General features: G+C 52.9%; 1 protein-coding gene across 3 annotated transcripts; it reads left to right on the top strand.

Moving 5' to 3' along the window:
- Nucleotides 1–240: 240 nt before the first annotated feature.
- Nucleotides 241–32,108, top strand: RCAN3 (RCAN family member 3). Of its 3 annotated transcripts, none has more exons than XM_062190637.1 (5): nucleotides 241–302; nucleotides 8,062–8,292; nucleotides 24,606–24,779; nucleotides 25,751–25,922; nucleotides 26,893–32,108. In XM_062190637.1, the coding sequence occupies exons 2-5, from the start codon at nucleotides 8,095–8,097 to the stop codon at nucleotides 27,075–27,077; spliced, it is 729 nt and encodes a 242-aa protein (XP_062046621.1). In that variant the 5' UTR covers nucleotides 241–302; nucleotides 8,062–8,094; the 3' UTR covers nucleotides 27,078–32,108. The 3 variants fall into 3 exon arrangements, with proteins under 3 accessions (XP_062046621.1, XP_062046623.1, XP_062046622.1); XM_062190639.1 differs by having other exon boundaries at nucleotides 25,757–25,922; XM_062190638.1 differs by lacking the exon at nucleotides 241–302 and adding an exon at nucleotides 2,338–2,403.
- Nucleotides 32,109–69,851: the final 37,743 nt, after the last annotated feature.

Raw genomic sequence — 69,851 nt, forward strand, 5'->3', positions numbered from 1 at the left:
CCAGACCCCGCCCCGCCCCCGGCCCCGCGCCCGCGTCCCCCGCGCCTGCGCCGCGCGCGCTCTGCCGGGTGGCGGGCGGGGCGGGCGGGGCGCGCGCGGGCCGGGAGCGCGCGCGCGACGCCTGCAGCCCGGCTCGGCCCCAGAGCCGCTCGTGTCCGCGCTGAGGCGGCTGCTCCGGCCGGCGGCGAGGGCGCGGCGCGCAGCTGGGGGCGGCCGGCGGCTCGCGGCTCTGCCCTCCGCCCTCCGCCCTCCGCCCGGCCCCGGCGGCCCCGTCGGGCCGCTGCTTCCTCCCGGCGCTTCAGGTGAGTGTCCCGCCCGGGTGGGGCTGACGCCCGGCCTCTCGCAGCGCCTTTACGACCGGCAACGGGCGCCAAGTTAAAAAATAAATAAGGAAGGAAACGAACGAGCAGGGACCCCGGGCGTGGGGCCGTGTGGGGGCCCCCGCGGGCCCGCTCGCGCGCCGTCTCCCTTCCGCCAGCCTCGGGGGTGGCCCCCGAAAACAAAGGGGGGCAGAGTCTTCTCCCTCCCTCAGCCGCGGGGTCCGTCCCGACGCCGCGCGCTGCGACCCCGCAGGCCCAGCCCTGGCTGAAGGCGGGCCGGGGGCGGTGGCTGGAGACCCCCACCTGCTCGGCTGCGGCCGCCGCGGGCCGGGCCCGGAGCTTGCTGGACCCCAGGTTCCGTGCGGAATCCGAGCACCGCTGTTGGAGCAGTGAGGATTGCGTTTCGGATGCAAACCGGGACGGTTTAACGCAGCGTTTTAGTGCGGTGCTCGCAGCCAAGGGGGCGCGCTCCCCCTCACTGAAAGCCACCTGGGCCGCCAGGTGCACCCCAACTTTTCATAGCAGCAGATGGACCTGTGGCTCTGATTCCATCCGACTTAAACTATCTTAAGACTGTTTCGGTAGCTTTGGCTCAGGAAACCGAACACCGTGCTAAGACTCGGGACCCAGACGGCCGTGCGGGTGGAAACTTTTGTGTTGGGCCCTGACAAGGGCTTTCTATGCCGGAAGACAGAAGCGTGAGCCTTGTCGTGGGCTTGACATTTCACTGCTTTCTTAGCTCAGGGAGAGCTCCCAGTATTTTTAGGGAGAAAATGAGTTTTTTTGTTTGTTTTTTGTTTCTTACTTGCTGTTGAAATGGAAAGCTTTTGAACCTGTGAACATTAGGGTAACAAATGAGAACCAATCTTGCATGGTGTTAGAGTTGTTGGTCGGAAGAACTAAGCAAAATATCAGGAAAAGTAATCCCCGTGGCAACCTGCTGAGCCTGTGAAATAAGGCAGGCCCTCAAGTTCAATACCATTTGTTCCGGAGACCCAAAAACAACAGCAAGAGAAACACAGAAGAGCTGGCGGTCAGACACCGGGATTGTGGAGGTGCTGGGCAAAGGGAGTGGATTACGGACTGAGAAACACAGCCTGGCCCTCTCATATCCCGGCTCCAGCCCCAACGGCCTGTGCCGCCGCTCCTGTGTCCCAACAGCTGGGTTTTGTTTCTCTGTTCTTTCTCTCATGCTAAGGGATGCTGTTCCTGGTGGAGCAGGAACCTCCGTAATGATAACAAGAGCAGTTCTAGTTTTCCTAAGGCACAGGTTATTGAAACTGGAAAAATCCAATTTTCACCTCCTTCGCTTTCCTGTTGCGCCACATTTTGTACAACAGCTTCTGAAGCATCGCAGAATTCTACCTGCAGGCAGTACATGAGCGGCTAGAAGGTGGGGCTTCGTGGTGGACACTCAGAGCCAGCACGTGGACGGTCCTGAGTGGGATTTCTGAAACGAGTCTAGAATGATGGTTTAGAAGCTCTTAAAGGAATGTAGTCGTTCAGGACATCTGTGAGACTTCTTTCCCGCAGACGTGAGAGGAGGAACACGGAGAGGCTTGGTGACGTCCCGGCTGTCCACGGGGCACCTGTGGAGCTGGACGTGCAGGACTTGTTTGCATCCAGTACTGTCCACTGGCACTCTGAACACGGCCGAAAATTAGAACGTGCATCTCGCTGAGGTGCCAAAACACTCACCAAGCTGGGAAGCATATTATTTTGAAAAATTATGTCTTTAAAATCCTAGAGGAGAAAGAGTTCACCTTTTCCTCATCAGATCTGAAAACAGAAGATCTCTTTGGTGGCTTGACATTGGGCCTTGATGGATTGCTTTTGTCACAGGGCTCATTACAGCAGAGCAGATGGTCCCGCTGCTGAAATTTTCCCACTCATTTGATGTTTCCATGAGGAAAGCCTTTGCCAGAAGCCAGCCACAGCTACAGTTGCACTGGAGATGATGCTAAACCCTGATTAGCACGGACCTGTGCTTGCGGAAGCTGGCAGTGTTGGTCCTGCCCTTTGTGCAGGGCCTGTCGGGATTTCCCAGGGCTGCAGACTGAGGGCAGAGTTAGCAACGCCTCCAGTAAGAACAGCACAGAATCCATCTACTTCTGTCGGTCTCTCCTTTGTCCTGGTGAAGGTTTGACTTTAATTTACAGCTGAGTTACCCAAGATGATCCCTTGCCTATCTCTTTGCATTTAAATTTAACTGTGTTTAAGATGTCAGAAAATTATGAAATGGTTGATAACATTGACTTAACCTACATCCAGAAAAATCTCATGGGTTGTAGTTGGAAGAGACCTGTCATCTGTATACATTGCATCGTGACATGAAGTTCTGTGCAGCCCCTTAGAAGGCACCAGAGCCCCTTCCCAGCTCTCCTTTTAAATCGAGATGTTTCCATCCTGGAGCCATGTTGCTCCAGATAGCTATGCTGCTGAGTAGTTTTCTTGGAATGATAGAACGCGCTTTTATTATTGTTTCTTAGAATTAGATCATTTAGGGTGATGTGCGTTTCTCATTTTATTGTTTTAATATCAGTTCCAGCAGTGGTTCTGGTAGTACTGAGATCCTTTCAACCCAACAGTGCATTGACTGACACAGATCATGCCTAAGCAAAATAATAATTATTGAGCTATAGGCAAAACATTATTTTCAGCATTGAGCATTTATTCTCACTTAATCCTCTAACACCTTAGTAGATAAGGATTATTTTTATCTCCATTTTATAGTTGAGGAAACAAACAGGCAGAGTCATGTACTTACCACAGAGCATGACAGGCGGCAGAGTTCAAGTCTAAAGTCTGATTACAGAGCTTGGATCTTTCTGGGTGTAGTAAACTGTTCAGACTTGTTTGCAGTTGCCGTGGTATCTTAGCAATCTGTCCTTTTTAAGCATGTCAAATATATAAAAACTTGTAAGAGAAGATAATGTAGCAGTACTCTAATCTAGAAAGACTACTAAAATATTTTTAGACAAAAGATAAATCATTTAACAATAATCTAAAGAATTTGAAGAAGCTAGCTATATAGGACATTATTGGGATAACTGACAATTTGAATATAGACCACAAATTAGGTAATAATATTATATCAGTATTAAACTTCCCTTTTTTTAAGTATTTGTTTACTTATTTGAAAGGCAGAGTTACAGAGATGCAGAGAAAGAGAGAGAGAAGGCTTCCATCTGCTGGGTCACTCCCCAGATGGCCAGAGATGGGCCCACCCGAAGGCAGGAGTCAGGAGCTTCTTCCAGGTCTCCTTTGTGGATGCAGCGGCCCAAGGATTTGGACCATCTTCTACTGCTTTCCCAGGCCACAGCGGAGAGCTGGATCAGCAGTGGAGCAGCCAGGTCTCAAATCAGCACCCATATGGGATGCCGGCACTGCAGGCGGCGGCTTTAACTGCTAAGCTACAGTGCTGGCCCCAAACTTCCAATTTTTTAATAATTGTAGTGTGAGTTATGTAAAAAAGTGATCTTGCTCTTAGACTCTGAAGTAATTTGAGAGTGAAAGGGTATATATTCTGTCTCACCCTCAGTAGTTCAGAAGAATGCATGTGTATAAAAGTATTGACTGAAAAAGCAAATGGGTGAAGTAGAAGCAGTTGGTAGCTCTGGGTAGAGAGTACTTGCTGACATTCCTCGTGCTGTTCTCATAACTTCTACTTGAAGTTAAAAGATACCCCAAAATTGAAGGTAGAAAACAGGAAATGAAGGTGTAATATTCTAAGAATTCTGAAGTCAGGTAAAAGATTGTGTGGTTTTTTAAGAGGCTGGAGGAAGGAACTTGAAACAAACCAGAAAATCTTGTCAAAAATTGATTCTCTCAGACTTCAGAAGCTCACCAGTCAGAGCTCCTTAACTGCCAACCTCTAAAACACTAGGCAATGTTTCCATCTTTTTAATGGGTTGTGAGGTGTAATAAAAACACCAGTGCCTTAAGAGAGAAGATACGAAGACAGCCAACTTTTAGGGTTACTGGAAGTTAAATCGGGTTGGTTGTATCCTTTCCCTGACTGCAAAAACCTTCAGTGGCACCCTGACTGACTGGTTTCCGTGGCAGGGCTCTGTCACCCTACCTGCACCTGCGGGCCCATGCCTGCCTCCTGGCTTCAAGCCACACACACACACACCCACCCAGCACTGGGGCCCCTTTGCCCGTGTCCTCTTGACTTCCTGGTTTTCCTGCTGCAGCTGCTCATCCCTGAAGTCTCACCATAACCCCCTTGGGGATCCTGTCCGTAAGCCCACGCAGAATTTGCCCATGCCTGCGTGTCAGTGGCATCATCACGATGCAGCCTGCGTCTGCTCAGCAGTCCTTATTAAACTGTGGCCTGGAAACTTTCCAGGGCCTACAGATTCAAAGGCACCCACAGCCTGGTAGCTAGGAGTGATTTATAAACAAATAAGTCCTAAGTATAAAACAGATGATCAGAGTGCTGTGAGGGCTCCAAACTCTACCTCAGAGTTTGGTCTTGAGAAATTATTATCCTGGTAGCCACCACGAGATAACCATTCTCTGCCAACCCTCAAAAGGACCCCTTTCCAGGTTGGAGATTCTGGCACAATAATCCAAGGAATAGTTAAAACCAGTTGTAATGGGGCCAATGCTGTGGTGCAGTGTGTTAAAGCCCTGGCCTGCAGTGCTGTCATCCTTTATGGGCACCAGTTCAAGCCCCAGCTGCTCCACTTCCCATTCAGCTCCCTGCTAATGTGCCTGGGAAGCAGTGGAGGGTGGCCCAAGTGCTTGGGCTCCTGCACCCATGTGGGAGACCCAGAAGAAGCTCCAGACTCCTGGCTTTGTATCGGCTCTGCTCCAGCTGTTGTGGCCTTTTGGGTTGTGAGCCAGTGAATGGAAGACCTTTCTCTCTGTCTCTACCTCTCTATGTAACTCTGCCTTTTAAATAAACAAAATAAACCTAAAAAAATAAAAACAAAAAACAGTTGTAGTGCATGTGGGCTAGCCAAATGGATATGTTCGACAGAAAGGTAAAAATGCATGTCTGGATGTAGGTGTCTATGTTTGACAGCGTCCATAGCTCTCCAGTTTCCAGTGTGTGCAGGCAGGAAGGGCCAAGGGCAGATTAGAGGCTCCTGGGGCTTGGTGCTCTTCCCAGATAACCCGAGATTCTGTTCTGCTTCCACTTCTGCTTTGGTGACAGCCTTCTCCACTTAAGAAACAGGAGACAGTGTAGACACGCCCATGTGCGTGTGAACCACGTGGTAGAGTCGTAGGTGTAGGGGTAGTTAAATGCTTCAGTGGGGATAAAACCACTGGGAAGAGTAAGGTGAGGGAGAGAGGATGGAGATGAAACCCCAGAGACTCCATTGTTCTGGAAAGAGGAGCCAGGAAGGACCAAGACCCTTGGCAGGAGCTCAGAGATCCCAGTGTGAGCTGCAGAGATAGGCTGAGACTCCAAATTGATTCCAACTAGTAAGAAGCCGTTGCTGTCCACATTGAGGGCAGTGGCAGTCAAAAGGTGGCTGTGGAAGCCAACTCTCTGAATTCAGAGGTGACAGGAGTTGAGGAAGTGAGTGCACCAACTGTGGCTTCCTCTGGCCAGGAAGCTAGAAGGCGAGGTGAAAGAGGGTCAGAGGGAGGTTGAGGGGTGGGAAAATCCGAACAGTGAAGCTCTCGAGACTTAGGTTTGCTGAGGAAGAGGAACGGGTGGAGGAGGACTGAACGCACAGCAGACAGCATCCCTTGGGACTGGGGGGCCAGCTCTGCTGAGGAGGAGAAACCCTCGCTCAAGCGGGAGCGCCTCACTGTGGGAACCATGCCTTGTGCATCTAGTATCCGCCATGCCAAGTCATCAGCATGCAGAAAATGTTCATAAAAATGAGTAGGGATTTTCCTTTTTAAAAATCAGTCTTGGGGCCGGCGCTGTGTTGCAGCGGATTAAAGCCCTAGACTGAAGCACCAGCATCCCATATGGGCACCAGTTCTAGTCTCGGCTGCTCTGCTTCTGATCCATCTCTCTGCTCTGCCCTGGGAAAGCAGTAGAAGATGGCCCAAGTCCTTGGGCCCCTGCACCCGTGTGGGAGATCCGGAGGAAGCTCCTGGATCCTGGCTTTGGATCAGCACAGCTCCGGCCATTGCGGCCGTCTGGGGAGTGAACCAGCGGATGGAAGACCTCTCTCTCTGTCTCTACCTATCTGTAACTCTTGTCTTTCAAATAAATAAAAATAAAAATCTAAAAAAAAAAAAAAGAAAGAAAGAAAAAAAGAAAATCAGTCTTGATGTAGTAGGATAATGTAATTACCGTTCTACAATGTACTCTGTATAAGCAATATATTTGTGGCCTTGGATTCTCCGAAATGGAAAAAAAATCACAAATTATTAGGTGATATCAAATTAGAAATGGCAGAAAAGGCAGGTTCCATTTCATTATTTAATGGGGAAGTGTCAGACCTAGGCCTTTGATTTTAAATTAGTGATTTTTTAAAAAGATTTATTATGTATTTATTTGAAAGGCAGCATTACAGAGAAGCAGAGGCAGAGAGACAGAGAAAGAGGTCTTCCATCCGCTGGTTCACTCCCCAGATGGCTGCAATGGCCAGAGCTGGGCTGATCTGAAGCCAGGAGGAGCCTGGAGCTTCTTCCAGGTCTTCCAGGTGGGTGCAGGGACCCAAAGACTTGGGCCATCCTCTGTTGATTTCCCAGCCACATTAGCAGGGAGCTGGATCAGAAGTGGAACAGCCTGGATTTGAACTAGCGCCCATATGGTATGCCAGCACTGCAGGCAGCAGCTTTACCCAGTACACCACAGTGCCAGCCCTGTGATTTTTTTTAAGTTCTGAAAAAGGACAAGTTTTTGATTGTTTCCAGTATTAAATTTTGCCTGCTTATAAATATTTCTAATATTGGGGCTGGTGTTGCAGTATAGTGCGTTAAGCTGCCCTGTGATGCTGGTGTTCCACATGAGCACCCACCCATTCATGTCCCAGCTACTCTGCTTCCAATCCAGCTCCCTGTTAATGCACCTGGGAAAGCAGCAGAAGATGGCCCAAGTGCTCCGGCCTCTGCTGTCCACACGGGAGACCTGGATGGAGTTCCAGGGGCTCCTGACTTTGGCCCGGGCGTTGTAGCCCTTTGGGGAGTGAACCAGCAGATGGAAGGTATTCTCTTTCTGTCTCTGTCTCTATCTCTTGTCTCTACAACTCTGCCTTTCAATAAAATCTTTAAAAAATTTTCTGATATTAACAAAGACTGACTTTATAGAGGTCTTTTGGCTTTGCATAACTTAAGTCTTTGAGAGTATATTCAGAAAGAACAAATCAGTTAGGAAAAGTAAAGCGAGCTTACTACAGACAGTGTTTCAGGGTGCAGATGGCGAGTGAGTCAGCGTGGGTTTAATTCTGCTGTGGCAGCGTCAGTGTTTTGGGTCTGAAACCCAAAACAAACGTGCAAAGGCGGTTCTGCTGCGCATTGCTCTTGCTGCTGCTCAAGAACTAGCACACACGCTGACATGGTCTCATTTTAGTTTCTCCTTTTCCCCCATTTCTCCAGAAAACTGCTGCTTTTCTTAACATACCACTGTCCTGTACAATATGCTAAGCAAATTACATTTGTATGGAATTCATTTATCAGGACTGTAATGAGTTGATTTAGATGCTGGTAAAGATAATTTACCAGATAAAATCGCTTCATTTGATGAATCGCTGTCTTGAGAAGTTGATGATTGGAATGTTGTTTGGCTTTCAGAGCTTTATCTCTGTGTTTCCTTTTTTAACAATAGCCGTCCTGGGACTTTAAAACCAGAAAGTCAAGGATGATGCTGAGGGACACTGGGAAGTCCTGGAATGACAGCCAGTCAGACCTCTGTAGCAGCGACCAGGAAGAGGAAGAGGAGATGGTTTTTGGGGAAAATGAAGACGATTTGGAGGAGATGATGGATTTAAGCGATCTGCCTACCTCGCTGTTTGCCTGCAGTGTCCACGAAGCAGTGTTTGAAGTCCAGGAGCAGAAGGTAGGCACGTACCTGCCTCTTCCTGTCTTTCTAGTCATTGATTGTATGTGGGTTTGGGACACGGTTGCCCTGGTCTCTGACAAGTTAAGTGGTGTCACCTGTAGACATTTTAATTGTGCTTTTAAAGAGGCTCAGTCTGCAGCAGGAAATAGTGAAAAATCGGTCCTTCCCAATGTTCGGTAAAGTACTTCTATTGAACCCTGAACCGAGTCTTAATAAATCCATTTGTTCATTCATTCATTCATTTTTGGAGTCTGTGGTTCAAGAAAAACTGGAGAGATTTAGTCTGGCTTCCTGTTAGCTGGCAGTGGGTTCATGAAAGAAGGTATTCAGCTGTCTCTGGAGCTGAGTGCACACGGCCTCTCAGCCCTGTGATGTCGTCGTTAGGCAGCATTTAGGCAGCATTTCTCATGTTACTTTTCCACAGCCTGGCTGAAGAAAAAGCATTTGTTCTTTAAAGGTTCCTTTCTTTTAGTTCACTGTTTACCTGGAAAGGGGGGAGAGGTTCCATGTGTGTGTGTGTGTGTGTGTTGGGGGCTATGTGTTTTCCATCAGGACCTGTGTGTGTGTGTGTGTGTGTGTTGGGGGTATGTGTTTTCCATCAGGACCTGTGTGTGTGTGTGTGTGTTTGTGTGTGTTGGGGGTATGTGTTTTCTATCAGGACCTCACAAAGGTTTGTAGGTCTGAGTCCTACCAGAGTAGTGTTTCTGCTACTGGCACATGCTTTTCCTGTTGAGACTTTTTCTCAAAATAATGTTACTGGCCCTTTAATTTCCTGTGTACACTTTCAAAAGTATTTGCCTTCCAATGGCTGTGTCGGAGTAGAACTTGATGCAGCGGGACTCAGTCCATACAGTGGTTCCCCAGTACGTGTAGGGAGTTGGTTCCAGGACCTCCTCAGGTACCAAAATCTGGATGCTCAAGTCCCTTACGTACAGTGCTGTAGTATTTACACATAACCCACGCACGTCTCCGCATATTCAGTAAATCATCTCCCTGGTACTTATGATACCTAATACAATGTAGACGCTGTGTCAGTGGTTGCTGGTTAGGGAACACAGCAAGAGGAACGTCTTACGTGTTCAGTGCACGTAGTTTTCCCCCAGTATTTTCTCCTGGCAGTTGTTGAATCCATGGGTGCAGAACCCGTGCAAGTGGCAGTGGTGCGTGCACCTGAGTGCGCGCAGTGTGTAAAGGCATGGATCACGGGTGGCCTCGGGGCGGAGCGTGAGGAGCACAGCGCCTGCGTCACCGGTTCACCGTCCTGAGGCGTAATTATGATACGAGATGGACCCTTAGTCCCTTTAGAAACGTTTGGAAGTGTACTGAGGTCTCAAGAGAGGACCACAGCCAGCTGCAGTAAGATCTCACGGGGACATGGCATTGGAGAAGAGCTGTGAGAGTTGGGTAGAATTTATCAGGGAAGGGAAAGGAAGTTCAGCCAGAGGCAACAGAATGAGCCAAAGAGCTGAACTGGGGGCTCGTGGGGTTTCAGGGAGTAGAGAGCAGGTCTGAATGGCAGAGGTTAGACTGGGGATTGACTGAGTGGTCTTCCCGCAAAGCACCGCCTCCATCCACTGTCAGGCAGGGGAGCTTTCCCTTCTCTCTAAGGGCGCCTGACCAGGGGCCTGGGGCAAGGGAAGGGGGACCGAAGGCCCAGATTTTGTTCTTTCAGGGTTGTTTTCATTCACAAATGGTATTTTCCTTAAGTTCAGTCATAATTTAGAAAAACTCTAAGAAAAGTGGGGAGATGATTCAAGATGTCTAAGAGCTCTAAATTTTCATATTATCAGTTAGCCTTATTTGTTGTTACTGGTGCCTTATTTTGCTTTAATTTCTCCCAGAGTCACCTTTTTTTCGGTCATCCACCAATGCGCAAAACATGGAAAAAGAAGGTTTGCTGTCTTTGTAATCTCATTGTTGGAGCAGGCTTTCACTCACTTCTGAGTGAAGAGCACAGGTGCCATTGTTATTTAAAGTAAATCTTCACCTTAGATTGCTGGGTTTTGGCTCCGGCGCCACAGCTCAATAGGCTAATCATCTGCCTGCGGCGCTGGCACTCCAGGTTCTAGTCCCGGTCGGGGCACCGGATTCTGTCCCAGTTGCCCCTCTTCCAGGCCAGCTCTCTGCTGTGGCCCGGGAAGGCAGTGGAGGATGGCCCAAGTGGTTGGGTCCTGCACCCCATGGGAGACCAGGAGGAAGTACCAGTCATGGCGGCCATTTGGGGGGTGAACCAACGGAAGGAAGACCTTTCTGTCTGTCTCTCTCTTACTGTCTAACTCTGCCTGTCAAAAAAAAAAAAAAAAAAAACAACAACAACAACAACAGCATGCCATAGAAGAGCAAACTGAGAAAAAGGCTCGTCTTTCCTTTCTGTTTCCTGGCATGGAGCTGGCCCCCGCCCAGAGGACTGCAGGGTCCACCAGGACCTTTGCTTTCATGGATTTGAATCTGTCCAGTGCCGTTGCGTTTGCTTGCTTGTTGTTTCTAACCCCAGTTTTCCCCTTCTTCAGGATAAATTAAGACTTGCTTCTGATTTGAACATGCAGAGTTTTCATTGAGATTTTATAAGGTGAGAAATGGGCTGTTCTTTCTGCTCTAGGTCTGTGAGTCTGAGGAGACTCAGTGAATATTAATGCCAAATGGTGTTCTGACTAGGACTGGCTTTCTAAAGACCTTCAGCGTGGCATTTCACAGTGCACTCCTTGGCCAGTATACACAGCTGTTTGTCTGTACAACTGTTCCTGCTGCTCACCTGGGGACCTTTGATTTGAGCTGCTCTTCCTGTTGGTGATGGTTGGAGTGTGTTAAGACATCCCCCCCTCGCTCTCCCAGCCCTCTTTTGGATCAGTGACGCTCAGCATCTGATCGAGTTCCTGGTGCAGACAGAGTAACACCTGTTAAAAGTCAATAATCGGATGCTGAGTGACGGTTGTTCAGGATTAGTGATGTGGTGCTGCGATCGGGAAACAGCTGTGTGAGCAGAGCAAGGCTAAGTAGTACATGGGAGATTGCGTCTGAAGTTAGGATCCCAGGTATGCTGGCCCACATGTTTTTGTGATCTGTGTAGTCTTATGCACTATTCATATCTTTGTACTGAAAGTTGCTTCTACCCTCTGCATTTAAAGAACAGAAAATACCATGTAAGCAGAGCAAACAGCCTTTGGAAATTAAGTGAATGAATTGGTTTGCAGACTAAATCAGTTTGTGGGGGTGCTGGTCCAGCCTCTAACCCAAAAGTAAACTCCAGTGAGGAAAGTGATTTGTTTTCCATGAGGAAATTGGAAAGGGGTTAAGAGAAGAGTGTGGCTGTGATGGGTGCCATATTCTAGCAGAGCCAAGGACATCATGGGGTTTCAGTGAATGTTTGTTTCATTGAATTTATAGTGCTAATCTGGTCAAGAGTTACTAAGATTAAGTTAGCTTCAAGACTAGATGAACTCCTGGAGAATCATGTAAGCTTGGAGCTAAAGGAAATCCTAGTCTGATCCCCGCACAGTAGGGTTAGAGTCAAAGAGTAACACAGCTTGCTTTAGAACTCACTTTTCACTTCTACACTGAAAACTACAAAACATTGCTGAAAGAAATTGAAGAAGGGTGGGCATTTGGCCTCGCAATTAAGATGCAAGTTAGGATACCTGTGCTGCACATCTCAGTGTCTTGGCTGGCTTCCTGGCTCTGGCTGCTGATCCAGCTTCCTGCTAATGCAGACGCTGGAGGCAGCACTGTGGGAGACAGCAGTGATGGCTCACGTAGCAGCTGTCCTCCCACCCACGTCGGGGGCCTGGATTGAGTTCTTGACTTTGACTTCCTGTCCTCCACAATGCCAGGCCAATTTGTGCATTTGGAAACTGAACCAACAGACAGGAGCTCTCCGTACAGGTATCTGTGTCTGTCTCTCTAATTAACTAATTAAAACAAAAAGAAAGAAGACATAAATGAATGGAAAGACATCCCTGTCCATGAACTGGAAACTTACCATTAAGATGTCAGTGCTGGGCCTGCGCCGTGGCTCAACAGGCTAATCCTCCGCCTAGCGGCGCCGGCACACCAGGTTCTAGTCCTGGTCGGGGCGCCAGATTCTGTCCCGGTTGCCCCTCTTCCAGGCCAGCTCTCTGCTGTGGCCTGGGAGTGCAGTGGAGGATGGCCCAAGTGGTTGGGTCCTGCACCCCATGGGAGACCAGGATAAGCAACTGGCTCCTACCTTCAGAACAGCGTGGTGCGCCGGCCGCAGTGCGCCAGCCGCGGCGGCCATTGGAGGGTGAACCAACGGCAAAAGGAAGACCTTTCTCTCTGTCTCTCTCTCTCACTGGCCACTCTGCCTGTTAAAAAGTAAAAAAAAAAAAAAAAAAAAAGATGTCAGTGCTGGGGCCGGTGCTGTGGCATAGCGCGTAAGGCCACCACCTGTAATGCCGGCATCCCATATGGGCGCCGGTACAAGTCCTGGCTGCTCCACTTCCGATCCAGCTCTCTGCTATGGCCTGGGAAAGCAGTAGAAGATGGCCCAAGTCCTTGGGCCCCTGCGCCCATGTGGGAGACCTAGAAGAAGCTCCTGGCTCCTGGCTTTGGATCAGTTCAGCTCCAGCTGTTGCAGCCATTTGGGGAATGATCCAGCAGATGGAAGACCTCTCTCTCTCTCTCTCTCTTTCTCTCTCTCTTTTTCTGCCTCTGCCTCTCTGTAACTCTGCCTTTCAAATAAATAAATAAATATTTAAGAAAAAAAAAAAGGTGTCAGTACCACACAAAGTGATCCACAGATTCAGCCCAGTTCCTGTCAAAATCCCAGTGAGGTGTTTTTCAGAAATCAAAAACCCATGCTGAAATTCATATGGAGGAGCCGGTGCTGTGGTATAGCAGGTAAAGCTGCCACCTACAGTCCTGGCATCCCATATATGCGCTGCTTCAAATCCTGGCTGCTCCACTTCTGATCCAGCTCTCTGTTAATGGCCTGGGAAAGCAGTAAAAGATGGCCCAAGTGCTTGGGTTCCTGCACCCATGTGGGAGACCCAGAAGAAGCTCCTGGCATCAGATTGGCCCAGCTCCAGCCATTGCAGGTATTTGGGGAGTGAACCAGCAGATGGAAGACCTCTCTCTCTCTCCCGCTCTTTGTCTGCAATTCTGCCTCAAATAAATAAATAAATCTTTAAAAAAAAAAAAAATGGGAGCAGGTGTTTGGCCTGATGGTTGAGATGCCAGTTAGGATGCTCACATCCCACATTTGAGTACTTGGGTTCCATCCTGGCTTTGGCTTCTGACTCCAGCTTCTTGCTAATGCAGAGCTGGGAGGCTTCTACCTACATGGATGACCCAGGTTGAGTTCCCAGCTCCTGACTTCGGCCTTGCTGAGCCCCAGCCATTGCAGGCATTTGGGGAGTGAACCAGTGGGTAGGAGATCTCTGTCTGTGTGTCTCTGCCTCTAAAATAAATACAATTTTAAAAATCATGGGGCCGGCCCCGTGGCGCAGTAGGTTAATCCTCCGCCTTAGGTGCTGGCACCCCATATGAGCACCAGTTCTGGTCCCAGCTGCTCCTCTTCCAATCCAGCTCTCTGCCGTGGCCTGAGAAGGCAGTGGAAGATGGCCCAAGTGCTTGGTCCTCTGCACCTGCATGGGAGACATGGAGGAGGCTCCTGGCTCTTGGCTCCTGGCTTCAGATCAGCTTAGCTCCGGCCGTTGTAGCCATTTGGGGAAGTGAACCAGTGGATGGAAGACCTTCCTCTCTGTCTTTCCCTCTCACTGTAACTCTACCTCTCAAATAAATAAATAAAATTTTTTAAAGAAATCATTAAAATTTAAAATGTGGTACATCAGGGGACATTTTCAACAGTGTCCAACAGTAAAAAAGCAACATACAGAATGGGAAAAATATTGCAAACCAGTTATCTTATAAGGGATTAGTATCCAGAACGGGGGCTGGCATTGTGGTGCAGTTAAGCCACCACTTGCGATGTGGGCATCCCATTTCGGATTGCCAGTTCAAATCCCGGCTGCACCACTTCTGATCCAACTCCCTGCTAATGTGCCTGGAAGGCAATGGAGGATGGCCCAAGTGCTTGGAACCCTGTCACCCACCTGGGTGCATGGGAAACCAGGATAGAGTTTGAGACATATGCATCCTGTGTGGCCCCATCTTTCAGCTTCTGGACTAAATGTTCTGGAAGAGAAAAGATGCTTACTAACACTTACTACACTGAAGTTCCCTCCCATGATTGTTCCTGAAAGACTCTCAGGTTTACTGGCCTCTGCGAGGATATCCTTGATATCATCCTTGCTATCCATGAAGAAAACCAGCCTCTATGCTGGAATAAACCACATGGGCACCGTGTGCGCCTCAGCACGTGGAGTGGCCCCTGGCTGAGTGGGTGGAGGAATATTCAGGAAGGCACGGAGAGTGGGACAGAGGTGGCCAAGGCATTGTCAGCCACTAAGCTCATAGGCCCAGTATGAAACTGTTTCTCCATCTCTTGCATAGCTGACAATGGAAAGCCCTCTTGTGGCTCCACGTGTTCCTTGTTCACTTTGATAACTTCCTGTTGGGCTCTTCCCTTGTCAGTGGCTTTCTGTTCTGGGCTAGCACCGTGGATACCGTGTGCAGCAACACATTTTCCAGACCATCATCAAACAGTTGATCTTAACAAATAGGAAACAAAGCATGAAGATAAATGAGTAAGCAAGATTCAGGACCACTAAAGTGAACACAGTATAGTTTTTCACCACATGGAATCTGACAGTGCTATAGCTACGAAAAACTCCCTTGCTGTCCCCCTCCGTTTGGGTCGGAGCTCATATCAGAGTAACAGAGCCCTCTGTGGCAAGCAGGAGGCAGCGTGCTCTGCTTCAGGATGGTAAGGGTCACAGGTCCGGTCCTGAAGAGTTCCGGAAAGAAGGCTACTGGTGGTGTTGATCCGTGGTGCACTGTATCTCCCACTGCACCTGAGTCTCCTGCAGGGCCTGTCTCCTTGGGGGACTGACTGCTCCAGCAGGTCAGGGGGAATAAGTCGATTCTCATTTTCCATTGGCAACCTCCGTGGAATTTGCCATCCCATTTATATCCTGTTATCCCTGTGCATCTGCCTCCTTCCTGGGGAATGCGCAGCATACAGGAGAACAGCTCATTTTTGTGAGTACACACTGACAAGTGGATTGTTGCAAAAGCCCTACCCTGTTTCTTTTACTGCTGTATCACCAGTGTGTGAGAACTCATCTGAGCCTTGAAAATCCACTGTTTATCCCCACAACAACCCTTTTATTATCCTCACTTACTAGGTAAGGAAAATGTAGTGCAGCAAAGGTAAGCAGCTTTCCCGAGGTCACACAGCTGTGTCATAGAGCCAGGACTCAAACCCAGTCAGCCACACTCAGTTCTGTGACTTGGGAAGATAGATGGTGGAAGCTGGACGCTCCCTGCCCAAGCCGTGGCTTCCTCCTGAGGGCTGTCCTTTGTGCTGTCGTATTGGAGGACGTGAACAGTCTGTTACTGGGTGCAGCTGGGAGGCTGTAGGCCAGGCCAGGCCAATGAGCAGAGCTTCTGGGCCTCAGGAACAAGTGGTACCTACTCATGATCCTCTTCTGGAAGAGAGGCGGGTGTGCTGCTTGTTCATCAGAACCAGCACTGCTACAGACTGGGCCATCAGAACCCCCGCAGGCTGGGGCACACCACGCACTTCTGGTGGGAAGGGCAAACCTGCTGGAAGCTCCTGGCTTGGATAGAGTCAGAGGCTAAGTGTGAAATTCAGGCTGAACCTGGCTCTGCAAATCTTTCCTATTTCATGGACGAGGAGGGTGTGAACATTCAAGTGGACGCCCTTGAGAGGGAGAGTTGTGGGTTTGTTCATGCAGCCTGCATGAATCTGCTTCGAAACTGAGCCTGGAGTGCTTGGAACCACAGCCGGGGCAAGTGAAACAGTTGTCCTTGTCCCTGAGGCAGTTCACATGGTTTGCAGGGGAGAAATGGGGAATGCACCTCTGGTCTTTCTCACCTGCGATGTCTTAGGTCAGCACTCTGAGTTCAAGGACCTCATCAGATTTACAACCCTGTTTTGAGGCCACGGTTTAATACTTGTCATCCTGTAATCTGTCTATTTGAGGTGTCCATCAACTAATACTCCGAGGAGTAGGGGAAGACCACCAAGCAGGGCAACAGTTCTGTGCTCTGAATTCACCACGTCTGCTCTCCCCGGTTTGATTTCATTTGCTGCTTCCTCCAGGGGACCTCAACATCTGCTCTTCTGGCTTTGCTCTGAATTTTCAGTAAACAACCAAACAACCTTCAGGCTTTAAAAAAAAATGCTGTTGAAAGCTGGAATGTCACTGGGGGTTCTCACATTTGTGGCTTTGAGATGATCTACTACCCAGCCATAAAATATAATGAAATCCTGTCTCTCACAACAAAATGGATGCAACTGGAAACCATTACACTTAGTGAAATAAGCCAGTCCCAAACAAATACCATGTGTTTTCCCTGATCTGTGTTAACTAATGGACTACAAAAAAATTATATGAGCAAAATTGGTATTTTGAGAATTGATTATTGTTTACAGACCTTGTCGCTACTTTTAAGGAACAGTTTTTTTTCTTTTTACTGTTTGTTGAATTCTTAGTGGAGGGTTAATCTTACGATTATAAAAAAACTGAAAGTATGTCATTTTAAAAATTAAAGAATAAGAAAGGAAGGAGGGTAGGGTGGGAATTATCACTATGCTCCTAAATCTATATATATATAAAATACATGAAATATGTTCATCTAGTATAAATTTTAAAAATTGTGAATAAATTAATTACTTTTAAAGAGGATGATATTTCTCTAATAGATGTTTCCCAGAAAAGCTGAATAAAAAATGTATTGATAGGTTACAAAGTCTTAGGATCACTGAGTGCGGGACCGTCATGTCTGAACATTGAACGTGAGTGTGTGTCCTGGGCGTAGAGGCCCTGAGTGCTGCCTAAGCGGCTTACCTGCTAACCGGCAGCTGGGTGGTAGCTGTGGTAGACCTCTTCCCCTGCTTAGCTGGCAGACTTTGTTTGCCAGCTGCCTGAGGCTAGCAGTGGCCACCAAAGTGCTACAAAGTGGCTCCTGCGTTGTCCACATGTGCTCAGTGCAAGCACAATCAAATCTCTTCCAACTAAGCTGTGAGAGAAAGTTCCATAACCAGAATTGCTACTAACAACCAAGGATGATATTCAGAGGAAACACAGGAATAGTCAGCGGCCGAAGCCAGCTTTCTGTGCTCACAGACAGGCTGCTGGCTGTCACACTCGAACCCAGGCTCGGGGAGGTTCAGCTGCCACTCTCTTTGTAGCTGGCACTCATAGGCATCTCATCCCATCCATCCCTTAGTTTTTCTTACACATTTTTCTGTAATTGGGTAAAACTCACCTACAGTGAAATGTACAGCTCTTCCTGCGGGTAGTGTCCATGGGAAACCAGCGCTCCAGTCAGGAGCACTCCTAACATGGCACAGTCCTGCCAGCCCATAGTTTGTTGCCACTGAAAGTTTTTTATTGTGTTGGTCACTTTTCTTCTACATGGTGTATAAAATATTATATATTTGAAAAAGTCACAGTTCTTTAAGAATTTATGTTCCAGTAAGAGCAGAGTATGTATTTATAAATATATCAACCATTAAAAAACAAAGATTGGGGCCGGCGCTATGGCATAGTGGGTTAAGCCGCCACCTGTAGTGCCAGCATTCCATATGGGTGCTGGTTCGAGTACCGGCTGCTCCACTTCCGATGCAGCTCTCTGCTATGGCCTGGGAAAGCAGTGGAAGATGGCCCCAGTCCTTCGGCCCCTGCACCCACGTGGGAGACCCAGAAGATCCTGGCTCCTGGCTTCACATAGGCACAGCTCCAGCCGTTGTGGCCAATTGGAGAGTGAACCAGCAGATGGAAGAATCTCTCTCTCTCTCTCTCTGTATGTGTATGTGTCTCCTTCTCTCTCTGTGTAACTGACTTTCAAATAAATAAATAAATCTTTAAAAAAAAAAAGATTGATACTTAACGAATAGTATCTCATATTTTCTCAGATTTTAATGTTACATTCTTCTTACGTGGCAGGAAAGATGTTAAAGGCAACATAAGTCATAAATAAGGTTATAAAAAATTGGGAATTTTAATATGTTCTGCTCCCTTTAGCACTTTCCAGTTGAGACCCCAGACATTTGCAAGTGCTTAGATTATCCATGTAGATGTTCCTTCTTAGCAGCACGTGCTGCTCTGGGTCAGCAGAGGCCTGCCCTGGCTCAGCAGTGATACTGAGGAGAGCCAGGGGCAGTGTTGGCGCCAGTATGGGCCGCTCCAGCAAAACAAACCAGACAGGGCAACTTAGAAGCAACAGAAATATAGTGCTCACAGTTCTGGAGGCCGAGAAGTCCAAAATCAAGGCGTAGTGGAGTCAGGGTCTGGAAAGGGCCTGCTCCTTGGAGGGGGTGCCTTTAGTGAGTGCTCACTCGGCGAAGGACAAGGGCCTCATTTGTGAGGAAGGACACCGATCCAGTTCCCAGGGGGTTCCTCAAGTGCCCCAGGGCTTACCAGTGCCAACCCACTGGGGACGGAAATTCAGCATGGGAATTCTGGAGGGACACAAGCATTCAGACCGCAGCAGGCACTTTGCTGTCCCCAGGCAAATGGCAGCCTTGCCTGTGGCATTGGTGAGCCAATACAGAAGTGGAATTTTCTGTCAGATTTACAGAAAGACACAGATACCTTCCCTGATGAACATGGAAGCATTGCTTCTCCACAGTGGATTGCTGTTCCTCCCTCCTCCTCCATGCACAGGCGTGAGGGGCTTCTGGTGTTCCTCTGCAGAGGGGTGCAGCAGCCATCTGTGTGGCTCCCCTGCAGTGAGGGGGATAAGCCTCGCCTTCTCTGTGCTAGGGTGGGGAACAGAGGAAAGCCCACTCAGCCGCCACCCTCACCTGTTGCCCCTTGAAGCCTGCCCTCCGCAAGGCCGTCCCACTCCCCTCTTAACTGACCTTCATGCACTGCTCTTGAGCTCCCAGGAGAGGTGTTGCTTGCATGGAGTTGGGGGAGTATGAGTCACTTTACCTGTTGATAGCTCACAGGTGATGTCAGCATGGGTCCGCGGCTTCTGCTCTCCATTTGGAAGGAAACCTATTTGTATAAGGGAACACCTTAGGGATCGCTCTGGGGTGCATTTTCTGTGTTGTGCCTGTGGAGGTAGTGCCCTGGAGGAATATTGGTGAGCAGTGAAACAGCGGCTGGCAATGGTCTTGATTTTGTAGGATTGCCAGTATCTTACCCGAAGTGCATGTGCACTCACTGGTAACAGGATGCTGTTCACTTTATATCATTAGGGAATTCAGAAACTTAAAAATGGGTTGTCTCTGAAACAATTCTAAGGAGAAAAATAGCATTTGGGTTTCAGATGACCTGTGAACAGGTGCATATCCTTATTGTTAATCACAAGTCATTTTTAATCTAGTTCCATGGATTATGTCCTTACCTCCGGTCTGCAGTCTTCTAAATCCCTTCCGTGCTAATGCCAAGTTATCGGGGCAGCCTCAGGGATCTGCATTTTGATTCCTGTGGACTTTGGGAAAGACAGAGCTACCAGCCTGGGGTGCTTTCTTTGAATAGGAAGCCATACAAGTTGAGCATTGTCACCTGAAAATCTGAAATCCAAAATCCAGAACTTTCTGAGCCCCAACAAGACATCGAAACCGTGGATGCAGATTTGTGGATTAGGGGTGCTCAAACGGTACCCGAAGAGCTCTGAAATCTGAAATACTTCTGATCCCAAGCATTTTGGATGAGGGATACTCAGCCTGTAACAGTTTTGCCTCCACATGTTTCTACAGCACCTCACTTCCGGAAGTCACACAAACTGTATTTATGCTCCATCAGGAGGAAAACAGATGTGAAGGAAAGAGAAAGAGCTAACTTACAGAAAGCTCACGAATCAGCTCTTGCAGCGTTTCATTTGTGTAATTTTTAACTGGGTCATGGGCACTGGGATTTAGAGGAAAGAAACCTGCCAGGTGCTATCAGCCAACAGCATGTTACATTGAGTTTCAGTGTTTCTGGAATGGAAAAAGCTGTCCTGAGGGAAACAGGAAGCAGGATATGATTGTCAGTTGCTGTGTGGTCTGCAGATGGCTTGTGTCATACAGTGTGTTGTTGCTATGAAAAGTTCACTGCTGTGGGGGATTAGGAATAAATACATGGTCCTGTTGCCCTGACTAGGAAAACAGCTTAAGGCACAGAATTACAGAATTTTAATATTTCATAAGCCACACTTACTTAGTTCTTCCTTAATTTCCATTTCCATTGTCCTTGGTATTGATATTTCTTAACTATCTCACATGAGAATTCTAATATTTGCTTAGTATTCAAAATATCCTTACAATCATCTGCTACCAGTAATTAAGTGGAATGCATTTTCACAAAATCTCAATTGTGATGATTTTTTAAAGTGACAGATCTTTGAAATAGAGGCTGAGGAAGCTATGGGATGCATCTAGAAGTAGTAATAATGATTAGTGTTTAGTCCCCTTACAGGCTTGCATTTCTTTTTTAAGAACTGAAATGCTATTTTGAAATCCTTTCTACATCTACAGTACAATGTTTTCCTCCATTTTTTTAAAGATTTATTTACTTATTTGAAAGGCAGAATTACAGAGAGGCTGAGGAAGAGAGAGATCTTCCGTCTGCTCGTTCACTCCCCAGATGGCTGCAACACTGGGCTGATCTGAATCCAGGAGCCAGGAGCTTCTTCCAGGTCTTCCTCCAGGTCTTCCTCGTAGGTCCAGGGGCCTAAGCACTTGGACCATCTTCCACTGCTTTCCCAAACCATAGCAGGGAGCTGGATCGGAAGTGGAGCAGACGAACTAGAACCAGTGCCCATATGGGATGCTGGCACCGCAGGCGGCGGTTTTACCTGCTATGTCACAGCGCCGGCCCCCATGTTTTACATTAATGGATAGAAATAGCATAGTGAGGGACCAACGTTGTAGCATAGCAGGTTAAGTGCACCAGCATCCTGTATGGGCATTGGTTTGAGTCCTGGCTGCTCCACTTCCAATCTAGCTCCCTGCTAATGTGCCTGGGAAAACAGTGCTTGGGTCCTTGCACCCATGAGGCTCCTGGCTCCTGGCTTTAGCCTGGTCTAGCCCTGGCTGTTGTCAGCATGTGAGGGAGTGAACCAGTGAATGAAAGACTTCTGTCTCTCTTTCTCTTCCTTTCTCTCTAATTCTGCCTTTCAAATAAATAAAATCTTTAAAAAAAAAAAAAGGTGAATAAGAATTGGGTTGATTTTAAAGATTTTATTTATTTGAAAGAGTTACACAGAAGTTGAGACAGAGAGAGAAGTCTTCCATCCACTGGTTCATTCCCCAAATGGCCGCAATGGCCGGAGCTGAGCCTACCCAGAGCTAAGAGCTTCTTCGGGGTCTCCCACGTGGGTGCAGGGGCCCAAGAACTTGGACTGTCCTCTGCTGCTTTCCTAGGCGCATTAGCAGAGAGCTGGATCAGAAATGGAGCAGCTGGGATGTGAACTGGTGCCAGTATGAGATGCTGGCGCTGCAGGCTGGGGCTTTAACCTGCTGTACCACAGTGCCAGCCCCAAAGGTTTTTTTGTTTTTGTTTTAAGATTTGTCTTATTTTATTTGAAAGGCAGAGGGACAGGGAGAAACAGAAATTATCCTGTGTCAACTGGTTCACTTCCCAGGTAACTGCATGGCTGGGGCCAGGCCAAGTCACAGGCAGGAGCCCAGAACTCCCATCTGGGTGTCCCCTGTGGATGGCAGGGGTTTGAGTACTTGAGCCATCTTCTGCCTTCCCAGGCACAAGCAGGAAGCTGGGATTGGAAGTGAAGCACTGGGACCGGAACCAGTGCTCTGAAATGGGATGTCAGCACACTTAATCACTGCACCACATCAGCCGCTGACCTTAAACGTGACCTCCCCTTGCAGCTGGCTGTAGCGAACTGGGAGTCCAGACTTAGCATTAGGTCTGGTGTGCTGTTGGTTTCTAAATAGGTTTTAAATGAATGAACAAAAATAACTTTAGGATAAATGACATTTTCTTAAAAATGAAGGATACATATTTGAGCATTTTATTTTATATTTTATTGTACAGTGGCAGGTGAATGTTCAAGCTGAGAGAAGTTAACAAATGAGGGAGCTTGGATTTGCACTTCAGTTTCAATAAATGATGAGAGGATCTTTACATAGACTAAGCAGGCAGAGCATAGGAATATTTCTAAAGGTATTGAGAAGTGTCTTAGTTCTGCTTTGTTATTGCATCTGTCAAACTTGCGTAAAAGTCATAAAGAAGATTTAACATTGCTATACTTACAGTAATTGAAGTTAGGGTTTTTTTATCCTCCCAATTCATTAATAAGTGAGCGAAGAATAGTATTTTTCTCAGTCCCATAGAGTGGTTCAAATGTTGCTCTCCCTCTTTCCATCTCAAAATACTTAGGGTGTATGTGTCCAATTCACTTTTACAAAAACTATATGATTTTTGTGGAATTACATAATCCCAGTATGAACATTGAGGAAAAGATTGTATTGTTGTGCCTTAGCAAAAGGCCCTATGATTATCCAGAATTAAGCATTTTTAAAGAAGATGCTAGGAGATGGCGCTGTGGCATAGCGGGTAAAGCCGCCGCCTGCAGTGCCAGCATCCCATGTGGGCGCTGGTTTGGGTCCTGGCTACTCCACTTCTGCTCCACCTCTCTGGCCTGGGAAAGCAGTAGAGGATGGCCCAAGTTCTTGGGCCCCTGCACCCATGTGGGAGACCTGGAGGAGGCTCCTGGCTCCTGGCTTCAGATCAGTTCAGCTCTGGCCATTGCGGCCATCTGAGGAGTGAACAAGCAGATGGAAGACCTCTCTCTCTTTCTCTACCTCTCTCTGTAACTCTGTCTTTCAAATAATAAAATAAATTTTAAAAAAAGAAAGAAATAGCAGGTGTGTAGCCTAGTGATTAAAATGCCCACATCTCACATGGGAGTGCCTGGGTTCAGTTCCTGGCTCCAGCTTCCTGCCAGTGCTGACTGTGAGGTAGTGGCAATAGCTCAAGTAAATGGGTTCTTGCTGCCCAGGTAGAGACCTGAACTGAGTTCCTGGCTCCCCGCTTTGACCCCGACCCAGCCTCTGTCATGGGCATTTGGGGAGTGAACCAGAAGATAGGAGCTCTCCCTCCTAACTGTGTGAAGTACAGGCAAAGATAGGAAGCAGCCCTAACAAGAACCTGCTCTTAGAGAGTAAGACACTTGGGAAGCCAACACTTGGGAAGCTACTTGCAATTAAGTACTGAAGTTAAAGATGTGGCATCTCTAGGGGCCAAAGAATTTCCCTTGTAGGTTTGTTCCCCAAAGGAGTCCTTGCATGTGGCTGGCCTGAGATCTGTATGGGAATGTTCATAGTAGCACTGTGATTGTCATGGTAAAATGAGAGAAGGAGCAGACCACATGTTTAAGGCACCAGAAGAGACTCATTGTGGTATGGCCCTGCAACAGAATACTGCATAGCAGTGAAAACAAAAGACCTACAGTGGCAAGGAAGACTCAGGACCAAAATCTAAGCCAAACAAGCAAGTCTTAGGGGCCGGCATTGCCGCACAGATTAGGCCGCTGCTTACAGCACCGGCATCCCGTATCAAAGTGCTCATTCCAGTCCTGGCTACTCCTGCTGACCCAGCTTCTTGCCAGTGTGCCTGGGATGGCAGTGCAAGATATCCCAAGTATTCTGGCCCTTGCCACGCACATGGGAGACCCAGGCTCTTTGCTTCCGCCTGGCTCTTGTGGCCATTTGGGGAGTGAACCAGCAAATGGGAAATCTCCCTCTGTCACTTTGCCTTTCAAATAAATAAATCTTTCTTGAAAAATAGACTATAAAATGCATACAATATGATTGCATATTTAGAGATACATGCAAGTGTTGTAAAACTATAAAGAAATGAACAGTGCAAAATTTCCGAAATGGTTACTTTGAAGGAGCAAAGGAATGTGTTGGAGGGGAGAGAATTCTGGCCTCCTGAGGGCTTCACAGCCACCGTCCCATTCCTGTTCTGTCAGTGGGCATGTTTTATCTTTGTTTTTAATGACTTACACTTACTTTACGACCCTTGACTGTATGATACTTCATAAAGTTGATTATATCTAAGTGTAACTTGCAGAAGTAAGCCTGTGAACAAGAGGACACCTGTTCTTGCATACCCGTCAGAAAAGTCTACTGCTTTTTGATGCAGTACCCTGGTCCTTGGGTTTGATGATTTGAATTTCCTTTTGTTAAAGGTTTTTCTTTTCATGTTTCCCCCATTCTGTCTGCCCTGCTGCTCCTCCATCTGCAGGAGAGATTCGAGGCACTTTTCACCATCTATGATGACCAAGTTACATTTCAGCTGTTCAAAAGCTTTAGAAGAGTCAGGATAAACTTCAGCAAGCCCGAAGCGGCGGCAAGAGCGCGAATAGAACTCCACGAGACCGACTTCGGCGGGAGGAAGCTGAAGCTGTACTTCGCACAGGTACTTCCCGGGGCACGCTGCTCTGCACTTGTTTCCCCCATCCACACTTCCAAGTCTCTCTCTCCTGTTGCTGCCTCTGAGACTTCTGAAACAGCTTCCAGTCAGCGGGGATGTGAAAGCGCGTCCCCCTGCCTTTACAGGTGTATAGTTTTGGTTATTGGTTAGGCATGTTTACCCTCCGGACTTTGTTTTGCTGAGACTAAGAGTGAAAGGGAATTCTTCTTCTGGCAGCTCTGTGTAGCCGAGGCTCTGGGAGGGTTGAGCCCAACACCCTTGAGTGTCTCCTGCGCATGTAAAGTGGCACTCAAGAGTGAGCGCCCTCGGGAGACTCGGGGAAATAGTCTCAAGTCATTTTCCGTGCTCCTCAGTTCCCATGAAGAACCCCCAGGGGAAAGTGCTGGGCCGAGGTTGGCCAGGAGGGGCCCAGGGCTGCAGGGAAAGGCAGAGTCCACGGGTCAGCAAGAGTGGGCTCTGCCTGTGGTTCTGATGCTGCAGTGCTGTGGCCTTTGAGAAGCCAGTTTCTTCTTAGAGGAACTGGTGAAATAAAGGCATTAGAGCTGTACTTAGAAACAGTGCCGTCTTTTATTGGCAAAAAAAGTTTTTTCTTGGTTTTAGCTTTCAAATTAGAGGCGTTTGTTGCCTTACATTCTAAACGTGTTCGCCGTTCCTCGTTGGAGTCTCTTGCGGTTAGACTGCAGCGTAAGATGATGCGGCCCTGTCTCTCCTCCCACTGGGGTTTGCAGTTGCCGCCTCTCATCCACCTCTGTATCCATCTGTGTCTTTATTCAGCTCCCGGTCATTGAGCGCTTGGTACGAGTTCAGTGTGAGCACACAAACCCAGTCCTCCCTTCTTGGAGTTCATAGCTGTTTTACGAGATCTGTAAATTTCCTCCAGTAAGATGGAAGACTTACATGGGGATGAAGAAGGGCAGTGTGGCTTGCGGACTGGTTTTGAGAATCTCTTCTGGCAGGTGCAGGTGTCCAGTGAAGTGCGGGACAAGTCGTACTTGCTGCCGCCCCAGCCTGCCAAGCAGTTTCTCATCTCCCCGCCAGCGTCGCCCCCAGTGGGCTGGAAGCAGAGTGAAGATGCAGTGCCTGTTATAAATTACGATCTACTCTGCGCTGTTTCCAAGCTGGGGCCAGGTAACAAACTTCTGTGTTTCCTGTTTTAGTCCCAAGAAACTTGTATTGAAGACTGAGCCTGTTCCAGCCAGCCAGTGGCCACATGACCCAAGGATGAGGTCACGCAAGCCTGGCTTCGCGTCTGTGCTGGGGCGTGTGCCAGCTCCGTGGCCCTCGGCAAGCTGCTTGGCCTCCGTTTCCTGAGCTCACCTTCATCTCTGCAGCAGGGATCGTCGTGGTCTCTCCTGTTCAGTGGGGTTGTAAGGATGAGTGATGAGTGCCTGGGCTCAGTGCATGCCTCTGCAGTCCCCACTGCTCCGAGTTCTCCCTGGCCCTCACAGGCAGGCCGTGCGCCTTAGTTGCCTTCCTCCCCCGCCCCATCAAGTCCCAGACAGACCACAGCTACTTTGAGTCCGGCAGGGAACTGCTGGTGGTTTCCTGTCATCCTCTCTTGGTTTTTGTCTTTACTTTTATTTTCCTTTGCTGCTTCCCCTCTGCCCCTCTGATCCCTGTAAATGCTGTAGGAAGCTGATGCCATGCTGGTATGGGCTGGGTGTCTGCGACAGTGTCTCCTACAAGGGCCCGACAGCATTTGTAGGGGAAGTATCAGAGCTGCATCTCAGATGCACAGGGCCCTCTGCTGAAGAGATCCCCCTGATGCCTGGAACCTTCCAGGTGTCTCCCAGAGGAAAGCTGAGACCAGAATGAAGTTAAACAGATTCAGCCGTGTGCTTCATGGAACTGTGACTGGCATGCACGTTTTAACTCCCCGGATCTCGGTACTGAAAATGGAAAATTTTACCAGAACCTTAAAGCACTGAATCGCTAATAACAAAAAAGCAGATAAAGTACTTTGTCGTAGCATTTAAAGATTTTAAAAGCTATAATCAGCAGTTAAAAATAAGCAGAATAAGAGGTTTCCAAGAGAAAACAGATCTTGTTGCTGGAAGTGAGGCTTTGGCCACAACACTCAACTTTGTTTCCTCCACAGGAGAGAAGTATGAACTGCACGCGGGAACCGAGTCAACACCCAGCGTGGTGGTTCACGTCTGTGAAAGTGAAACTGAGGAGGAAGAGGAGACAAAAAATCCCAAGCAGAAAATCACCCAGACCAGGCGCCCCGAGCCTCCGACCACAGCGCTGAATGGGCGCCCGACCTTCGACTGCGCGCTGTGAGGTCTGTGGTATGGGAGGCAGCTGCCCTCCCGGGCCGCACTCATGGGGACCCGACCTTCCGCTGATGGCCTAGGTAGGGCGGTGGAGAACCGGGCACAGCCGCGGTAGTGTAGGGCAGCAGCTGGTTCACCTGCTCACGGTGGTGAGGGTGTTCTCAGTGGCGCTCTGCAGTAAAGCATTGCCATCCACCTGAAAGTGGTGAGTGATAGCAGGTTAGGAGAATGCCCCTCCCCACTCGCCCTCATTCCCTAGAGCATGGGATACGAAAGACGGGCACAGCATCATCCAGTGCAGTACCATCTTTATGAATTTCAAAACTCTTGAAATTTTAATAGCCTAGTGTGGTTATTTTTGTATACCGGCTCCTAGCTAATATATTGAGCAAAAGGTAATTGTTTGGTATTCATGAGATTTTCTTCATGGAAAGAAACCTGAGATGCAGAATTTTCTATAGAAATCCTTTTTCTCAAGGAATTTCTCCAGTAGCTTTGGGAAGAAATGCCAGATCCACTCAGCTGGTGAGAACCAAGTGGCCCTCAACCCCATGGTGTACAGGCCACTGTTCCTTATGAGTTGTTCCACCTGAGCGTGACTGCCCCAAAAGAGCCGCCACTTGGCACGTGGGCCGGTCCCCAGCAGACGAGGCCGCTGTGGATTCAGACGGCTGCCGCACCCCGCCACGCGTGTCTGTGTTCTGGCCTGCAGCACACCGAGCTGTCTTCACTCAGCAGCTTCCTGCCCTATGGCTTTCTCCAGTGTCGTGTTAACCGTGGGTGTGTGTGTTCTGTACGTACATTTCTGTGTGTTGTCTGTAGATTTTCAGTGAGAAAAGGTAGTAAGATTATCTGAAGACCATTTATAAATCATCCACTGAAACCTTTTCCAGCTTGCTTTGGAAGGAAAGTCACATGTGCTGTTTTTCTGTGGATCGGGAAAGGGAAGCGATCACCTACTCACTCTTCCCTTAGTGATGGCATTTGTCACTCTGGCTTACTTTACCATGGGCATTTTTCCCTAAAATACAGTTGGCTCTCACTTAAGTTGCAGAATGTGTAATTGACCCTTATAATGTTGACGCAGCATCCTTTTAACTTTTGTGGTCTCTTCAGGCTTTGGAGAGCCTCCTGTCGAAATGGCTGGTCTGTGGGGCAGGTATCCATGGGTGACCCAATGTCACTGCCATCACAGAGAAAAATGCAGAAGTTCCAGCCTGGTATCTGTATATTTTTGGTAGCATGTTATTGTGGTTTAGTTCTTCTCAGAGTAGAATTTATTGCTGAAGGCATTATATTATATACACATAATAAAGTTTTCTGTATTTTCCTTGCCCTCTGATACTCTGAGGTAATAACTGTATTTGTATAGGTCCACCACTGCTAAACTTCAATGTAAATTCAGCTGGAATTTGTAATTCCATACAAAATTAATATATTGAAATCAGACCATTTGTCAGTTAAACTGATGGCCACTTAATAAATTTATTTTGCAGTCCTGAACTCAGCATTTTGCTCATTTTTGCTTGCAGGGTGGTCCCTGTCTTCCAGGAGATGTATGCATTTTCACCACTTGGGATGTTTAAAATTTCTTCTTAGGTGATATTATTCATTACTGTTTTCTAAGTGTTCAAAACCCATACTTCATTTGGGTTGGCTTTCACTCTCTGCCTCCTGATTAAAGAATATTCTGTCCCTTGGAAGATACCTGTCTCCCTGCGCCTCTCACGCTGCCTTTCAAATAAATAAGTAAGTAGATGAATAAATCTTTTTTTAAAAGTTTTACATGTTAGGGGTAGAATACTCTTTTTTTTTTAAACTCAAGCAGTGCAGAGTACCTAATGTTTTTCTGTTCTTTGAGAGTATTGAATAAATCAAAAGTTTAAAACAAAATTTAATATATATTAAAGAGAGTGTGTCATATAAACACTTCTGAGTGGGGAACATTAATGTTTCCTTTCTTGTTAGTATATTTCCAGAAAGTGAATTCTAAAAAAAAAAAAACAAATACCAGTCAACTCCTTCAGTGTTGTGAAATCAGCCAGGATCAACACTCATTGTGGTCTCTGTCCTTTTGTGGCTGTTTCTTACCCAGTGTGTGCAACCATTGTGCAGGAGATGAGCCCCATGGGTTTTTTTTTTTTAAGGTTTATTTATTTATTTACTTGAAAGAGTTAGAGAGAGGCAGAGAGAGAAAGTCTTCCATCTGCTGGTTCACTCCCCAGATGGCCACAATAGCTAGAGCTGAGCCAATCTGAAGTCAGGAGCTTCTTCTGGGTCTTCCACGTGGGCACATGGTTGCAGGGACCCAAGACTTGGGCCATCTTCCACTGCTTTCCCAGGCCATAGCAGAGAGCTAGATCGGAAGTGGAGCAGCTGGGACCGCAGGTGGCTTTATCTGCTATGCCACAGCACAGCCCCAAGTTGTTTTAATGTTTATCTCCATTTTTTTCTTTAAAATTGAGTTAGTATCTAGATTTAACTGACAAATACAAGGGCACTTCAAAAAATTCATGGAAAATGGAATTGAAAGATATTTGATGCAAAAAAATTTTGAAATCTATATATATATATTTCTTCAAAAAGTTCGTGGAAATGCATATTATTTAAAAACTATGAATTTCAAAAAAGTTTTGCACCAAAATAAAATAGTTTTAATTCCATTTTTTCCATAAACTCTTTGAAGTACCCTTTTAGCTCCATTTTCTTTAGAAATCATAACCTCTTCGTGGGAGTTAAATTATGTAGAAAACTGTGAGGAAAGATAATAGTGATGGAAGACAATGGCTTTGTGAGAGAAAAAGACAGGAATGAAGGGTAAAGAAACTGGACGCTTAACAGGGATTGGCCGCAGAATCTATGATGTGCTCCCTGGTGATGCTGGAGGCAAACCCGCCTAAAAAGGGTGCTGGTGAGCGTGTCCTGGGCTTAAGGTGCTGGGAGGCAGAAATGGGTAGGAACAGTTCCCTCACCCTGGAGAGCTTGAGGCTCCAGAGAGCTGATTTTAACACAAAACCCGGCAGCAGTTCAGAGCCAAGTCAAGACTGCAAGGTCCTTTTGAAGTTCAGCGTGCAGGCTTGAACAGAACGCTGCACTTGTTGATGAGCTGTTGGAGTTGAAGAGCTACCAGAGGTCTCCGTCTTTTAAAACGGTCATTACTCTTAGGTGAGCAGATTTGATTCTCCGGAATCTGAGCCGGCTGAGATGCCTGCGGAGGTCACAGCGCATGATGTTACACTCGTCCAGGAGTTCCAGGGCGGGCTGAGGGGGCGTTTGTGGGACCTGCCGAGGCTCCCGGGACAAGAGTTGGCTGTCTTGGCCCCTGCACAGGAGCTGCTGCTGTTTTTTTCTTGTGTCGGCCTCTGAAAGAGGTGATGAATTCTAATCCCTGGCATCAGGGAAACAAAGATGGGGCTGGGGATTGTTTTCTCCTGAGAGGATGGCTAAGACACCAGTGAGAAAATCCGATCTGGTGACAGTGTTGACTTGGTGATTTTCTTAATGAAGCTGATGTTCCCTGTTTTCTGTTATCACGGAACTCTTGGGGTCACAATCTGCTTACATAATGTTATCTTGGTAGCCAGCAATTGGTTGGCATTTTAATATAGACTTTTCTATATTTCCATACTAGTGAAATTAAAATGTAATCGCACTTAAGAGGTGACTCTGATGAAGCAGAATGAGATCCATGGGACTCAGAAATAAAGACTTGTGGAGAAAGGACACTGTCACGCAGTGTAAAAGTGAGCTCTGTTCAGGATTAAAGACTGCTGCTTTGTATTTAAAATCTCAAACATAATTAAACAATGGTACCAAATTTTGTAACATGCCAGGCTCAGTGTCCACTGGGTTCTCTTACCCATAGTTGTGGACCTCACATCCACCATGCAAGGTGACCTTGGTCCTCCTTTCTTTCTTCCTCTCCTGCCCTCCATTCCTGCACAGTTGCATTTACATGTTTCTGGACTGAAGACCAGTTACTGAAAATCTGTATGACAAATAGAGGAACAGAAGCCCTGGGAAGCAGTTATCCCTAGCTGGGGAGGTACAGTCCATGTTATGGAAACTCATCTTTGACAAAGTTAAAGAAGTTTAAAGAATGAGATTTACCAACAATTTGACAAATATTCACTTGTTTTTTAAGCTGTGGTTGGAGCATAGGTCAGTGAGAACATCTTTGTCACGGTGCCACTGTTTTCTTGAATCACAAAACAAGGGAAAATGTTAATAATATGGAGAGTGTTGTTATCACCAAATGACGAGCTGAGGCAGCTGAAAGCAACATCTGCTAATAATAAGTTCACTGACCAAAAAGACTGTAAAAATCATCGTGTTCAGAGTGCTCTCCTGCCGAGGTTAAGAACTAACCTTGGTTAAGTCAGGCACTGCATATCTGATTTTACTAGTCTATAGTAGTGTGTTGATTGTCAACATTAAATTAGATTCACAGTCTGCCTTGCAAACCTACATTTCCTTTTGAAGCAGTTACAGCCTGCAGACTCTTGGAACCACTGCCGATCTCTGAATATGGACGATTTCTATCTATCTATGCAGATAATGTCTGTCTGTCTACATTGTTCCCACTGTAGGCCCCAGTCTCCCTGACTCGGACTGGGTGCTGAGGAGAAAGGTGGCAATCCTGGTCACATGCAGTATCCCTCCTCCTGCTCCTCAGCCCCGAGTAAGTGTTGACCCACGCTTCTGCTGTACTCTGCACACCCCGCAAGCTGAAGAAAAGTGTCTCAGCCATTTCACTTCGAACTCAGAAGTTGAATTGATTATGTTACCGGAACATATGTGTGATTTTGTGTTATATTTGGGGGCACTTTACCGGTCTGGTAGTGTAAGCCATGGTGAATACTCACTGGACTTCAGTCACTCACGTACATGTGTTTCCTACTCCGGGTGTCCCAAGTGGCCGAGTTTGTAGTATGTTCATTGTCAAGTTTAACCCTCCTGTGTTGTGAGGGCCTTTAAGCATTCCTCATCCTATCAAAGTGACAAAAGCAGAAAGTAATTTTTTTGGAAGCTTTGTGATTACTTGTAACAACTTTGGTTTTTAAAACTAATAAAGTTAGTTTTTATAATCAGTCCATTGAATTGAATTATTTATAGTTATTTTCAATGTGTATTACTTGCATTTGGGTAGTAATTCAAAAAAGTAAAATTCCCTTTTTAATAAAAATTTTTATTTTCATTTTGAAAGGCAGAGAAAGAGAAATCTTCCATCCGCTGGTTCATTCTCCAAATGCCTACAACACTTGGGACTAGACCAGGTAAAGCCAAGAACCTAGAACTCCGTCTAGGTCTCCCACACAGTGGCAGGAACCCAGTTACTGGGCTGCCATCCACTACCTCCTAGGGTGCTTTAGCAGGAAGCCAGATTGTAAGCGGGGCAGACAAGATTCACCCCGGCACACCAGTGTGGGATGTAGGCATCCTGAGTGCTGGCTTAGCCCATGTGCCACAGCGCCTGTCCCTGATGGCTGTCCCTCTAACAAGAGCCCTGTTGAACCTCAGTGTTGTGCTGTGCCAGAGCTGGAGGTGGTGAGTCTCAGCCAGCTCTGTAAAGAACCCACTACAATTTCAGTTCTTCAACAAGAAAAGTTTTTACCTTGGTGTCCTCCTCAGTTAAAAATGATTTAGTCTGTCTTGGTTAAAAAAAAAAAAAGGAAAAAAAAAAACCTCCAAATCAAAATATCACAACTGGCTGGGTCCAAGTACTTGTCCCTGACTTGAGAAAGAATGCAAGAATGAGATGTTGGTAAGGGTTGGCAGAGAAGCAAGATTTGGTTGCATGTGAAGCAAGAGTACTTGACTCAAAGCTACATCAGGTTCAGGTCCATGGCTTTATAGGGGTGAGGGCTTAATTGAATATTCATAAGGGATGGAGTTTGAGGCCAGACTTGAGTGCTGCCCATTTCCTTGCCTTCATTGGAAATCTCTTAAAGTGTTATGGCATCAGGTGCATGATGGGAGTAGGAGTGTCAGTTGTGGTCGTTTTATTACAGTAACCTTACAGTTACCTAGAGGACACCGTGGGAACGCAGCCAGCCCCATGTCAATTCTAAACAGTTTTGCTGAAGCTGCAGTTTTCCGCTGTACAGAGTGGGGTGGCTTGGGTGGGGCAGGCGGGGCTGCAGGGAGGGGCTCCTCCTTGCCAGCTGTCTCCTTAGCTGCATCATATTTTGTCCCTCGGGTTTCATCTCTTAATCTTCAGGGGAAGTTGAGACAGGAAGATCCGACTTCTGTAACTTTATGCTGGGTCAAGCGTCGTCCCTGCCTAGCCAGGGAGCAGGAGTCCCCGTGCCAGCTGATCTGGAGGCTCCAGCGGAGGAGCTGAGCTTTGTCCCCAGCCACCAGTAGTGCCTGGAATCCCTGTGTGACCATCATTCCGACATGAAACTCAAAGTCTGGGAGAGAAAAATTTAACAGTGAGATTGAGTGTGCATGGGCCAGCAAGGAGCAAGAGTAAGAGCCATGTCAGAAAGGAGAGGGCCTTTTGCTGCTTCCCTTACCGAAATCACGGGCCCACTTGTCCTGATCGTAAATCTTTGCAGTAGCTTTCCCCACATGGCCCCTTGTGTTGTTCCTGTTAGGTGCAGCACGTTTATTAATACTGCAAATAATTATTATTACTATTACTACTATTACTACTATTAATAAATAGTGTGAATAATTATTAATAAACTGCAGTTTAGTAATACGGCACGTACTCTGGCCTGTTCTGCCAGTAGGCACCCCAGGGCTCATGGCTGTCCATGAGCATTGTAGCTAGGGAATCTGAAGACTCCCATAGTGATCTAGGGTTTGGCCAGCCAGGTTGCCCAGGGCAGTGGGCAGATTTCTGAAAGTGACCTCATGGTGTAGAGTAAGATTTCTCTTCTTACTGTGGTGGGAAAGTTTATCAGGAGGGTCTCCTGCCGATGGCAGTTTCCTGAGAAGGAGATTCCAAGTAAGGATGGGGGCGTGTCCGTCTCCTAGCTGAGGCCGCAGCCCCAAGGGCCTGCCACAGACTACAGGGGCTCTCGGGGTCAGAGGATGACAGTTTATTTGCCATCTGTAGCAGAGGCTTCCTGTGGAGACCAAACACCTCACTGGTGAGGGAGACAAAATATGCAATGGCGCTCATCCCCAAGGAGTGCAATGGCCGCAGGTGCAGAAAGTCCCTGGCCAGAAGGCCACGAAAACCAGAGACCCTGGGGCCACTGCACGGCCTGGGAGCAAACCTGAACGACCCAAAGGTGTCCGGTCTGCACCTGTGCCAGTCTCGGCTTTGTGACCACAGGTGAGCTGTGCCGTCCGGGCTGGGAGCTGTGACCGCAGGTAGGCTGTGCTGTCCGGGCTGGGAGCTGTGACCACAGGTGGGCTGTGCCGTCCAGGCCAGGAACTGTGATGGCAGGTGGGCTGTGCCATCCAGGCTGGGAGCTGTGATCACAGGTGGGCTGTGACTCCAGGCCTGGGCCTGTGACCACAATGGGCTGTGCTGTCCAGGCTGGGAGCTGTGATGGCAGGTGGGCTGTGACTCCAGGCCTGGGCCTGTGACCACAGTGGGCTGTGCTGTCCAGGCTGGGAGCTGTGATCACAGGTGGGCTGTGACTCCAGGCTGGGAGCTGTGACCACAGGTGGGCTGTGCTGTCCAGGCTGGGAGCTGTGATCACAGGTGGGCTGTGACTCCAGGCTGGGGGCTGTGACCACAGGTGGGCTGTGCCGTCCAGGCTGGGAGCTGTGACCACAAGTGGCCTGTGCCGTCCAGGCTGGGAGCTGTGATGGCAGGTGGGCTGTGCCATCCAGGCTGGGAGCTGTGCCCATAGGTGGGCTGTGACTCCAGGCTGAGAGCTGTGACCACAGGTGGGCTGTACCGTCCAGGTTGGGAGCTGTGACAGCAGGTGGGCTGTGACTCCAGGCTGGGAGCTGTGACCGCAGGTGGGCTGTGACTCAAGGCTGGGAGCTGTGACCGCAGGTGGGCTGTGCCGTCCGGGCCGGGAGCTGTGATGGCAGGTGGGCTGTGCTGTCCAGGCCGGGAGCTGTGACCGCAGGTGGGCTGTGACACTGGGTTTTGTTGAACAGTCCTGAGGGGCAGGGCTTTTGGGGCGTGGCGAGAATGCCACTCATTTCCTTGTCCCTTTGAAAATCTCGGGTGTGTGACGGAGGTCGGAGCGTCAGCTATGGTGATTTATTATAATGACCTTCCGAAGGTCATACTGGTCACTTTTGGGGGTTCCACAGAAGCTGCGGTTTTCTGCCGCTCGGGGCGGGAGGGAGGCTGGAGCCGTGCGGGCAGGGCCGCAGGGAGCGACCGCCTGGCCCACGTCAGAGTCCGACACTGAGGTTACCGGGTGTTAAATACTCGGGTGACCAGCCGCCCTGTGCGGGGAGGGGCCCAGTTCCCGCCCCCCCAGGCTCGGCCCCGAACACGCCGGGCTGGAGCGGGGGAAGCGCTGGGTCCGCGTCCCCGCTCGTCCACACAGCCTGAGGCGGCCCTGCCAGATCCACGATCCACGCGTCCGGCACGAAGCCGCCCGGGGGCTCGAACCCCATACTGCTGCCTGCGTCCCAGGCTCGTCCTACCCCTCCCCACTGTGCTCAGCTAAAACCTTTGTTTCTCCAGGAAAAGAAGGAAACGCGTGGCGATTCAGAGCTTTCGAGAGGTCTGGAGCAAAGCTACGGCGCGCCCACGCCCACGCCCACCCCGGCGGACGCGGGACGCGCTCCTCTGTGGGGCCGCCCCCAGGGGGCGCTGCGCCTCCGCCGCGCCGCCGTCACTTCCGGTGTGGCCGTGCTCCTCTGTGGGGCCGCGCCGCCACTTCCGGTGCGGGCCCTCACGGCCTGTGAGTCAGGAACCCGCGGAGGTAACCTGAGGAGAAAGCGATTTTTAAAATGCGGGCTAAAAAGTGTAGGAAGAAAGAGTTCAGTAGTTGAGAATGGCAGACCGGTGAAACGCCACGCTGAGCGGTGTGTGGAGCGGCCCCGAGAGCGCCGTGGCGCCGTGGCGGAAGCAGGGACACACCGCTGCCTCGGGGGCACCCTGGGGCGGGCTTGGCGGGGCGGCCAGCACAGCCGAGGGTGCCAGCCTGGAGCCCCCGAGAGGCAAAGTTACAGAGAGAGTGAGAGAGGCCTTCCGTCCGCTGGTTCACTCCCCAATTGGCTGCAACCGCTGGAGCTGCGCCAAGCTGAAGCCAGGAGCTTATTCCAGGTCTCCCACAGCAAAGCAGGTGCCCAAGCACTTGGGCCATCTTCTACTGCTTTCCCAGGCCATAGCAGAGAGCTGGATTGGAAGTGGAGCAGCCGGGACTAGAACTGGTGCTGTATGGGATGCCTGCCTTGCAGGTTGGGGCTTAGCTTCCTATGCCACAGAGCCTGCCCCAGTCTTTTTTTTTTTTTTTTTTTTTTTGACAGGCAGAGTGGACAGTGAGAGAGAGAGACAGAGAGAAAGGTCTTCCTTTTTCCGTTGGTTCACCCCCCAGTGGCTGCTGCGGCCGGCACGCTGCGCTGATACGAAGCCAGGAGCCAGGTGCTTCCCCCTGGTCTCCCATGCGGGTGCAGGGCCCAAGCACTTGGGCCATCCTCCACTGCACTCCCGGGCCACAGCAGAGAGCTGGATTGGAAGAGGAGCAACCGGGACAGAATCCAGCGCCCTGACCGGGACTAGAACCCAGTGTGCCGGCGCCGCAAGGCAGAGGTTTAGCCTATTGAGCCACACGCTGGCCAATAATTTATTTTCTTTAAGTGCTTGAATCTAGAAGAAAAGATGGAAATTCTACAAAGGTAGGAACGTCCTCAATTCTTGCCAAGCTGCTTCACCTGTTCTGAGACACAGAAGGTACAGGTGACTTGTTGGTTGCCTGGGAAAGGTTTGTAGTCTTAAATGTCTGCGTCCATTGGGCCAGGTCGGTCTGCAGTGCACATCCTGGGGCAGGCGCTTGGCACAGAGTTGACTGTGACTCGGGGCGCCCACAGCCGGTGTTGGAGTGCCTGGGCCTGAGCCCTGACTCCACGCCCCGTTCCAGCGTGCTGCACCCTGGGACGCAGCCGGTGGTGGCTCCCGTGGTTGGGTCTCTGCCGCCCACCTGGGAGACTTGGATGGAGTTCCTGGCTCCTGGCTTCAGCCTGGCCCAGCCCTGGCAGTTACAGATATGTGGAGAGTGAATGAGCAGCTGGAAGGTCTCTCCATCTGTCTCTCTGCCTTTGAATGAACAAGTACATTGGGTGGCATTGTGGCACGGTGAATTAGTCTGTCGCTCAAAACATCTGCGTCCCATGTCAGCACCCGTTCAAGGCCTGGATGCTTTGCTTCCTATCCAGCTCCCTGCTAATGCACCCAGGAAGGCAGCAGAAGATGGCCCAAGTATGTGGGCCACTGCCACCCACAGCAGAGACCCGGATGGAGTTCCTGGCTCTTGGCTTTGACCTGGCCCAGCCCTAGCTGTTGCAACCATATAGAAAATGAACCAACAAATGGGAACTCGCTCTCTTTTTCCACTCTCTCTGCCACTCTTCAAATAATTAAATCCTTTTTTTAAAAAAACAAAATTTTAAAATGTTTCCGGCACACAGCCCGAGTCTCCAGGAGGATGCAGTGTTGCTGAAGGTAACGACACACACAGCCTTTTGCCCAGGGATGTCGCATTGCATTGGTGCTCAGTGAACATCTAGAGAAACATCCCACTGAAATATTGATGCTGGTAGGTTTTTACATTAAAATTAACGAATTACTCTCAGCAATCTTACCTAGATCCAACCTAGATCAGTAAGAACATTCAGCAAAGTGGTGCAACACAGCAATAACCGAGAACTCGGGAGCAAGCCCTTACACCCTGGTCACCACCGTGTTACCAGTGAGCTCCCTGCACAGTGGCCGTAACACAGCAATGGGAGTGAACTTTCTTTTTCTTTAAAGATGTATTTATTCATCTTTTTATTTATCTTTTATTTATCTTTTTATTTATCTTTTATTCAAGAATTACATAAAGAGAGAAGGAGAAGCAGAGAGAGAGAGGTCTTCCATCCGCTGGTTCCCTCCCCAATTGGCTGCAAGGGCAGGAGCTGCGCCGATCCAAAGCCAGGAGCCAGGAGCTTCCTCCGGGTCTCCCACATGGGTGCAGGGGCCCAAGTACTTGGGCCATCGTCTACTGCTTTGCCAGGCCACAGCAGAGAGCTGTATCAGAAGTGGAATAGCCAGGACTCAAACCATCACCCATATGGGATGCCAGAACTACAGGCGGTGGCTTTACCCACTGTGCCACAGCACCTTCCCCAGGAGTGAATTTTCAAACTCTCATGGGGACTCTGATGGTTAGGTACAGGTAGATTCCAGGCTCTTAATGGAATAACTTAACTACTTTACGAATGCCAGAGTTTCTCCACATTCATCTATAAATTCAATGAAAACTCAACACTGGCCCCTTCACAGTTTTTAAAAGTGTAAGTTACAAGGCAAAAAGTGCCATCTGGGGGCTAGCACAGATCTATGGTGCAGTGGGTTAAAGCCCTGATCTGCAGCGCCAGCATCCCATATGGGCACTGGTTCAATTCTGGCTGCTCTTCTAATCCAGCTCCCTGCGAATGCACCTGGGAAAGCAGTGGAGGATGGCCCAAATGCTTGGGCCCTGGAGAAGCTCCTGGCTCCTGGCTTCAGATTGGCCCAGCTCTGGCCATTGCATCCATTTGGGGAGTGAACCAACAGATGGAAGATTTCTGTCTATCTCTACCTCTCTCTATAACTCTCTTTCAAATAAATAAAATATTTTTTTAAAAGTGCCATCTGATGACACAAAAATCAATAGCATGTTCAGTGGAGACTGCCATGAACAGTGCTGATAGACAGTAGGGAGAAGACACTTGCATTCCTCATGAGTTGCAAATGATATATAAGGAGACCTTCCAAGTCAGCAGGGAAAGCAACCAATGGAAAAAGGTGACCTGGAGGACAGGAGCAGCAAGGGCCGGCGTTGTGGACAGCACGTTAAGTTGCCATCTGTGATGAGTGCCAGTTTGTGTCCCAGCTGCTCCACTTCTGATCCAACTCCCTGCTAATGCGCCGAGAAAGCAACAGAAGATGGCCCAAGTGCTTGGGCCTTTGCATCCACTTGGGAGACCTGGATGGAGTTCTGGGCTCCAGGCTGTGGCCTGACCCAGCCCCTGTTGCTGAGTGAAGATCCCTGTCTCCCCTCTCTCTCTGTAACTCTGCCTTTCAAGTAAATCGATCTTTCTTTAAAGGGGCTAGGAATAGCGATTGATGGAAAAGTCATGTGTCTAGAAAGAGACACTGAAACCCAGGGTCGCTAGGTACAGATTAAAATGACAGGAAGCCATTTTATCCCTCTTGGATTCTCAGCTATAGAAAGCAAATAATGCCAATTTTAGCCAGAAGGTGGGGCTAGAGGAAACCTGATGTGCTCCCAGTAGGCACGTAGACAAGTTTAGTCACTCTGAAGAACAAACAATCTGGCAGCACTTACATACAGAACAAAATCCCCTTTCGTAGCTCCGTTCCTGAAGATAGGCAGGTAGATTAGAGATGAGAGAGAGAGGATAAAGATAGAGAGGTATGTATGGATAGGTAGTTGATAGATACAGATCGAGATAGATCTGGATGGATGGAGTCACCCAAGAACGTCCCAGAGAGACTCTCATGCAGGGAGATAAGGAGACGTGTCGGGGGTGCTCATGGCACTGTCGTTTTTGGGGTTGGCACCCACGGCTAGGAAATGACACTACAAGGAAGGGTGATTGTGTCCTCTGAAGTTCACGTATTGGACACTTGATCCCAAATATAATAAAGGGTGGGTCCCTCATAAGTGAATTAATGCCATTATCACAGGAGGAGGTTCCTTCTAAACAGATATCTGCCCCACCCCCCACCAGGGGATGGCCCAGCAAGAAGGGGCTCACCAGACTGCCCATTGGCACTACACTGTCCAGCCTCTGGAACCATGGCCAACACATTTCTGTTCACTCGCAGAAGCCACGGCTGCTGTGCTGTTACCATAGCACCCAAGAGGCTCGGACAAAGGATGCAGCAAAAGGTTAGCCGTGTACATGGCCACGTGGACAGAGGGAAGGATCTGAAAACAGCGGGGGTGGGCTTTTAACCTGGAACACTGCATCCCTATTGGAGTGGCTGGCTTCAAGTCCCAGCTCAGCCCCCAGTTCCAGCCTCCTAGTGCACACCCTGGGAAGTGCAAGGGGCCGGCGTGGTGGCATGGTCAAGAAGTTGGGGCTCTGTCACTCCTGTGGAAAAGCTGGGTTGAGTTCTAGGCTCCTGGCTTCAGAACTCAGTCCAGTTCCTGGCCCAGACCCTTACCTTTGTGGTTTTTGAGGAGTGAACCAACAGGTAGGGGTTCCTCTCTCTCTCTCTCTCTCTCTCTCTCTCTCTCTCTCTCTGTGCCTGGAAATATGTTTTAAAAAAGAAAACAGAGCTCAGTGACAAAGGAATAAGTGAGCTGTCTACAGCACTTGCATTGTGTAAGGTAAAGCACAGAGACAGCAATGCACTGTTTAAACACATGACAAGTCTCCCATCAGAGGAAACAGGCATCTGAGATCAGAAATGCCCCATCATCACTTCTGCCAGATATTGTTGGTCAGAGACCAGCCCTGGCACAATGTGGGAGGAGACAGGGAGCTAAAGCCGCCCCAAGAGGAAAATGCATAGCTCTGTGACTGACGATAGTAAGAGCTCAAAAGGGGATACCATTACAACCCTCGTCCTGCTCGGCTCTCCTGTCTCTCCTGTCTCTACTTCTCTTTGAGAGTCCACCTCACTCCCGCATGGGGGAGAACACGGCACCAACAGCGCAGGTGGAAGGAGAGTTGTTTCCTATGGCTCTTCGTTGGCCAGCATGGGTCACCTGGCCATGTGCACAGTCCTTTATCCAAGAAAGGGAAATGAGGGAGGGGAGGCAAGAACACCGTAGCTTTCCCAGTGTACTTCAACATACCCGTGAACTTTAAGAGCTGCCTGTCAGTGGCTGAAGTGACAAGTCCTCCACAATCTCCGTGTTGAAGTCCTAACCCCGGGTACCTCATAGTGTCACCTTCTGTGGAAAGACGATTGCTGGAGGTGTAATTGGCTAGGATGAGGTCATCAGGGCGGGCCCTGAGCCGATGCAATCAATCCTACAGATGGGGCGTTTCACGTGGCAGTCAAGACACCACTGGGACACCTGCATCCCATGTTGGAGAGCCTGGGTTCGAGTCTCAGCTCTGCTTCCAATTCCAGCCTCCTGCTGGTGTACACCTGGGGGGCAGCAAGTGGTAGCTCAGCTGTTGAGGTGGGGTCCCTGCCCCCAACTTGGGAAACACAGATTGACTCTGGAGCACACGCACGTGCACACACACACACACGGAGAGCACTATATGCAGATGAAGGCAGGGATGGGGCTGAGGCTTCCACAGGCCAGGAACCCCTAGAAGCAGCTGAGCAAGAGGCAAGAATCGGGGGTCTCTCGGGGTCCTCAGGAGGAAGCAACCTGCTGACTCCTTGGTCCTGGACCCCCAGCCTCCAGAGCCATGAGCGACACATTTCTGCAGATGCACTTGGTCACAGGTGCCTAGACAACGAACACTCTGCCCTCTCTCAGCCTGGGAGTTGCCGCAGGAAGTCACCGCCACTCCTCAGGCCATGTGAAACCTGCCTGGCTGCGCCACACCTGGGCTCTCATCACCGCAGATACCCATGGTGCTCGGCGCAGCATCATCACTTCAGGTCGTCCATCGCAGTGGCACTGGGTGGGAGTTCTGTCGGTGATCGTGGAGCTGGAGCTACGCCTCATCCCCAGCGCCTGCGCTGTGCTTGGTGCAGGTCAGCTCTGGATGGTGGGTGGAGGTGAGGACAGAGGTGCGGATGGGGGTAAGGATGGGGGTGGGGATGGAGGTGAGGATGGAGACTGGGGATGGAGGTGCGGATGGAGGCTGGGGATGGGGGTGAGGGTGGAGGCTGAAGATAGAGGTGAGGATGGAGGTGAGGATGGGGGTGAGGATGGAGGCTGGGATGGAGGCTGGGGATGGAGGCTGGGATGGAGGCTGGGGATGGGGGTGAGGATGGAGGTGAGGATGGAGGCTGGGTGGAGGCTGAAGATGGAGGTTAGGATGGAGGTGAGGATGGAGGTGAGGATGGGGGTGAGGATGGAGGCGAGGATGAAGGTGAGGATGGAGGTGAGGATGGGGGTGAGGATGGGGGTAGGGATGGAGGTGGGGATGGAGGCTGGGGTGGAGGTGAGGATGGAGGTGGGGATGGGGGTGAGGGTGAAGGCTGGGGATGGGGGTGAGGGTGGATGCTGAGGGTGGAGGCTGGGGATGGAGGTGCGGATGGAGGCTGGGGTGGAGGTGAGGATGGAGGCTGAGGGTGGGGGTGAGGGTGGAGGCTGAGGATGGAGACTGGGGATGGAGGCTGGGGATGGGGGTGAGGATGGGGGTGAGGGTGGAGGCTGGAGATGGGGATGAGGATGGAGGCTGGGGATGGAGGTGAGGATGGAGGCTGGGGGTGGAGGTGAGGATGGAGGCTGGGGGTGGAGGTGAGGATGGAGGCTTGGAGGTGGAGGTGAGGACGGAGGTGAGGATGGAGGCTGGGGGTGAAGGTGAGGATGAGAGCTGACCTAGGCTCTCAGTCATCAGGTGAGAGAAGTCATCAGGTGTGAGAAGGGCAGCGTTGGGCTATGAGGAAGTCTGGCCTCAGGGAAACAAAGCCGAAAGAGGATGCTCCTGCAGGAAGTGGGAGAGCCAGAGCCCAGGAGCAGCCCGGAGCACAGCCGCACAACCGCCTGCCTGGGTGGCCCGGGGAGGGCACGGGAAGGGAGCCTAGCCTGGGCCTGCGTGCGGGCTGAGCGCCAGGAGCACCGTCTGGACTTTACCCCGTGGGTTACCACAGTCTGCACAGGGGTGGAAGGGGAGGCTGTGCAGGGGGAGCTTCAGGACCCTAGCTCTGGCAGATGTGGGTGGGGCACCTGGCGGCAAGGAGAGGGAGGAGCCGAGGGGCCCAGGCAGGAGACCCCTGAGGGCTTTGGTGGTGAGGATGTCCGCAGGTCACAGAACCCAGGAGTGGAGGCGGACAGAGCTGGGGTTGGATGCTGACTCGCCGTGGTGTGGAGGGGAGGGCGAGATTCCTAATCATCACCTCCATGAGCCTCAGTTCCCCCATCTGTAAAATGGGCGTCAGGGACCACCTGGCAGTGAGGATGACTGGTAATACCCATCAGGCACCTAGCGGAGTGCTGGTGTACAGCGCTCTCTTCCTGACTGTTGCTCCAGCAGAGTACCTGAGACCAGGCTGCGTGTGAGGAACGCCCGGAGCTATTCTGTGAGGGCTGGAGGCCCACAACCCGGCAGCTGGGTCTGCCACGGGCCTCGGGCGGCGACATGGGGGGGAAGGGGCGGGGCTGGCGGGTGGCAAAGACAACGCTAACCCAGCCCGCTCCCCCCGCATGACCTGCTCCCCTCTTTAAGGCCCCAAAGACCTGGCCCTGTGTGTGCTGCTGTGGGGGGGGGGGGGGGGGGGGACGGGGTCGGTTCCACCAGGCCCTTCAGTGGAGAAGCAAAGTCTTCCCTTGAGATTTCGTGCGCGTTTCCTCGGGTGTAGAACACTCAGGGTGCTTACCGGGAAAACAGCATCTTTGGCTGAGATCTGAACAAACAGCCACCGAATCTGACTCCAGAGCATCAAAGGCCTAAGAACCCAAGGGTGCTTCTGGGAGCAGCTCCTGAACTCAAAGCGCTCATGATCAGCGGCGGCAAGAGAGCCCCCAGGACCCCCGGTGATGTCGCTGAGCCCTGGCAGCCCCGCATCGCTCCCGCTGCCCCCTGCAGACGCCAGGCCAGGCCACCGGACGATCGGATGTTTGTGTCCCAGTCACTGTGGGCTTAATTCTGATTGACATTTGTTTCTCCCTGTTTTCCGGGCTTGTCATGCTCGTCATCTCCTTGGGTTTTTACAGTGACCCGGGGAAAAGCCGACCACGCACTGTTACGTTCTACAGACAGAAAGGCACTTGTCCAGCAGCCGCCTGGGGAGGGCAGGATGCAAAGAAGCGGTGGGCGTGAAGGGTGGGGGAAGAGGGACGGGAGGCCAAAGCCACGTGTGGCCATCGGCAGACCTGCTTAGGACGGGCTCATCGTGGGGAGCGCGAGTGGTCAGTTTCGCAGCGAGGCCTGGCTGGAGCTCGCGGGGGGGTGGGGGGGGATTCGAGGAGCAGGTGGGACAGGGCAGGAAGGGAGATTTTAACACCTCATGTAGGGGAAAGATGAGTACAGAGAGTAGGCGGGTAGGCAATTAGCTTAATTATGTGTGATATATAACATTATATTCCATCACGTGTGTTATAGGCTATCTCCTGTCATGACTTACAATTCCATGATCATTTTATATAAAGGATTGTATGTATATATTTATACACATCCCTATGCATGTATTATGTATTTACATAGAGAACTAAAACTGCCTGCATCTGCCTGGACTGCTATACTAAATACCACACACTGAGTGGCCTTTAACAATAGAGACGTGGCTATCACAGCTCTGGAGGCCAGGAAGTCCAGAACCAATGCCCTCGCCGTGTTGGGGTTTGGTGAGGGCCGCTTTCTGCTTCCGGGTTGGTGCCTTCTCGCTGTGTCCTTCAGCCCCTGTCCATCAAAGGCTCCGCCCATCATGAGGCTCCACCCATGACCAAATCACCCTCCAAAGGCTCCACCTCCGAACACCACCACATCGAGGGTGCGATGTCAGGGTATGGACTTTGGAGGGGCACACTCAGGCACTCGCAGAAGCTGTACCCCCCAAAGCAGGATCTCGAGCATTCTTTTCAAGCATATCTTAAATCTCACTAACAAAAATCTATTATTAGTTCACAAACAATTTTTCAACCAATCACCAAAAGCAGAAATCCTGTGTGGCCCATCAATGGACCACAGCGTGATAAAATCAGAAAGTGACCACGGACGGCTAGAAAAAACAAATCCAAGCACTGGGGACTCAACCCACCCTGCCGACTATCACTTTTGTTAGAGGAAACAAGACCATTGCTGGAAGGCCTCCATATTAGTCGGCTTCCCGTTGCTTCAACTAAAATAGCTTCTTTGAGACAGAAAGGTGGAGGTTACAGTGGCCCCAGAGCTGGTGTCTGCGGAGGCTGGCTGTGGCGGGTGTGCCGGATCCCATCGCGAGCCAGGAAGGAGAGTAAGCCCAGGTCAAACTGGTCCTCGAGTAAATGACACCTTTCACAGAACCTCCTCCGAGGACAGACACACCCCCAGTGAGCCGGAGACCTCCCGCCAGCCCCATTTCTCAGATGCCATCATGGCACCAAGTCTCCACCCTTAATCCATCAGCCACTAACATTCAGACATCAGGGTTTAAACAGCTGCGTGAGCTTGACAGAGGCAAACCCTGCTCAGCCCATGACACCCTTGTCCTGGGCAGTGGGCGGTGAGCATGTGTCAGACGACGGGAAGACCAGGTCTAAAGAATCAGTACGTTCGCCTCCAGACGATGGAGAAAGAGCAGAGTGAACCAGGCTTGCCAGGGCAGCGGGATTTGGGCGAGGCAGAGTTGGACAGGACTGGCTTTCTAGGAAGAAGCATCCAAGGCCTACAGATAGAAAAGCGTCCACCACTCGTGGGATCTGGCGCAGTGTGGCTAACGGGTTGGGTGTAAATAAGGGCTCAGTAGGCGATAACACTGGAAAGATGGGCTAACGCCAGCCCCAGGCGGGCCCTGAAGGCCAGCCTAAGGAGCCCATGCTTGGTCCTGCAAGCCGTGGGGAGCAGGAGGCCAGCAGGAGGTCCCAGCAGCAGCAAGCGACGTGGCTTGGAAGTCCTTTGATTTGGTGCCATGGCCCCTACGTTTGATCATGGTGAGTTCCTCTCTGCTTTGCCTTTGACACAGAAAAAAGCATGATCCTGGAAACAAGTTTTAGAAGATTGCTTACTGTGACCAACGTTATGGTTAGGGCACTGCCACGCACTTCGCAAAGCTGGCGGCTTCTCTGGGGTCCCAGCAACATCCCAGTGGACAGCCAGGCTCCCTTGCGTTGTGCCCCTCATTTATGAAATTACTTGTGCCTGGAACAGGCCCTGGTTTCCCTGGCCATGGGCTCTGGCTCTGACACCAACACCTGTGTAGGGAAGAGGCCGTTGGAAGTCCCAGGTCTACTGTCAACTCCTCCTCACTCCCCAGTGGACCTTAAACAAGTCCCTTTCCCTCGACGAAGCAAGGCCCTTTCTGATCTGCGGAGCCAGAGGGGCTGGTCTGAGCAGACCCCTGGAATGGCAGGCTCCCTCAAACTTGGGCTGACAGTGCCTTGAGGGGGGCCTAGGGTCAGGGTGGCGGGCCCCCTGGAGGGTTTGTGTTTCAAATGTGGAAAGAGGGGCAGGCGTTTGGCATGGCAGTTAAGACGCTGCCAGGGACATCTGCACCCCATATTGGAGCACCTGAGTTTGAGTCCTAGCTGTGCCTCCGATTCCAGCTTCCTGTGAATATGTACCCCAAGAGGTGATGGCTCACGTAATTGGGTCCCTGACACCCATGTGGGAGACCTGGATTGAGTTTCCCAACTCTGGCTTTGATCTGGCCCAGCCCTGACTGTTGCAGACATTTGGAGAAGTGAACTAATGGGTAGAAGATCTCCCTCTCCCTCTCTCTCTTCCCTCTCCCCTCTCTTCTCTCCCCTCTCCCCTCTTCCTCTCCCCCTTTCAAATAAATAAACTTCAAATATAAAGTAAAACGTGGAAAGAAGCTGGAATTCGGATTTAAAAGGCTGTGCCTGTGCCACGACTTCTCAGCAGGTCATCGTGTGGCTGGTTGTCTTGTGCCCCAAAGGTGGGCGAAGAATGAAGGACACAGGGCCAGGAAACCCCTCAGTAGCTGTGGGTGTCAGAGAAGCCGGACTCCAATATCAGTCCTCGGTCTCTCACGATGACAGGGTGAACGAACCATCTGCGGGTGCTGCACACGTATGTGGTCGTTTGCCACGCGGTGGTTCGCCTACACCGGCAGTTCACCTTGCAGAGAGCGGGATAAAGTGCTCAGCCGGAATCTGCCCAGCCTGAGAGCCAATCCCCGGGCACCCCAGTCTTTCCAGGGAGTCCCCCACGTCCAGTCCCCTGGGCAATGGGGACACGGTGATCTTCAGCAGCTGGGGTGAAGGCAGGGGACCAGGTCATCTCACCTCCAGTTGCTCTGCGTACCTAGGATAAAGAGGAGCCAGAGGGTTAATAGGCGGTCGGGGGTGGTCCCAGTGGAAATTTAGGGTACAAAATGCTTGCTTTCCCCGAGTTACCTTTAGCAAGGTCGGAAGCGCCTGACCCATCTCTTAGGAATTTCCGATTGTACCATGAGAATAGCAAGGGAGTGGCGATTCCATCCTTCTGAGCTCACAGATCACTGTAAAAACAAGTTACCTGGCCCACCCCTTGGCAAATAAGATTACAGATCAGGTGTTTGGGTGAGTTTTGTCCTTGCCTTGTAACTGATGTCAACCTGATTTTCAAGTGTTTTTTCTTCCCCAAAAGTGCGCTTAAAAACCCCAGGACCCTGCCCCCTCCGGCTTTGCCTCTCTGGGAGCCCCTCTCCAGGCCACTCTGACTGGAGGTCTCTGACTTAAATACATCTTGCTTTTCTCTTTGCCTGGTCTGCTCGGAAATTCTTCCGGGTGAGACAAAGAACCGAGGTAATGATCTTTTCTCCGCCGCCTTACCAGCGGCGACAATGTCAGGAATTGTCCTGGGCGCACATCGCCTATCCTGCACCCTCTCCGGGATGTCCTCCCTCGCCACCTCCTCTGCAAGACCACAGCCATCAGGAGGCACAGTCCCCACCATGCAGGGGGCACCGTGAGTGAGCTTAGTCTCCAGATGAGAGGTTATGAATCCACCCAGGGCGGCGTTTGGTACATGGGTCACGCCGTTGCCTGGGATGCCTGCATCCGCTTCCAACCCAGCTCCCTGCTAATGCACACCCTGGGAGGCAGCAGGTGATGGCTCAAGTCCTTAGGTCCCTGACACCCATGTGGGAGACAGGATGGAGCTCCAGGCTTCTGGCTTTGGCCTGGCCCAGACCTAGCTGTTGTGGGCACTTGGGGAGCGAACCAGTGATTGAACAACCTTTCTCTGTCTCTCTGCCTTTCAAATAAAATGAAATAAGATAAAATGAGCTCTATCAGGCTTATCTCTCCTGAAGATGTGAAGGATCGTGGGAAGTGAGCCAAATTCCATAGTCAGAGCTGCCTTCCGTTGAACCTGCGTCACTCTGGCGCCATCAGGAAGCTGAAAGTGGTGAGGCTGAGCCGGAGCCGGAGCCCAGCTCCCCCGGATGCTAGGATTTCAACACGTGAGTTCCGGGGGACATACCTGGCCCACACCAGAGGCTGGCTGTGCGGCCTCATCACCCTGAGAAGAGTCCCACCCCCTTGATTGTCACACGGGGCCAGCGCCACCCCAGCGAAGGAGGGGCCGGAGCCAGGACCTGCTGCACTAGGGACAGGGAGGAGCAGAGTGGCGCCCAGTGGCACATCCGGCCACTCCCTCTCCCCGGCCTCAGCCCTGCAGCACAGCAGCATGGCTCAGACGCCTCGTGAAACCCCACGACAGTCAGGCCATCCCAGGCCCTGGCTCTGAGCAGAAGTCCCGCAAAGTGCCCAGGGGATGAAGGGACAGCCAGGACCACACCCATACCCGCAGGGCCGGAGGATGCTCAAATTCACCCAAACCTGAACTCTCCATCCCTGGGTCCCCAGGTGTCCTGGGCCTTTAGAGTCACTGCCAATGCTTGCATTGAACAAAATGCCTCTGTGCCTACACCCAAGGCTTCACTTAATTTACAGCTGCTGTTCTTCCCCCGGGGACAGAAAGCTCTCCCCGTAATTACTTGCCAACGGCCATGAGAAGGACGCGGGCTGGCTGTCTGCAGGGGCAGGCATGACGAACTTCCCGCAGAGCTGGGAGAGCCCTCAGCGACCATGCAGTCCAAGCGGCCATTTCACAGACGAGCAAACGGAGGCCCAGCGAGATCACGTGGCTTGCAGGAGGTTCCAGCCCTGACTCACCCTCCCTCCCTGTCCTCTCCTTCCCCTCCTGCCTCCGCGGTTCCCAGCAGCTTCCGTAGTGCAGAAGGCCGCCTGCCCCGCCCTGGCTCCCACCGAGTAAACTGCACTTTGCATCCTGCGGGTGGTTAAGGACCACGGCGTGAGTGGTCAGGCCTTTGCCCGTCCCTCCACTCCCGAGAGGCAGGGAGTTGATCCTGAGAGCGTTTGGCCTGGGCACCTTTGCGTGGGGCACCGGATTCATCACCGTACACTTGGGTGCCTAAGGGAGTCCTGGTTCTCAGTGCTTCGTGCCCCTGTGAAGCTGTGTTCCCGTCTGCCGTGACGTTCGGTTGGTCTCCCCAGCAACCGTCTCAAAAGCCATAAATAGCAGGTGAAGGCTCTGACGGAAGGAGCCAGAGGCTGGACAACCCTGGCCAAGGGAAAAACCCTGAAGCCCGAAGTCTGGTTTGCAGCCACGGCCCCTGCGAGGAAGGCAGGGGAGGCCGATTCGTTGCACTTGGCCTTCTCCCTGTGCAAGCGGTCTTTTCATTTTGGATCTCTCAGCACGTAGAATCCATATGGGACATCTGAAACGGAGGTGGTTTGTTGGTGATGTTACAAGCCATTTTCAGTGACTTATAAAGCTGTTTTACAAAAACATCATCCTTACAGGAAGAAGAACACGGAAAACCACCAGACTTTATTTCCATTCCACCAAACCTTCACATCGGAATCAGTACACAGGCATGCATTATTTTCTTTTTTCTTTCCATTTTACTATTTATTTTCATTTTATTTAACGGGCAGAGAGATGGAGAAAGAGACTGAGAGACAAGGAGATTCTCCATCTGCTGGTTCACTCCCCCAGTGCCCACAGCAGCTGGGGCTGTGTGAGGCCAAAGCCAGAAGCCGGTAATTCAGTCTGCCTGAGTCATCCCTGCCGCCTCCCAGCAGGTGCACGGCAGGAAGCGGAATCAGAAGTGGGCCCAAGGGGCCAGCACTGCGTTGCCGCGGGTTAAGGCACCACCTGCAGTGCCGGGCTCCATAATCAGCGCGCTGGCTGGAGCCCTGGCCGTGCTGCTGCAAACCCAGCTCCCTGCAATGCAGCTGAGAAAGTGGCAGAAGAAAGCGGCCCAAGTACCTGGGTCCCTGCCACCCACGCAGGAGACCTCGGCGGAGTTCCAGCCTCCTGGTTTCATCTGGCCCAGCCCTGGCTGTCGGAACCATTTGGATAATGAACTAAGGGATGGAAGATCTGTGTGTGTGTGTGTGTGTGTGATCTCCCCATCTCTGTCATTCTACCTTTCAAAGAAAAAATCTTTTTTAAAATAAACATGAAAGAGAGCCAGTATTCGGACCAGGCATCTGAAGAGCTGCCCCTAACGCCCGTCCCAGGCACCCATTCTATGTAGCTGTATGACTTCCTGGGTGCTGTTTGCATTGTTGCTTCTGCACATGTTGCAAACTCCTGAGTGTCTGGTGCCCTGACCACGAAGTGCAGTTGGCACGGCCGTACCCTGTCTTTTGGAACTGTGGTCATTTCTGGCTTTTGCACAAGGTGCACAAGACAGGGCGCCTTTCCTCAGCCTCCCGGGCTCACACTCTGGGAGGATAGGGCCCAGGGGAGACCAGCAGATTCCCGAGTTGCATGCACCTGGGTGGAGACCCAGGTCACAGAATCTCGGGTCATGAAGTGACCACAGCCAAGCCACCTTGGGGCCCTCTTTGAATCTTGGTTCCCAACAGCGATTCCTGCCTCCCCTGAGAATGGATCCCAATTCAGGCCGTTCCTCTGCACTTGGCGCCACCCTGCAGCCCGCTCCCTCCACCCCTTCCTGGAAGCCAGACACAGGGGAGCACAAGGTGTGGGCAGGGGAGGGCACTGTGGACTCTGCCACCCCCCCTTGCCAGGTGCCCAGCCTGTGGTGCCCTTCCGAGGGCCTGAGTGAGAGAAGAGGCAGCGAGACCGAGGGTTCTCCCGGCCGCCGGATGCTCCTGTCTCCCTGGGCCTGGCTCCTTCTGGCCCTGGGTATGCCGACGTTCCAGATCCCTACTGAGCGGGCGTTCGGTGGCTTGGACAGCCCGGGGGAAGGGAGAGAGCAGGAGGGGTTGGAGCCAAGACCAACAGAAAGCTGAATCCCACCACGGGGCCGCCAGAGGTGCCAAGTTCTCCTCCCCAGCTCCGCCCCCACTCCGAGTACCCCCCAGGTTTCCAGACCCAGGCAGGCATTATCTCGCCACAACTGTGCTAAGTCCCTTACCTTCATTTTCCAGAAGGAAACTGTCAGGGAGGTTTGAAAACTGCTCCCGGCTGATTCGTAGACCACCAAGCAGGAATCAAACCTGGGACCCTCTGACCGCTGGGCCCTTGTGCCCCAAGGCAGGGGAAGAGCCTTGGGTGCATCCCAAAGAAGGCCACGGCCTGGAAGCTGCGACCTCAGGGCCCCTGAAGCCCCCACTACCGGGGCCTCGGAGAAGGGGAGAGCAGAATCCCAGACAGCACCCCGAAACTCCCGGTCCCTGGTCCCCGGGGAGGGCGACGCTCGGGCGCGCAGTGCACAGCCAGTCACTTCCCGGACAGAATCCGGCCACAGTGGAGGAAACCTGGGTCTGCCCCTAGCCTGTCACGTGACTCGGGAACCTGGCCTCTGTCCCCCCGGGCCTCAGTTTCCCTCGCTGCACAAGCAGAGGGCGTCCTGCGTGCCAGCAGCATCATTCGTAGTCCAGGGGGGCCCAGCCGGGCAGCGGCCAGGAGGCGAGCCCAGGCCTCCGGGAGCGCGGGCCGGGTCGCCGGTCCGCGGTCAGCCTCTTTCCTCCAGTCCCTGGCTGGCATTCGACACCTGACCGGCACGGTCTACACCCGGCCTGCCCGCGCCCTCCACCCAGACGAGCTCCTCCCACTCCCGGGCGCCCACACAGCGCCCCGGGCTCACCGCGGGGCATCGGCAGGGTTCCCTCCCGCTCCGATGCCCTCTCAGGGGGCTCCCGGGTCGGAGCGCCCGCGGGCCGGAACCCGAGCCCCCCCAGAAGGACCCAGGTCGCGGAGCGGCGCGCGGACGCCGCGAGGAGGCGCCACCACTCCAGCTTGCGGGGTCCTGGCGCCCCCAGCGCGGCCCCGAGGCTCCGGGCGATCACCTGCACGGGGCGGAGCTGGGGGCGGGACCCCTGGGCGGGGCGGGATTCCCACCCGCCGCGTCCAGCCTGGCGGCGGCGGCGTCAGCAGCAACTGGTCGCCGGAGCGCAGCGGGGCGCCCAGCGGGGTCGCCGGAGCAGGTAGGAGGCGCCTGGCCGCCCCGCTCTGCGGCCAGCTCGGGCCGGCGGCTCCCTGTCCACCTGCTGGCCGCGCTGCGCAAGGGAGCCCCAGCCTTGCTCCCATCTCTGTTGGGCGGTGGTCGGGGTGGGGTTGGGGCTGATCTCTACGGGGTATGAGTGGGTCCAGGTGCCCAGAACGCCGACCAAGCTCCACCCCGCGGGGAGAAGGGCCCCCGGAGCAGCCTGCATTTTGGGAGTGCTGTTTCCGTGTGCATCGGTCCATCTCTGGTGCCATCCTCGTCCCCGCCTCTGGCGGAGAGGCCGAGACCTCCCGGAAGAAAGGGCAGCTGACCTGGGCAGGTAGAAGGAAGTTGGACCCGCTCGGACACGGGTTTGCCTGTCTGTGAAATGGGCGTCTGGATGGGTCGGGCCTAGGCAGAAGCCCCTAGGAAGCTCTGCCATTGGATGAGAGGAAAACCCCGCCCCGGGGAAGGAGGCCAGGTTGAGATGCAGCAGGCATGTGGGGTGCGGCTCCAGAGGACTGGTGTGGGGACCCCAGCTTCTTGGGTACCCTTGTGGGAGGAGGGGGCAGCTGTGGCAGCCTCCAGGGCTCAGTAAAGGGTCCAAGGAGTCCCTGGAGTCTGGGGGAGGATTCCAGAGGGCTCCATGGAGGAGGTGAGGTTTGAGCAGGGCTGGGGAAGACAGCACACTGTTAAGAGCCGAGCTGTGGGATCCCTGGCTCACCCCACAGCCGGGCCACCTAACAGGGCTGGGCAAGGCCCTACCTCTCCATGGTCCGGTCTGATGTGTTCGTTCAATGACGCATTCTGCTGAGACAGATAAATCCACGTGAAGTCTTGGTCCAGGCTCTGTGCAGAGCTCGCTCCCAGCTATGAAATTCTGCTGGGCCATGGCTCCCTGGGGCAGGGACCAGGCCTGTTTGGTCCACCATCGCATCCTGGGTCCCGAGGGGCGCCTGGCTGGTGGGGAGTCAGCTCCTGGCGGGGGGTGGGGGTGGTGGTGAGCCAGGAGCACGCTGACCAGGGCTCCAGGAAGTGGTGGATGTCTCTGGGGACCGGCTATCATGGTTTCCCATCAGTCCCCTTGACCAGTTGCTGGACATGAATTGTGGCCGCTTCTGCCCCAGGCTGGGAGGGAGCTCCAAGCAAAGCTAGGGAGCTTTCCTGTGCTGGCGTCCTGGGTGGGGCCTCTGTAGAGTTTCCGTCCCTCGACTTAAGCAAAAGTGGGAGACCCAGGGGCAGCCATCAGCAGGAGACGCGGCACAGCACCCTGCAAAGAGCCAGGTTCCAAGTTCCTGTAGCGCTTTCCATAACTGCTCGTGATGGTTTTCGATGTCTGTGTGTCGCCGTGAACCCGTGCCACTCTGCTCACTGTATCCTCACCTAGCACCACCGCTGGTGGGTGCTCAGGCTGAGGACTGGGTTCTTGGCTTTCTTTTTTTTTCTTAAGATTTACTTATTAATTTGAAAGGCAAAGTGACAAAGAGAGGGGGAGTGCACAGGAGAGGGAATCTTCCATCTGCTGGTTCACCCCCCAAATGCCTGCAGCAGCTGGGACGGGGCCAGGCCAAAGCCAGGAGCCAGGAGCTCCATCTGGGTCTCCCTGGAGGCGGCAGGGACCCAAGCCCTTCAGCCCTCACCTGCTGCTTTCCCAGGTGCATTAGCAGGAAGCTAGGTAGGAAGCAGACGGGCCAGGACTTGAACCGGCGCTCCTATGGGGTGCCGGCATCCTAAGCAGCAGCTTAACCCGCTGCACCACAACTCCCAAAACTGACCACGAGTTTGTTGGATTTTGTTTGTTTGTTTGTTTACTTTGTCCAGCTCCCACCTGCCTCCAACGCAGGAATGCGTCCCCTTGCCATTGTTTGGCACCCTGTCCGCCTCCACCACCAATATCTTTTCTCAGAGAAGGACCAGCGCAGGGCAGGCCAGGCCAGGCTAGGAGGGACACACACCTGGGGGCAGGCCGGGGGCTCCAGGGAGAATCAGCCACATCCTCGCTGACCCCTCCCATTGCCCTGACGCCAGGTCGCAGAGGGGCAGCAGCACTTGCCTGCATTTCCTTATCTTCAGACAGAAGGGAGGGGGAGTTGAAAACCAAGAAGAAATGCAGAGTGGATGGTACGTTTTCCAATACACCCTTTAATTATTTTTAAACTTCATATTTGATGAAAATAAAAATCCCAGATTACATAGATTCACTTTATTTTTAAAAAAAACAGTATTTATTTATTTGAAAGGCAAAGTTACAGAGAGGCAGAGAGAGAGAGAGAGAGAGAGGTCTTCCATCCTCTGGTTCACTCCCCAAACGGTCGCAAGGGCTGGAGCTGGGCAGATCCGAAGCCAGGAGCTTCCTCCGGGTCTCCTACGTGGGTGCAGGGGCCTAAGCACTTGGGCCACCCTCCTCTGCTTTCCCAAATGCATTAGCAGGGAGCTGGATCACAAGTGGAGCAACCAGACCTGAACCCGTCGCCCATATGGGATGCCCGTTGCAGGCCGCGGCCCCACCTGATACACCACAGTGCTGGCCCCACTTAATTTTTGTTTAAGATCTATGACTGGAGTGGAAGAAAAATACCCCAAATAGGAGCCTCTGTAACTGGGCTGAGCTGTTGCGGCCAAGTGCTGCGCGCTCGCTCTGCACTGCCCCGCGGGGGCCTCCGGAGCCCCGGGCAGCAGCGGCGGTGGCCGTGGCGCTCCTGGACCGCGGCCAAGCCCTGTGCGTGCCTCCTCTGCCCAGCGGCCTCCTGATGCGCACGCTGGCATCGCAGCCCTGCACCCCAGTCTTTGCCTGGGGAATCTGGCGTGAAGGGCGCCCTGGTTGTTTGCCCGGGGGCGAGGTCCTGATCAGAACAGATCCTCGGGAGGCAGCAGGGAAGGGGACCGAGCCCAGCGCAGGCCAGGCCAGGAAGCCTCCAGCCGGGGGCCCTGAGCTGGGCTGGCACCCAGGGCAGGGGCCTGAGTGGGGCCGAGGGGCGGGGGCTTCTCCTGTGGTTTGAAGCTGCCCTTGGCCCGAGGAAGGAGAGGGTGTGCCAGGCTCTAAGACAGAGAGGCCTGTTCTGGGGCCTGCTGGGAGGGGCCTCCTGCCTGGGGCGGGGACACACCTGGGCTGCTGGGACAGGGAACCCAAGTTCCCCAGGGCTCACTTGGAGGAGGGGGAGCGAGAGGGACTGCGGCTGTCCTCTGCCCCCCGAGCCTGGGATCCCATCACGTCTCAGCCTCGGCTTCCCTGTGCATTAAGCAGAGGTGACAGTGTCCACGACGTCACTTAATAAGCGTTTGTTTCTCCTTTGGATAAACTTGTGTCTGGGGGCTGCTGGGCCAACCTACCAGCAAACAGCCTCTAGGGTGGTTTCTTTTCTTTTCTTTCTTTCTTTTTTTTTTTTTTTTATTTGAAAACAGAGAAAGAACCAAAGACACCCAGAGAGAGATCTTCCATCTGGCTCACTCCCTAAAAGCCCACAACAGGGCCGGGCCAGGCAGAAGCTGGGAGCCAAGAACTCCATCTGGGTCTCCCATGTGGGTGACAGACACCCAAGTACTTGAGCCATCATCTGCCGCCTCTAGGGTGCGCACGAGCAGGGAGCTGGGTTGGAAGTGGAGGAACCGAGACTCGAACCAGGCACTCTGATGTGGGCTGTGAGCATGCCAGGCGATGACCTCACCTCTGTGCCAAATGCCTGCCCCAGACTCAAGGATTTTTAAATCCCACCCACAATTCACGCGTCACTGATTCATTCATTCGGTCCACTTCCTCTGTTCTTGCGAGCACCTGCCTGGGGGGAGCTCAGCAAGAGCTCTTTTTGGCGCCCTCCTGGTGCCACCTGGCACCCCCAGCACAGGCAGCTGGGCAGCTTCTACCGGGGGCCGTCTCTGCTGCCTGCTGTGCAGAGAGAAGCAATTGTGTGACCACTTCCACCCCAGCCCACAGTCCTCCTGGGATTCCCTAAGCTCATGGCCTGCAGTTTACAGAGAGAAGCCACTGGGCCACTGTGACTGGCGGGAGCTTCCTGTGCGCCCAGCCTGGGCTGAAGGCGGCGCTGCCCCGGCTCCCGCAGCCCTGCTCTTCCCCAGCTCGCCAAGAGGTGGAGCCACGTGCTGAGGGCACACGGAGCAGGGATGCGCGCTGACCTCCCTGGGCCATAGCGGTTCCTGGGATCCTTCCTCCAGACTATTAGACATTACACTTAGGACCGCACTGCTATATTAAAGCATTTTCTTCAAGGCGGGGGCTGTGATGCAGACGGTTAAGTCGCCGCCTGCGATGCCAACATCCCATACGAGCACTAGTTCTAGTCCCAGCTGCTCCGCTTCCAATCCTGCTCCCTGCTAATGTGCCAGGAAAGCAGCAGAGGACGGCCCAAGTGGGCCCCTGCCTGTTCGGTGGAGTTGGCACTGCTGTCCAGGGGCAGTGGAGGGCGGCTCAAAGCCGAGCTGGGGTAAGGATGGACCGGAACAGGCAAGGCTCAGGCGTGTACTGCTCTGTCAACGCCCCTCCCCCCACACCTGGGCTCTCACAAGAGGCCCCGCCTCCTGCCACGCCTCCTTCACTCTGGGATCGTAGAGGTGAAGGCTGACGTCAAACCTGGCAGGGAGCCCGCCAGGACAGGGTGTCCACAGTCCATCCTGGGGCTCCTCTTTTTCCTTATGCCTTCCATGTGTCCCAGACAGACAGCTGGTGCCTCCAGGGAAACGTGGACACACCTGCAAAATAATTATAAACTCCTGAGTAGAGCTGCTACAAAGAGACACGGCAGGTCAAGTCCCCTACGCCAGCCAGAGCAGGATGGTGGCAGTGAGGGGCCCAGGGTTTAAAGTAATCACAGGAGTCATTCTTAGGAGGTGAGAGAAGAAAGGTGGGGGCGTAGCAGGCAAAGCCGCCTGCAGTGCCGGCATCCCATCTGGGCGCCAGTTCGAGTCCTGGCTGCTCTACTTCTGGTTCAGCTCTCTGCTGTGGCCTGGGAAAGCAGTAGAAGATGGCCCAAGTCTGTGGGCCCCTGCACCCGTGTGGGAGACGTGGAAGAAGCTTCTGGCTCCTGGTTTCCGATCCGCCCAGCTCTGGCCATTGCGACCACTGGAGGAGTGAATCAGCAAGTGGAAGAGCTCTCTCTCTCTCTCTCTCTCTCTCGCTCTCTCTCTCTCTCTCTGCCTCTCTCTCTGCCTCTCTGTAACTCTGCCTTTCAAATAAATAAGTAAATCCTTAGAGAGAGAGAGAGAGAGAGAGAGAGAGAGAGAGAGAGAAGAAATTCATGAAATAACGTAAGAGCCAGGAGTCACAGGCTCTACCTTTCTCAACCATCGCTAAAGCAGCAGCAGCCAAAATGAAGTTCAATCCCTTTGTCACTCTAAATTTATTTATTTACATATTTGAAAGGCAGTTACAAATGAGAGAAAGGTCTTCCACCCACTCATTCACTCCCCAAATAGCCACAACTGCTGGGGCTGGGCCGAGCCAAAGCCGGGAGCCAAGAACTCCATCCGGGTCTCCCACCTGGATGTTAGGGACCAAAGTACTTGGGCCACCCTCTGCTTCCTTCCCATGTGCAATAGCAGGAGCTGGATCAGCGGCAGAGCAGCTGGGACACGAACCGAGGCTGTGGTGTGGGTGCCAGCCTTGCAGGGGGTGGCTTAACCCACTTCCAACCAGAGCAAGGACTGTAAGAGGCCTTTCCATGTGCCGTCCCCTCTTCCCAAACAGCTGAGACAAAAATGCTGCGTTCCATGCACACCCCTCTGAAAGGATGTTGAAGCTTGGGATGTTATAAAGGCCAGCACACTGGCAGAATGGTCTGGGTTTACAGGGGACAGCAATCAGGGAGTGGGTGAGACTCCGAGAGGGGACACTGCCATCTACACCATCTACCTAGAGGGCAGCAGTGGGAGAAGGCTAACAGCACATCCGCCCGTCGGGACGCTCTACTGCTGTGGCCTGGGAAAGCAGTGGAAGACGGCCCACGTGCTTGGCCCCTGCACCCGTGTGGGAGACCTGGAAGAAGCTCCTGGCTCCTGACTTTGGATCGGCCCAGCTCCAGCCATTGCGGCCATTTGGGGAGTGAACCAGCAGGTGAAAGACTTCTCTCTCTCTCTGCCTCTGTCTCTCTGTAACTCTATCTTTCAAACAGATAAATGTTTTTAAAAAATTAACCATGAAAGATGCAATGCTTAGAATAAAAACTACAATAGATGGCATGAACATCAGGATGGGTTCCACTGAGAAATGAACTACCCAGGAGGTCGACCAGATTAATTATCCCTGGAAGCAGCCAGAAAAGATGAAGAGAGAACAAACGAAAAAGAAAAGCCAAGAGGGATGGGGCGGAGACGTGGACTCCCTGAAGGGAGGCACGGGCTGGATGTTGTGCACAGTGGCTGGAGATGCCCAGACCTGAGCCAGAGTGCCTGTGTCGGTTCCCGCCTCTGCCTCCAATCCAGCCTCCCTCCAATGTGCCTGAGAGCAGCAGGTGATCACCCAATGCTTGGCTTGCTGCCTCCTATGTGGGAGACCCAGGTAGAATTTCTAGCTCCTGGCTTCTGCCTGGCCCAGCCTCAGCTGTTGGGCGTATGGATCACGAACTAGGGGATGGAAGATCTCTCTCCCTCTCTCTCTCTTTAAAATAAATAAATAATTTTTTTAAAAAAAGGAAAGGTAGGCCGGCACCACAGCTCACTTGGCTAATCCTCCGCCTGCGGCACCGGTACACCCGGTTCTAGTCCCGGTTGGGGCACCGGATTCTGTCCTGGTTGCTCCTCTTCCAGTCCAGCTCTCTGCTGTGGCCAGGGAGTGCAGTGGAGGATGGCCCAAGTGCTTGGGCCCTGCACCCCATGGGAGACCAGGAGAAGCACCTGGCTCCTGGCTTTGGATCAGTACAGCTTGCCGGCCATGGTGGCCATTTGGGGGTGAACCAACGGAAGGAAGACCTTTCTCTCTGTCTCTCTCTCTCTCTCACTGTCCACTCTGCCTGTCAAAAAAAAAAGGAAAGATAAATAAGGACCTCGGAGCGCAGCCGCCCCAGAAATACGGAACCCACACACAGAGATCGCAGGGAAATCAAGGCTGCAGACGACGACAAGGAGAGCACAGGGAAGTCACAGATCTCTTGTGCAGGAAGGAGAGCCGGGCTGGCACGGACCTGCATTAACAGTCCTTGGTAAAGGAAGTGAACGAAGTAGCTAACCTAAAGAAAAGAACTCTTTCAACCCAGAATTCAAAGCCAGCCAAACTGCCATTCAAACATGAGGTCATAATAAAAATATTCTTAGGCAAATAAAGCCTCAGGAGGTGGCATGCACAAAGATCCACAAAGTTGAAAATGCTCATCAGGAAATACTTGCATAGCAAAAGACCTCCGGGAGATGCCACAGGAACTGTGGGAAGTCGCGGTGTGAGAGGGGGGCAAGAAAAAGAGGTGGGCACCTTCTCACCTGTCTCTCTAGACAGTGGGAAGACGGAGGCTCCGACCCACGGCAGCGCGGGCCAGCTGGGGGCTGTGGCGAGTGCCCTATCACGAGGAGGAGCCCCAGGGCTGCCTGGAACTGCGCAGCTCCCCCACGGCTGTTCCCGAGCCGGGGCCCCAGAGCTGTCTCCCCGGATCTCCCAGTGTCTCCGCAACCCTGCCTTCTCTCTTCTTGTCTCTTCAGATGTGTTCGTCTGTCTGTCTCTGCGGAAGGAAAAGTGACGAGGAGGAGGGAAGAGAGAGTGAGCGAGAGATCTTCCATTCGCTGGTTCACCCCACAGATGGTCAGGCCAGGGCTGGGCCAGGCCTCAGCAGGAGCCACAGACCCCACCCAGGTCTCCCATGTGGACGGCAGGGGCGCGGGCAGCTGGGCCGTCTTCTCTCGCCTTCCCAGGCTCACTGGCAGGGAGGTGACGGCAAGCAGCGGAGAGAGGCTGGGACTTGAGCCAGCGCTGATACCGGATGCCGGCATTGAAGCAGGCCTACCCTGCTGCGCCACAACACCCCTCCCTTGCTCCTCTTTTCAGCTCGGAGTCGGTGACCTGGGGCTCACGCACTCTGGGAGGTGACACTGTCTGTCTGGAACTTAGTGACCTTGATCCGTTCCGTCCGGTCTATCTTCTTGTTCCCGTCTACTGATGGCAAGTGGCATTGGTTTTCCATCTTCAGAAGTGATGGACAGCAGCGCGGTGCGCCGGCAGCAGCGCGCCTACCGCGGCGGCCATTGGAGGGTGAACCAACGGCAAAAAGGAAGACCTTTCTCTCTGTCTCTCTCTCTCACTGTCCACTCTGCCTGTCAAAAAAAAAAAAAAAGAAAGAAAAAGAAGTGATGGACAGTTTCTGTTTCGAATGAACTTCTATGTGCTTTAAAAGAAAGGTGGGGGCCAGGGCTATGGTATAGTGGGTAAAGCTGTTGCCTCCCATAAGGGCACTGGTTTGAGTCCCAGCTGCTCCACCTCCGATGCAGCTCTCTGCTATGGCCTGGGAAAGCAGTGGAAGATGGCCCAAGTCCTTGGGCCCCTGCACCTGTGGGAGACCTGGGAAAGGATCCTGGCTTTGGATCGGCGCAGCTCCAACCACTGGGGTCATTTGGGGCGTGAACCAGTGGATGGAAGACCTCTCTCTCTCTCTCTCTCTCTCTCTCTCTCTCTCTCTCCCCCTCTGCCTCTCTGTAACTGTGCCTTTCAAATAAATAAATAGATCTTTAAAAATAAATAAATAAATAAGAGCAAGGTGGGTCTAGGACTCACAATCCAAAGCCACGCTGGTCGGTACCAACGGTTATAAGAGGTGCGAGGGGGAAGAGGCCCCGACCTGGGGAGGAGGCTCAGTCCGTGTCGCAGTGGAGCCCAGTTCAGACTGGGACAGAGTTGGACAGGAGCGCTGCCGTGAAGGGTGACGTGTGGCTTCTCTGTTGCTAGGTAACCAACCATTCCAGAACTCAGTGGCTTAAAACCACAGCCGCGTGTCCCTCGTGCCAGTGGGCTGGCCAGGTTTGGTGGGTGTTTCTCATTCGGGGTCTCTCTGGGCTGCGGTCAGCTGTCCGGTCACCTGCAGGCTCAGCGGCATGGGGTCACCCCCACGGCTTCCTCTCGGCGCTGGCTGTGGTGTCGGAGCTCGGCTGGGGCTGCCAACTGGAGCATCACCTGTGGCCTCTCCGGGAGCCTTTGGCTTCTCAGCTTGGCAGCTGTGTTCTGAGAGTGAGGATCCCAGGAGCAGAGGCTGCCACTTAAGAATGATGCCTATGGCCGGCGCTGCAGCTCACTAGGCTAATCTTCCGCCTGCGGCGCCAGCACACCCGGTTCTAGTCCAGGTCGGGGCGCCGGATTCTGTCCCGGTTGCTCCTCTTCCAGGCCAGCTCTCTGCTGTGGCCCGGGAGAGCAGTGGAGGATGACCCAGGTCCCTGGGCCCTGCACCCCGTGGGAGACCAGAAGCACCTGGCTCCTGGCTTCAGATCGGTCCGGTGCGCCAGCCACAGCGCGCCACCAGAGCGGCCATTGTAGGGTGAACCAACGGAAAAGGAAGACCTTTCTCTCTGTCTCTGTCTCTCTCTCTCACTGTCCACTCTGCCTGTCAAAAAATAAAAATAAAAGAACGATGCCCGAGCTGCCAGGGTCACTCCAGAGCACATCCCTAGCCCCAGTGGCAGAATCAGTGGTCTGAGCAGTCATGGGCCTTTCAAATAAATTAAAACTGAGCAAAACAAAACTCTTACACCCCCTGGCATGTGCCGTGAGGCTGGTAATGGTACTGATTACAGTTAATATCCCTTTGTCACACGGAATGAGACAGCTGTCACCAAGCCCCAGCTCAGAGAGGGTAAGTCCTGATTCCACAGTGACTCAGCTGAGCCGGAATGCAACCGGGGTCTCATTCCAAAGCCCACACCCCTTCCTGCACCAGGAGAGTCCCTCTCACCCCTGCTACAGGACATTTGCTATTCCGGATCACCCCCTCCTCACCTGCTGCCTCCAATGCTTTAGCCCAGCATCCCGCGGGCGCCCGCCCTGTGCCTCTCCCTCCTCTCGGGTTGTGGCTGTGAGTGGCCCTGCCCCACGCCAGACCACAGCTCCAGGAGCAGAGGGCTGTGTTGGCTTTTATTGACCTTGTAAGCCCCCAGGGCGGGAGTGGGCATTTAGCCCAGTGGTTAGAGGCCTGTGCCCCACATCAGAGGGCCAGGGTTTGAGTCCCAGCTCCAGCTCGTGCAGCAGGGATGGCCCACATAGTTGGGTTCCAGCAGCCCCTGGGGACACCCGGATTGAGGTCCCGGCATTCTGGGAATTTGAGAAGTGAACCAGTGGAGCTGCTCTCCCGCCCTGTCTGTCTGTCTCTCTGAACCTCAAATTAAAGAAACAAATCCCCGGGCCCTGGATGCTGATGGAGCTCCCAGCTGACTGGTGGGCAGGGGGCCCCCGGTAGCACCCGCTCAGCTTTCCCACCACATGGTACTGCCCCCGCCCTTCATGGAAGGGGCTGGGGTGGGGGGCAGATGGCCTGCAGGAGTCACCTTTGAGTGGCGCCGTGTGCTTGTGAAACCCCCGGAGGGCCCGACACGGGAGCCGCAGTCACAGGCCAACATGCTCCACGCCCAGCCCTGCGAGGGGCTTTGTTGGGCGGTCTCCCCCACGGCCATCGCCACCTCAAATCTTTATGCAAAGAAACTGAGGCCCGAGAAGATGAAGGCCCCCCACTCAAGGTCCCCCGGCGAGGGAGGGAGTGAGCCCAGGGAATCTGGCAGGAGTCTGGGCCTCATTCTGAGGACTCAACCGTGAGAGTAAACGTTTAATGAGCACTTCCTATGTGCTATGCACTGTTCTAAAAACTTTACGAGTACGCTGTTATTCCTATGAGTTCATATTCTTTCTTTAAAATCTATTTATTTATTTATTTTTGAAAGAGTTACAGAGGGAGAGGCAGACACAGAGAGAGGGAGAGACAGAGAAAGAGAGACTAAGAGACAGAGAGAGTATCTTCCATCTGCTGGTTCACTCCCCAAATGGCTGCAATGGTCAGGGCTGGGCCAGGCTGAAGCCAGGAGCTTCCTCTGGGTCTCCCATGTGGGTGCAGGGGCCCAAGCAGTTGGGCCATCCTCCGCTGCTTTCCCAGGTGTTGGCTTGGAAGTGGAGCAGCCGGGGCTTGAACTGGAGCTCCTGTGGGAGGCCCGTGTCTCAGGCGGAGGCTTAACCTGCTGCCCCACAGTGCGGCCCCCATATATTTCACTTCTCTCCCCTCCCCCATGCCCAGGAAGCTCTCCCCCCACCCCTGGCTGCCCCAGAATCAAGGTTAAACCTGGTGACGGGGGAGCCCTGCTGGGAGAGGGAGGTGTCGAGCTATCGCGTCTCAGGGCTGAGAAGAATCAGAAATCTCTGGGTTTGCGTCCTTCTGCTTCGGGTTACGGAGCTGTGGCCTCCGGGAGGCAGCGCGGGCGATGACATAAACGAATTCTGTGTTCTGCGTCCCCGGCTCGGGTTCTGAGCAAACCGCACAGCCTGGAGGGAGGCTGGGAGCGGAGGAAGCCGGCTGGGGAGGTCAGGCCTCCCGCGTCCCAGCCCCACCCTGCCTCGCGGCTCGGGGCTGGGCCACCAGCCAGCACTGAGCTAGGAGACGAGTTTTCCTGGGACCACGGCCTGGGGGCTCACGGAACCTGTTGGGGCCCCCCCATGGGTAGAGCAGAGCCCACCCGCCACCCCAGCCAAGCTTTCACAGGTCAGCCTGTCGCCCGTGCCCACCTCCACTGCCACCTGGTTTCAGCACCCACATACCCGCACCGGGCCCTTGAAGATGACGGGCCATGCTGGGAGGTTTCTGGCTGTGCACAAGCGAGCCACAGCCTGGGCCTCACAGATGACAGGGAAGCCTCTAGGCGGCACAGTGGGGACCAGGGACACGGCCAACTGGCCGACCTGACAACGAGGACAGCAATGGAGCCCGGGAGAGAGCCAGGCTTCGGGCCCCAGAGAGAGCCAGGCTTGGGCCCTGGCAGTGCAGCCGCAGAGCCGGGGCTGGAGCTCCCTGTTCCGCACAGCCTGGGCGCCGCCGCTGTGGCTTCCCAAGTGCCGCCCGGGAGTGTGCAGGTGCTGTGCCCCCACAGCCTTCCACGGCCTCCGTCCTGCTGTTCTCAGTATTCCCCAGCCCCTAGGCTCACAGTCGCCTTGCACATCGTGCACACCCCGAAGTCCCTTTCACATGCTCTCGGACGCCTCAAGGAGGGGAAGGTGAGAGCCACTAGACCCCCAGTTTGGGCAGTAGAAACTGGGTCCCGATCTTGCCCCGGGAGCTGTGTGGCTTTGGACAAGCGACAGCCTCTCTGAGCCTCGGTTTCCTTGGGTATAAAGTACACTGGGATGGGATCGTGAACGTGGGGCCTGCAGCATTTACGGGGCGTGCAACGGTACCCACAAGGAGCATTCCTGGCTGGGCGGCGCCCCTCGCCCCCCTCCCAGGCCCTCCAGAGCCAGGCTCAGCCCCCACACCGTGGCCCCTGCATGGGAGGCAGACTGGACTTCCCTGGCCTCTGTGCCTGAGGTTCTCCGAGGCCCTGCTAACCACCCCCCACCTGCCCAGCCCTCTCTCTGCGGCCCCCTGCCTTGTCCAGGGCCCTCCCTCCCCTCCCCCCTCCCCTCCCCCCCTCCACCACTCTGCCCCCACCTGCCTTCCCCGTCCTGTCTCGAGCCCACAGCAGCGCTCCTCAGTTCTGTGCCGTGTCCACCTCCCAACCAGCTGGGGGCTGGCACTGCCGCCCGGGAGGGGGTTTCAGTGGAGCCGCGGGGCCCCCAGACAAACGCCCTCTGTATCTCCGGCCTCCTGGGAGTGGCCGCGGGCCAGCCCTCGCCGCCAGCCGCTTGAACGGTGCGAACTGTTTCCCCACCTCCTGTCCCCTCGCCTGCCAGGCCCGGGCTGGGCAGGAAAGGGGAGGGGCGCTCCTTCTGGAATGGAAGGTGTGGGAGGCCAGTGAGCCACTGGGGAGGGGGCGGGGTGCTGACCGCACGGAGGCTGTGCAGGCCGCGGCGGGGAGACACAGGCGTAGGTGAGGGCGGCCCCGGGCCCGGCTGCTCCTGCGAGCGCACGCGAGCGCACACAGGGCCGGCGAGCTGCCCCAGGTCGCTCAGCAAGGCAGTCACAGCGGCGAGACTGGACCCAGCCCAGGGTTCCGGCCCCAACGCCAGGCCCCTCCGCTGGGCTTTGGTGGGGAGCTGCTTGGCGCTCCGCAGGTCGCTGAAGCTTAAAGAAGGAGCGGCGCAAACCGCAGATGGGCACGCGGGCACGCGGGGGCGCAGGGGGCGCCGGCGCCCTTGGCGCGTTCACGCGGGGGCTCGGGAGCCCCGGGAGCCCGCGCGGGACCAGTCCGCCGGGGGCTCCGCAGGGGCGCTCTCACCTCCGTCGTCAGAAGAAGAAAACCGAATGCGCAGCAGCCCGCCCCGCAGCGCCGCGACCCAGGAGGCTGCGGGCGCTCGCTGGGGTCCTGCGCTGCCGCCCCACTGCCTTTCCTCGTGGTCGCCTTGTCGCCGGGTGCGGGACCAGTTCCGCGGGCGTGTTCCCGTACACAGGCGCCGGTGGAAAGTTACAAGTGCAGAGAGCCCCGGGGAAAACACCTGGGCAGGGGCGCACGGGTGGCGCACCTGCGTTGGGTTTGGTGTTTCTTGTCGCCGCTACTGGGCTTCGTTTTGGGTGGCTCGGAAAGGAGCTCTTGCACAGTGGGTGCTCGCAGGTTCGAGTCCCGGCTACTCCGCTTCTGATCCGGCTTCCTGCTGATGCACAGGTGGGCGGCAACAGAGGATGGCTCAGGTATCTGTGCCCCTGCCACTCACGTGGGAGACCTGGATGGAGTTTCAGGCTCTTGGCTTTGGCCTGACCCAGCCCTGGCTGTTTCGGGCATTTAGAGGGTGAAAGAATAGATGGAGGATCTCTCTCTCTCTCTCTCTCTCTTTCTCTGTCCCTCTGCCTATTATTCATTTGAAAGGCAGAGTTACAGGAGACAGAGAGAGAGAGAGAGAGAGAGAGAGAGACAGAGAGGTCTTCCACCCACTGGTTCACTCCTCACATGGCCACAATGGCCAGAGCTGGGCTGATCTGAAGCCAGGAGCCAGGAGCTTCTTCCGGATCTCCCACGCAGGTGCAGGGGCCCAAGGCCTGGGGCCATCCTCTGCTGCTTTCCCAGGCCACAGCAGAGAGCTGGATCTGAAGCTGGGACTCGAACCACTGCCCATATGCAGGCGACAGCTTTACCCACTATGCCACAGCATCAGCCCCACCTTCTGCCTTTTAAATAAATGTGTAAATAAATCTTAGAAGAAAAACAGGAAGTCACTGTCGGGTGTACTGTCCACTCTCCACGCGGCCCTGGCTGCCTGGCTGGCCCTCGGTTTCCTCTCTTGGAAAGTAGAAGGTCATGACCTCAGTAGCTGTCAGACTGGGACCCACAGGACCCTGTGATGACACAGAGTTGGCTCCCAGGGCCACCACCGAGGGCGGGGTTGGGGATGGAGAGGAAAAATTGTAGGGTGTGGGGATGGTGGGGGGCTGGAGCAGAGGGGAGAGTTTTGCTCTCTAAGTCTTGGGGGCCTGTGAGTCTTTTTTAAAGATCCATTTATTTGAGCCGGCGCCGTGGCTCAACAGGCTAATTCTCTGCCTAGCAGCACCGGCACACCGGGTTCTAGTCCCGGTCAGGGCACCGGATTCTGTCCCGGTTGCTCCTCTTCCAGGCCAGCTCTCTACTATGGCCCAGGAAGGCAGGTGGTTGGGCCCCTGCACTCGCATGGGAGACTAGGAGGAGACACCTGGCTCCTGGCTTCGGATCAGCGGAGTGCGCCGGCCGCAGCGTGCCGGCTGCGGCGGCCATTGGAAGGTGAACCAACGGCAAAGGAAGACCTTTCTCTCTCTCTCTCTCACTGTCCACTCTGCCTGTTAAAAAAAAAGAAAAGAAAAAAAGATCCATTTATCTATCTGAAAGGCCAAATCACAGAAAGAGATCTATCAAGTGGCCACAGTAACCAGGGCTGGGCCAGGCCGAAGCCAGGAGCCAGGAGCTTCTTCTGGGGCTTCCACCTGGGTGGCAGGGGCTCAAGAACTTGGGCCATCCTCTGCTGCTTTCCCAGGCCATTAGCAGGGAGCTGGATGGGAAGTGGAGCAGCCAGGACTCGAACTGGCGCTCACATGGGATGCCGGCACTGCAGGTAGCAGCTTTACCTCCCACACCACCTTGCCAGCCCCACATTTGACTTTTTGGAAAAAAAAAAATCATTCCTGTAATTTTTGTTGTCAAGATGTTGGGCCTCCTGGCACGTCCCGTTTTCACCAACTTTCTGTTTTTTCCACTTTATGAGATTTTTCTCAACTATCTCCCAAGGCTTCTGTTGATTTAAAAACTTCTTTTGTTATATTTTAAATTTCCCAGGGCTCCATCTTGTCCTTTCTTACATCATCCTGTTCCTGTTTCACAGGTGCAGGGCTCTGTCTCCAAGGTTTCTGAGTTGTCTTCTGCCCTCTGTCCTGTCTCTGCTGTCAGAGCCACCTTCGGTCCACCTGTTCTGTTTGCGGGTCATTCATCATGTCTGAGGCCTTCCTCTCAACGGTCTCTTGACAAGACGTGGCCAAAGGTTGCTATTTAAAAGTAAGGGGGTCAGGTGTGTAGCATAGTGGTTAAGACTCCACTTGGGGGGCCGGCATGTGGCGTAGCGGGTAAAGCTGCTGCCTGTGGTGCCAGCATCCCATACGGCGCTGGTTCGAGTCCTGGCTGCTCCATTTCCAATCCAGCTCTCTGCTGCGGCCTGAGAAAAGCAGCGAAAGATGATCCAAGTGCTTGGGCCCCTGCACCTGTGTGGGAGACCTGGCGGAAGCGCCCGGCTCTTGGCTTCAGATCGCCCAACTCTGGTTGGGCCATCTGGGGAGTGAACCAATGGATGGACGTTCTCTCTCTCTCTGCCTCTGCCTCTGCCTCTCTGTAACTCTGCCTTTCAAATAAATAAATAAATATATTTTTTTTAATGCAAGAGCCACAGCTGGCTGTGGCGTTGGGCGGTGGATGCCCGGCCCTGCAGGGCAGAGGACTGGCGGCCGCCACACAGCAGGAGCTGGTCCTTGTGCTGGCTCTCCTCTTCCTCTCGTCCACACGCACGGCACCCTGACTCTTGGTGACAGCTGCGGCCACCCCCTCCCGAGTCTCATGGGGATTTCTTCCGTGCGACCAGAACCAGCTTGTGCTGGGCGGCTCAGTGTCCTTGTGTCAGCTAAGCCCCACCCAGATGCCAGTTTCCCCCAGCTCTCACACCTGTGCTGGCTTCCCACCCACCCACAGGGCTGCCTTCTCCCCTTCCCCGTGTGGCCTCTTGATTGACACCTCTTGATTCTCCTTGACCATCTTCAGTATCAGGACCAAGCCTAGATCTGTGCTTGGGCTCCACCTGCCTTGTCTAACCGGAAGTCCCTCCTGCTTTTTTAAAAATTTTTTTGAAAGGAAAGGAGAGATCCTAAAGGCTGTTTCTCCCAACGTAAAGCAAACCAGACTTCACTGTCTCACCTGTGGGCCAGGGGACCGCTGTGCCCGGTCACCCACAGCCACCAACCCTGAGTCGCATCCACACAGGAGAACCCCCAGGCAAGGGAAAGCCCGCGTGTCTGGGGAATCAGCTCGCTCTCTTCTCTAAAGGGGTCGCCGGGACTTGGGGCTGAAAGACATCCTTGCAAATCAGAACTGGGCTGAGCACAGCCGTAGCAGACTAAAGACCGTGTCAGCCCTGGGCGGGGAGGAAATCTGGAAAGGAAAAATTGAGAGTGGCTGCGAGTTGGCTGGGCAAATACATCCCAGAGGTGGGGTGGAATCCTGGCCGGCAAGGCCAGGCTGGGGTGGGCTTGTGGGGCAGGATGGACCACAGAGGGCTTGGCAGTTAGGTCGGAGGCTGTGCTCTGGCGTGGGTGATGGCAGCTCGCTCGGCGATGGGGGGAGTCAGGCCTGCCGGTCGCCCCCGAGCCCACTCCCCACACCCCTGCTCCCGCGGGTCCAGCGGCCCCAGGGCTGTCTGTGCCCCTCCCTCACACGATTCTCCTATTCTCCATGCTGATGCCACGATGGTGGCTGCCACCCTGCACCTGTCTGGTCCATCTCCTTCCTGGCACCCGGCCTAGGCTGCATCTGTGGTCAGACAGAGTAGCGAGGGTGCGAGCACAAACCTTGGGACCTGAAAGATAGAGTCTGAACCCTAAGTGGGATACCAGGTAGCATCTCCCCAGGGGCGTCCGTGTCCTGGGTGGACTTTGGAGCAGTGGTTAAGATGCCTGCGCCCCGATTCAGAGGGCCTGGGATGGGGTCCTGCCTTCGCTTCTGTCCAGTTTCTCACCAGTGCACCCCTGGGTGGCAGCAGCAATGGCTCAAGTACTTGGGTCCCTGCCACGCACATGGCAGACTGATTGAACTCCTGGCTTCTGGCTTTGACCTGACCCAGCCCTGACTGTTTGGGGAATGAACCAGCTAAAGGAAGATTCTCCCTCTCCCTCTCCCTCTCCCTCTCCCTCTCCCTCTCCCTCTCCCTCTCCCGCTCATGCT

This window comes from Lepus europaeus, chromosome 5 (assembly GCF_033115175.1).
Source record: "Lepus europaeus isolate LE1 chromosome 5, mLepTim1.pri, whole genome shotgun sequence".
NCBI lineage: Eukaryota > Metazoa > Chordata > Mammalia > Lagomorpha > Leporidae > Lepus > Lepus europaeus.

Coding starts and splice junctions, on each gene's coding strand:
- RCAN3 (XM_062190637.1), top strand. CDS start 8,095: ATGATGCTGAGGGACACTGGGAAGTCCTGGAATGACAGCCAGTCAGAC. Junction 8,293..24,605: donor TTGAAGTCCAGGAGCAGAAG/GTAGGCACGTAC, acceptor CTCCATCTGCAG/GAGAGATTCGAGGCACTTTT. Junction 24,780..25,750: donor TGAAGCTGTACTTCGCACAG/GTACTTCCCGGG, acceptor CTCTTCTGGCAG/GTGCAGGTGTCCAGTGAAGT.